At 36.0% G+C, this 72,089-nt stretch overlaps 2 protein-coding genes and 1 long non-coding RNA gene across 3 annotated transcripts in view; all 3 read right to left on the reverse strand.

Annotated features, from left to right (window-relative positions):
* The window catches only part of LOC123665404 (probable aminopeptidase NPEPL1), a 9,947-nt gene extending 701 nt beyond the window's left edge, over positions 1 to 9,246 (reverse strand). Inside the window, exons 1-12 of the mRNA XM_045599717.1 lie at positions 9,138 to 9,246; positions 8,442 to 8,602; positions 7,853 to 8,032; positions 7,332 to 7,503; positions 5,906 to 6,075; positions 4,935 to 5,162; positions 4,590 to 4,735; positions 4,271 to 4,335; positions 3,572 to 3,663; positions 2,585 to 2,761; positions 833 to 943; positions 1 to 131 (exon numbers count right to left, since the gene is read on the reverse strand). The exon at positions 1 to 131 is cut by the window's left edge and continues 701 nt beyond it. Coding sequence (XP_045455673.1) covers positions 33 to 131; positions 833 to 943; positions 2,585 to 2,761; positions 3,572 to 3,663; positions 4,271 to 4,335; positions 4,590 to 4,735; positions 4,935 to 5,162; positions 5,906 to 6,075; positions 7,332 to 7,503; positions 7,853 to 8,032; positions 8,442 to 8,602; positions 9,138 to 9,201 — 1,665 coding nt within the window. The 5' untranslated portion in view covers positions 9,202 to 9,246 and the 3' untranslated portion in view covers positions 1 to 32. The remainder of the gene's footprint in view (positions 132 to 832; positions 944 to 2,584; positions 2,762 to 3,571; positions 3,664 to 4,270; positions 4,336 to 4,589; positions 4,736 to 4,934; positions 5,163 to 5,905; positions 6,076 to 7,331; positions 7,504 to 7,852; positions 8,033 to 8,441; positions 8,603 to 9,137) is intronic.
* A 5,314-nt stretch (positions 9,247 to 14,560) lies between these two features.
* On the reverse strand, positions 14,561 to 15,650 carry LOC123665456. The gene is made up of 2 exons (XR_006745042.1): positions 14,762 to 15,650; positions 14,561 to 14,717 (listed from the first exon to the last, which is right to left on the reverse strand). It is a non-coding gene; the product is annotated as an uncharacterized LOC123665456 (long non-coding RNA).
* Positions 15,651 to 22,179: 6,529 nt separating this feature from the next.
* Positions 22,180 to 59,811, reverse strand: LOC123665406 (oxysterol-binding protein-related protein 6-like). Its single transcript, XM_045599718.1, has 24 exons — positions 59,784 to 59,811; positions 58,271 to 58,427; positions 55,857 to 55,986; positions 55,473 to 55,693; positions 55,076 to 55,173; positions 50,027 to 50,119; positions 48,104 to 48,225; positions 47,325 to 47,459; positions 46,683 to 46,764; positions 45,674 to 45,709; positions 41,519 to 41,676; positions 40,487 to 40,586; positions 37,782 to 37,858; positions 36,665 to 36,772; positions 32,303 to 32,399; positions 31,375 to 31,568; positions 29,570 to 29,782; positions 28,611 to 28,781; positions 27,622 to 27,735; positions 26,230 to 26,374; positions 25,143 to 25,257; positions 23,865 to 23,987; positions 23,215 to 23,323; positions 22,180 to 22,349 (listed from the first exon to the last, which is right to left on the reverse strand). Exons 1-23 carry the CDS (start codon positions 59,809 to 59,811, stop codon positions 23,224 to 23,226), a joined length of 2,817 nt encoding a protein of 938 aa, XP_045455674.1. The 3' UTR covers positions 22,180 to 22,349; positions 23,215 to 23,223.
* Between the last annotated feature and the right edge of the window lie 12,278 nt (positions 59,812 to 72,089).

Genomic DNA, 72,089 nt, shown 5'->3' on the forward strand with positions numbered 1-72,089 from the left:
GGCACGTAGTAGGTGGTGAGGGCGTACATTCGTCAGTGTTCCGGACAAAGGGCTTTTAGTAGCCGACTGCGGGTTTGAGCACCAAAAAGTACGGAGAGAAGGGCCACGCCATAGCCGGTTGCGCGTTCACCCTGTAATTAAGAAATAAATATTTTTGACATACACTCGCAGTTGTCTGTTCCTAAGATAAGCAAAATAACTAAAAGTTTTCAAGATAAATATAAATGTAAACAAAATAAACACATATATAACCCACAGACGCGGGCGGGAATCGAACACACAAACTCCAGAGATAAAACAGGGTCACCGCAAACTGCTCCAATTTTATCTATAATATTCTTATATATTAACTTATATTAAGTTATTTTTATAGAGAATATTGAATTACTTATCAATACCTAAAAGTGTATGAATAATTTACTGTAAATTGCTGATACAATATTTTTTTATCAAAATACCATATGTAATTCTATATTATACACATTATGTATATATACACACTCGCGTATATGCGTGCGAATGTATATTCATGCGTAATGTGCATGGGTGCGTAAAAGTGCGTATACTTGCATGATGATATGTGTGTGTGTGCGTTTGCATATACTGTGTACTTATAAGGAGATGTGTGTGTTAATGAGTAAATGTGTGTGTGCGTGTGTGTGCGCGCATGAGTCAGTATGTGTGTGCAGAGTACACGCGCGCGCGCGTGTGTGTGTGTGCGCGCGTGTGTGTGTTCGTGTGCGTATGTGCGAGCGTGTGCGTGTGTGCGAGCGTGTGCGTGCGTGAGTCAGTGCAAGTGCGTACGTGGGTCAGTGCGTGTGCGTGTACGTACGCAGTGCGCGGGCGCCGCCATGTCGACGTGCAGCCAGTCGCCGGGGAAGTCGAAGCCCAGGTGCGCCAGGACGAACAGCGCCGCACACGACGGCTGCGCGTTGTTGCGGTCCTGCAACGAACACCGCACTCATTATCGACTGCCTTCTAAATATAATATATTAATCACATATTCAGTCTTTAAAACTAAAACGCTTTCACCCGTTCTCTATGTATTTTTTATCAAAGTGACATTTTTAAACTACTCCCAAAGTAAATCATGATAAAAGAAGTTATTCATTTATCTAATGATCTGATGAAAGGGTTTTTATTACTTTTTTTAGTTGTGACGCCACGAAAACCACTTTTTCCACATAGGATAAGCGTTTCTTATATACATATTACTATTCATATAAGTGTTACAAATTATTAGTTATGTGAGTCAAGAGTTTTTTTTTTTTTTTTTTTTATACATAGATAGGCTGGCGTTTGACCGCTATTTCACCTGATGATAAGTGAAAATGCGGTCTAAGATGGAGCACGCTTGCCTAGAAGTAGCCTATTCACTCGCGACTTAAAGATCCCCAGGTCATAGCTTTCAGGAAACACAGACGCTGGTAGAGAGTTCCATTCCTTGGCCGTACGGATCAAGAATGTACTAGCGAATCGCTTAGTGCGTATAGGGGGAATGTCAACCATATAAGGGTGACGAAACGCAGAGCGTCTGGTTGTACGATGATGGAAGGGGGAGGGAGGAATCAGATCATGGAGTTCTTGCGCACACTCTCCGAAGTGTATCCGATAAAAAACCGACAGGCCGGCCACCCTACGCCGATGATGTAAGCTTTGCAGCTTTGTGGCGACCAGTGCATCGTCACCGATGAGCCTCCCGGCTCGTCTCTCAATTGATTCAAGAAGCTCCAGCTGGTACTTGGCTGAGCCACCCCAAAGATGAGAGCAGTACTCCATGCATGATCGAACTTGTGCTTGATATAAATTCAGAAGCTGTTCCGGAGTGAAGTACCGTCTCACCTTCGAGAGGACGCCCAGTTTTTTGGCAGCTGTTTGAGCTTTTGCCTCTATGTAAGAGCCAAAATTGAGGGTGGATGTTAGAGTAAGGCCAAGAAGCTCCAGGTGGTCGGATATGGGCACGGGCACACCTCGGAAAGAGGGAGTCAGTTGGAAAGGACTCCGTTTTGCCGAAAAGAGACACGCCTGGGTCTTAGAGGCGTTGAACTTTACCAGATTTGCGTTACCCCAATCAGAGACGGCTTTAAGGGACAAGTTCAGACGCTGAATCATGGCTTCCCTCAGCAACTGGATCTCAGACCCACTCGCTCGTGCGTCGGACATGTAACGCTCGACAACGGTGCTGTCATCTGCATACCCAAAGGTCCCGGGTTTGAGCAGGTCGTTGATGTGCAGCAAGAATAGCGTTGCCGAGAGTACAGACCCCTGAGGGACCCCGGCATTGATGACCAAACGATCGGACTCGCAACCGTCTATAACCACGCGAATTGATCGATCCCTCAGGAAGTCAGATATCCAAACACAGAGAGAAGCGGGTAGGCCGTATGAGGGAAGTTTGCTAATAAGGCCATCGTGCCAGACCCTGTCAAATGCCTTCGAGATGTCGAGCGAGACCGCTATGGCTTCCCCGTGTTTCTCGATAGCCTCACTCCAAATGTGTGTGGCATACGCGAGAAGATCACCCGTGGACCGCTTGCGGTGAAAACCGAGAGACACCAAGAGTACAATATTTTATTATCCTCACCGCAACACTGTTTTTCATGTCAGCCACGACGCTGCTGAACTCCGAGAAGTGAAGCTCGGGCGCGAAGGGTAGGGCGTGGGCCAGGTCCCCGGTTAGCCGTCCAGCTTTTTCACAGCGACGCTCCAGTCTTGCACTGTTACTTACCACCGCTGCATGGTACTTGCCGGTAGCCGTTCCCTACAATACAGACATAGATATAACACAGATATATAGATATAATACTATAACTGAGGTAGCGTTCGGCAGGAAATATCTTAGTCAAAATCTGAAGCAGCACGAAGTACCTCGAACTTGCGGAAGATCACAGCTAAATGAAATGTAAACAGTATTCTAGCTAATAGGAGAAATGGGGGTAGGTTGCGATGCTTATGTCTACAGGCTACGGTAACAATAGCGCGCCAAAAATGGCGTGAACTTATGTCAAATATAGTCAAAATCTGAAGCAGCACGAAGTATCTCGAACTTGCAGAAGATCACAGCTAAATGAAATGTAAACAGTATTCTAGCTAATAGGAGAAATGGGGGTAGGTTGCGATGCTTATGTCTACAGGCTACGGTAACAATAGCGCGCCAAAAATGGCGTGAACTAATGTGTTTTGCCCACAGTCACCACGCTGAGCAGGCGGGTTGGTGACCGCAGGGCTGGCTTTGTCGCACCGAATTCGCTGCTGCGGACAGCTTTGACTTGTGTATTTCAAAGCCGGCAGTTGGATGGTTATCCCGTCATCAGTCGGCTTTTTAAGTTCAAAGGTGGTAGTGGAACTATGTTATACCGCTATTGGTTGGCTTTTTAAGTTCAAGATGGTAGTGGAACTGTGTTATTCCTTAGTCGCCTCTTACGACACCCACGGGAAGAGAGGGGGAAGATGTGTGCGTTATTGTACATATATACCTTTCTAACACATAATATGAGCTAGTAGAAATTGTATGAGTATTAAGATTAACATATTATTTAATTTTATTGTTATATAAAAAAATAAGCAATACCTGGGCTCCAGTAAGTGTCGCTACATCCACAATGGTTGTAGCCTTCAGATCTCTCTGTGCATACACCACACCGTCGCTCAGTACAAGACGGCCTGGAAATTATATATTGAACATTTTTATATACTAGTGGTATCAACTACAGACTCACACAGACAAAAGAGTGTATACGCGTGTGTGTGTCAAACACATAGTAGTGTGTTTTCTTTTTTTCCAGTTAATTTTTTATCCATTATTTAAAAAAATATATCATTCTGCACTCCTTCTCTATATAAACTATAAGTGTGCGAAATTTCATATTCCTCCGTCCGAGCAATTTTCGTAGTTTTTGCTTCAAGTATTATTATGTAAAAGATAGCGTTAGTAGCAAACAAGTATATTATTGGTTGATGGTAAGCGGGTATCAACCTTCACCACCAAAGGAACACATCATGACTTGAGCGCATTGTTATTTGACTGTGATGTTCCAGGAGGTCATCACGTCCGTGACTGGGCTATTCCAGGCTATAAGTAAATATTATTTCCTGCCCTACCCCACCTTAATAAGAGTTATTTTTATGTTTACAATATCAACGGTAAAGTAGAAGCAATTATTTCTTTTATATAATATACAACACAAAGAATTCACTTTAATACTTTTCAATAATTTTCATATAATAATAAGAGTGAATACTAAAAATTTTGTGTTTATAAAAATATTACCTTCTGCGTCCGTGTTGTTGATCTCAACAGTGCGTCCTGAATACAGCTGGTGGATATCGTCTGGCCTGAAAACAAAAAATAATATAATATTAATGAGCTTTGATTGAAAAAATAATATTTTATAACTTTTTTTTTTTACTTGACGGTAACTCATTGAGGGCCAAACTTACAAGGCTAACTACCCGTACTATAAAATCTCAGTTTCAGGGCTACGTTCTGTATTTTAGTCTCGATTTCGCCCACACCCTTCTAATTCCTTGTTACGTAGATATCTCAGATCCACATTGGGTAATCACAAAATTAAGAGGTGAGGTTGTACCTGGTAGCATTGGGCCCCACAGCGTTTTCAGCCAGACACAGTACTGCGTGGAGGTTGACCAGAGGCCCCGCCCTCACGGTGGCGCTGAAGGCCCCCAGCACCGCGGCCGCGCCTCCGCAGTCTCCCTTCATTCCCACCATGGACGTCTGAAACGATATGGAAACTAGTTATTTCAATCGCCAACAGATGACACGCACAAAAGAAGAGTGTTCTTTAGACCACACAACTTAAGTAAAACATATATCACATTTCAGAATTCTATTTTAATATTTTTACACTTTAAAAATAAATTTTATTGAATCAAAAGTTCATTATTGCATTCAGTTAGTTTCTATGACAACTTACCCTAGCTTTAATACTGAGACCACCAGTGTCGTACACGATGCCCTTGCCGACCCACGCTACTGTCTCAGTGGCTCCGGGAGCCATGTAAGATAGCACCACTAACGCAGGGGGCTTGGCCGCTGCCTTCCCAACACCATAGATACCCCCCATGCCTCTTTCTTTGAGTTCCTCTCCTCGTATGATGGTGGGTTCTCCAATGTCCAGTTCCTTGGCGACTTTGCAGGCTTCCTTTATGATAAAAACAAATAATTAGTATAAAAATGAGTGCATTTTTCTGCTTTATGCTACTTTTTTACTTTACAAAATATAAAATTTACCTTGCTCAAGAATGCTTCAAAAGCAAACTGAGCACTTCGATTGTGTAGTAGTGCTCTTAACAAAAAAATTATAGTTTATGTGAAGTCACAATTCACAAAAAATTTGGAATGTAGATTCTGAAGAGAAGAAACAGAAAAAAAACTTGGTAATTAATCTTTAAAAAAGAAAAACTGTAAATCATTATAAATTTAAATTATTTACATTAAGATGTATATAATTAAAAGTACTAATCTCCTACAATACTTAACATTTTTCAATAACTATTAGTGTGATTGATGCCCTGCATAGTGCAACTTGTGAGTAGTTTCTCATCAGGAAGAGGGGGAGGGGGGCAAATAATCTCTTAGCAATTTTTTTTTTATACAACTAGGTCGGCAAACAAGTGTACGGCTCACCTGATGGTAAGCGATTACTTTATTGACACTTGCAATGCCAGAAGAATCACAAGCGAATTGTCGACCATACCCCCAATTCCTCCCAGGAGTACAGGTCACCTTACTCACCACTGGAACACGACACTGCTGGAAAGCAGTATTATTTAGCTGTGATCTTCTGTAAGTTCGAGGTACTACCCCAGTCAGACTTCTCCATAATTTGAAAAGGAAATTTCCTGCTGTGCCCTACCGCAGTTAAGGTCAAAAGTCAGCAGTTACCTCAATAAAGGCATCCACATCCATGATATTAGCCGGTGTGTCAGTGATCCTTGCAGCGAGGCGCGCTGCGTCTGCAATGTCCTGTATGGTACTAAGCTCGTCGCCGCTCAGGGTATGCTCCAGTAACACCGGCTCCGCTGGCCCCACATCCTCGTCTCCAGAGTCACTGTCTGTGGAGACAGTCATTGTTAAATAAGGTTACTGGATTTATTTTTAAAATATTACTTTAACCTTATAGATTTGTCCTGGCTTGATAATCTCTGGTTACCTATTGTTACTTGTATTATATTTGGTTATTTGTATTCATTGGTTATAAAAGTTTATGTAACAACTCAATGTGCAATTATTTAGACTGCATGACATGTGTTATTTATGTACTATGACGGCTTAACGTGCTCTCCGAGGCACGGTGGGGAGACCCACAAGGACTGCACAAACACCCAGACCACGGCAAACACCTGTATGGCCAATACAAATGTTTGTCATGTACGGGGATCGAACCCGCAACCGCAAGCGCAACAGGCACATTCATAGCTGTGACCGTTGCGCCAACGCGGCAGTTTGAGACTTACTTAGTAATGGATAATTAAAAGTCTGTAGTGAGACAATACAAAAGTGAGATAAGAATATGCTTAGGTTCATTTATTTATTTATTAATATTTTACATTAATATTAACAAGGTTCCACAACCATCTTGGAACTTAAGAAGCCGACCGATGGCGGGATAACCATCCAACTGCTGGCTTTGAAATACACAGGCCGAAGACGGGCAGCAGCGTCTTTGGTGCGACAAAGCCAGTACTGCGGTCACCAACCCGCCTGCCCAGCGTGGTGACTATGGGCAAAACACATGAGTTCACGTTATTTTTGACGTAAACTTGTGGAGGCCTATGTCCAGCAGTGGACTGTATAGGCTGTAATGATGATAATGATGATTAATATTAACTACTCAACTAGACACTCCTAAAAACTTGTGTCATGCGTACTGGCATATTTTATAACAAATACACGGTCATCTGTTCCTATGGTAAGTAACTTATTGCTTGTGTTATAGGTAACAGCCGACTGTTTTTTTGAAGTGAAATTTCTTTAGGCGCATGAGGGTACAATTTTTATGCAATATTTTTGTCGATGGGGCTGGAACGGATATCTAAAGTTTTAGATTTGTATAAATATAAACGAGACTTAAAAATTAGTTTGCTTAAGAAGCTTTGCTTCTGACATGTGTACTTTGTACGCATGCACTTTTTTTAAAATAAATATACATAGAAATAATACATATATAAATATACATAATACAGATAATATAGACTCAGGCGGGAATCGAACCCGCAACCCGCGGAACAGAAAGTAGTGCACTACAAACTGTGCAAACAGGCTATGCACGTAAAAACTCCTCTGATTAAAATAAAGGCTGCATAATTACCATCCTGTGCGATAGATATCTCAACGGTGAGTGTTCGACGTGCTGGAGCGGGAGCAGATGAGACCGGGGGCGGGGCCTGTAGGGCTCCGGGGCCCGACCGAGCACTGTACAGTGGGATAGCTCGGGCTATAGCCACCGCACTGGCCAGCACATCACGCTTCCGGCATACCAACTGCAGGGTAATGAGTGTACATTTTAGGGGGAGTAGGACCACCTTTCAAGAAATTTCAAGATTTTAGAAGAGAAATTAAGCATGAAACATGTATTTTTACTGAGAACATATCTATATAAATATCAAAAATTCCACTTTCTAATGATTAAAATTTAAGAAATAAATAAAATATGGCCAAAATGTGTGAATGACTGTATGGAATTGGATAATTCCTTATTTTCTGTACAAAAGAAAAAAAAAGATTAATATAATCACGAGAAGCGTGACCGCAGTTTGCCAGGTTAGCTAGTTTTTCATAGCACATAAATTATAAAACATGCATCGAGTACACCTAATTAGTTTTACTTACCACAACAAACTCATCGCCAGTCGACCGTACAGCATTCCTGATAAGCTTAGATAGGGCATGAGAACGGGATGGGGCAGCATGTCGAGACCGACGGGGCGATAGCACTCCAAGAGCAACTCCACGGGGCCACAGCTCGCAGATTTCTCCTGGAGATGCTACACTTAAACCTCTACGCCATGTCTGTTGACAGTGAAAATGTTTCATTGATGCATCTAAGAAGTTAAGAAAAAATGAGATAACGTTGTTGATATTCTTTCTTCTCTTGTATATGAGAGTATATTTTGGAATTAATTCTCAATCATTTGGAATTTATCTCTCAATGCCTTTTTTAAGGACTAAGAGCAAGATCAACTTACAATGATTAATAAAAGACTAAATAGCATCTAAGCTATATTTAAACATAAAACTTTCCAGTATTTATATGTTCTACATACTGAGTTTATAGCTACGCCCAGCGTGGTGACTATTTTTGATGAAAACTTGTGGAGGCCTATGTCCAACTGTGGACTGCGATAGACTGAAGTGATGACCCACTGAGTTATTGTGTATAATCCAATGGTTTTTCTTTTATATTCAGTGTAATACTAACCTCTTCAGTAACTTTAGGCTCGAGCTTGCACCTGACATCTTGCCAGCTAAGTGCAGACAAATGGGAACCCTGTCCTACGAACAGAACAGGTTTCTGTTCGGGATCGGAAGCACTCAGCCCCCATTTGAACTTAATGCTTATTGGTGCCGTCGACATTCCGACTGTAACAATAAACAAGTTTTAATAATACTAAGTAATGTTTTTTTAAAGCAACTTAGAATGTTTACAAGGCGCCATGTTTGTATTATAGACTAGCTACGTCACGCGGTTCCATTCGCGTAGTTTAAGATCATGTGGGAGCGTCGAAGTAGCCTGTGTTATTCTGTATCCTCAGCTATCTTCTTCTTTGTACCAAGTTTAACTACAAACAGTTCAGTAGTATTACAAAATTTCACACTTGTAATAGTAATAGGATGTTATAATATGGAACTGTAATTATGATGACATCACGTCGTGTTAAAAATACAGAATAAGGAAAGTTTTGTCTGTTTCATAAATGAAAAACAATGATCATATCATTCATCCTTTTTGTTTGCTTAAGCAATAGGTTATAGGCTATGTAAATTAGGTGGTAAATCTATGAAAAGGCTACATTCAGTTAAAATCAGATTAACCTCATTGAATTAGTAAAGTATAAGCATACAGAACGTAAATGATTGAGAAGATAAAAATAACTTTAACTTATAGGTATGTCACCTGCAAACTGCACCAAGCTGCGTCGATACGTAACTGCATTATTTGCAATTAGATTAATCAACATCGCTTACTTACATAAGACCTTAAACATGTCAATATTCAAAACAAACAAGATATATAACTAAAACCAACCGCTAACATTCAAATAACTTACCGTACGCTGTTACGCCCGACTTGCAATCTAGTACACGAAAACTTTAAATCGATGCACTGTTTGTATTACACATTGATTTAGCTTTAGTAGAATATGTTTAATACAAAACTATCACAAAGAAAAAGAAAGTACAACAATAGGCTTTCTTTTGATACAATTTGGATACAATTAACTTGCCAAATCATTGTATCCTTTCGTCTTAAGAATGCGTTCGAAATATCGAGAGAATTTTGAAACTTAATTTTGACATGAAATACATTTTAATATTATTAAATTTAGCTAAAAATTGCTTGATAGTATGTATACCTAAATATTTTTAATATATACTGTTACGTTTGAATTACTTTAAAACTTAAATATTCTTAGCGTTTCTGAACTGAGATTTTATACACTCAGCGGCACGGAATCTTGGCCAGTGTTGCCGTTTTAGCCATTTTGTGGCTAGATCTAGCGGATTTTCAATGGTTTTAGCCAAAAACCAATCCATTTTAGCCACCAAAATAAATCTAGCTACTTCTGGCTGCTTTTCAGATTGCTACTGCATACGTATTTATATTACTATAAAAAGTCCACCGACTAATACATATCACCATACGGTACCAATACTACCAAACTAAATTACATAGTTAATTTTAGGCAGAACCAATAATGTCCGCATTATGAAGGGGGATTCCCGAATGAATGTTCATCTTTAACGTTATTTAGGTTCGATCGAATGAAAATGGACCGTACTGCTATTGCTGTTGAGCCTAGTTTGTTTTGCTTAACGTTAATACTACTCATGTCAAAATGTCAAACGGAGCGCAATGTTGTTATTATTTACGCATACGCATTTTTTTTTAATTAAAGCGTGTGAAACCGCGGGACTCAGCTAGTATATTATAGTTAGTAATTCAAAGTAAAGTAAAGCCGTCGTAGTTCTTTTAGGTGTATTTCAAAACGAATTCAAGTTCCAATTAAGCATCAGCATAATTTAGCATTGTGCTCCACTGAGTCACATTATGCTCTGTAATTGGAAAACTCACACTTTAGCCACTTCTAGCGGAATTTCGAAAGTGATTTATTTACAAAACTGGCAACTTTTTTCTTTGATGTAGCCACAAACTAAATTGTCCTAACGGCAACACTGATCTTGGCCAAACTTATAACATGCGATAACAAATTTTTAAGTGTGTCTAACTTTGTTCTTATTGTATAAGTGGGTAGAAATAATGTTTACGTTATTTTTAAGAGGGTAATTAACTGAGCTGAAGTTCATTTTGGTTTGGGTTCTGAAATTTAGTTGAATCGTGTCATTTATCCGACGAACTCTACGTTTTGAATTGTGTTCTGGAATTTGCAAGTGTTAAGTTGTCGAAGTTCTTTGGTTTTATTTTGATAAATAAACATCTAAAGGTGCCTAAGAATCCATAAAAATGCCTTTGTCACCAATTCAGATAGCACAAGCAGTGGCATTAGTCGAACAAGGGATGACCCATCGTGACGTGGCTACTATCCTTAACGTACCGCGTTCTTCGAATGCAATATGCACTAAAACGGTACCAAGAGACTGACCTCTGCACACGCAGACCAGGTAGTGGTGGTGTTCGTTGCACGTCAACTCATGACGACCGCTTTATTGTGTTAGAGATTTTAAGAAATCGCTTCCTTACTGCTGTGGACATCCAGCAGCGGCTTCAAATCTCTAGGAATGTAAATGTTAGTGAGCGTACGGTGAGAAGACGTATGGAGGAAGTTAATTTAAGGGCAAGAAGACCAGCCCGTGGCCCACAGCTTCTCCCACAGCATAGAGCAGCTCGACTTCAATTTGCCCGTGAACATGCTAACTGGTCTCATGAACAATGGGCAAGGGTTTTGTTTACGGACGAGTGCAGGATCGCTTTAAATGCACCTGATGGTCGACAACGTTTGTAGAGAAGGAAAGGTGGATGATATCTGGCGATTACTACCACTCCAACAGTGAGTTTTGGTAGAGGCTCTAAAATGGTATGGGGTGGCGTTAGTTCTAATAAACGTACAGAATTGGTCATCGTCAATAACGCTCTAACTGCAACGCGATATGTCGAGAATATCGTCCAAGAACATGTTTTACCCTTTGGAGGGTTTATTGGATATGACCAATTCATTTTATTGCATGATAATGCACGTCCCCGCGTCGCTCATACGTAAATGAGTACCTTCAAGTGGTTGGTATTCAAAAATTGCAGTAGCCAGCACGCAGTCCCGACTTAAACCTAATAGAGCATATTTAGGATAAGCTAAAAAGAACAATTAAAAAAGCATCGAACCCACCACAAACTCTTAGCCAGCTTCAAGATGCTGCATTGATTGCCTGGCGCGACTTGTCGCAAGTGGACATCAAAAATGTCATCCAAAGCATGCCATACCGAATGCAGGCGGTCATAAGAGCTAGAGGAGGAAACACTCAATATTAAAAAGCTCACCAAAGATCAAACAGTTCAAACAGTTTTTAATTACTAGTACTCAAAACTGCAGTGTTTAATTTTGTGTAAATGTAATTTTGCGTTTAAACTTCATTATAAACTTTAAAAAAACATAATTTATGTTTAAAAATGATTAAAAACGTTAATTGGACGAACAACCATCAAAATTGGCTTAAATTTGCAGTGTAAACTGAAAAAAATTAAAGTTATCACAAATTTTATACTTGGCCAAGTTTCCGTGCCGGTGAGTGTATTATTTTAAAAACGCGGCATTTTTTTATTTTACAAATAATATGTGAAGTCATTTTTACTTCTAAAATTTTAATTTCAGACATAAATGTTTTTTTGTCTACTTACCTAACTTATGATTATTAGTACTTTAGCTTATGGCACATTATTTTAGGCCAATTTGTTGAGAAATTGTGCAAAAGGCGTATTTGTTTGAAATTTGCATGCAAGATAGAAAAAATATATAGCTTAAATTACCTTTACTAAAAGTAACTTAACTTTTTAATGTTTTAATAACTGTTTATTTAGAATACAATAAGTTTTAAGCTTTCATATTCGGTTTATAAGTTCGCGCCAAAGATTCCGGTGTTCCGCAATCCTCCTCCAGCCAGCCCCACCGGCAATAGCCGGGAAGGCGAGAAAAATGTGACTGCCGGGAACTAAGGACCGAAATTTCGCCTCTTACGACATCCAGATGAAGAGAGGGATTTTTAAAAAGTATAATTTGTAAAAAGAAATAAAAAATTGTCAGTAGTAAAATTGTTAGTAATTTATTTTAATATAGTTTTAATTACATTAAAAATTGGAATCACGATTAAAAATACAAACATTATTACATAATGTCAAAATAACTATATATATAATAACAATGCACCACTTAATATATACAGAACAAAAACTATAATTATTAAGTACTTCTAAAAAAACCCAAATTACATTAAAAGAACTCATTCTTCCTAACAGCGTTTTAAATGTAACAAACAAGGCCCAAAAATAAATAACATCTTAAAATATCATAGCTACAAAAAAAAAGCTATTCGAACCTTCGGACAACTTTTATTTATTTATTTAGGGGCCACCCATAAATTACGTCACATCTTGGGGGAACCCCTCCCCACCCCCTTTCACCACGAAGTGTGAAAAGGGGTGGGGAGGGGTCCAAAATTTTGTCATTTTAATTAAAAAAGAAATAAAAATAAGATTGAAGCTGGTGTTTTAATTTAGTAAATAATACTTTTAAGGTGTAAAATTGCAAAATATGTGACGTCACACTAGGTAAGGGTCTCATAAGTGTGGCTGTCTATGACAAGGGCGGTACGGCCAAAAGTCGTGAATTTGTGTGACGTAATTTATGGATGGGCCCATATTTTCTTAAACATATTAGCACGATAGTTTAAAGATTTAGTTTTACGTTGTACTAATTCAAAATTAAGACATTACTCACAAAAAAAAAAATTGAATTTTTTATTATACTTTACGTTTAACTCCTCTGTGGTTGCTGATAAAATTTTTGTTGCTGAAAAATACTGAACCACACAATTTACGTAGTCTTGACATCTGAGTACAAAATGACGCCTAAACAAGATGTCACCAGTACTGTTTCTGTCTTAACTTGCCAATAGAATCGTAAAAATAAATTCCCAAAATATGACAGAAATGACAATTCACATATTTTAAAAATTAGTAAAACATGTCACACATAGTATAATAATGATAGATTTTTACTTTATTTATTTGCAGTTTACTTTTAAATAATTTGTCATTAAATTAATCTGTTCGGTGTTTGTACATTACTGGCATAAAATACGGTTTTAAGTTCTTAAATTATTAAATTTTTAATTTCAATAGAACCTCTAACAACCTTATACAGATTACATCAACTAGCCATCCTAGACATCACTAGCCACAATTTTATACTAATTTAGGAAGTTTAAAAGAAACATTTGCAAAAAGGTTACGTTTTTTGAAAAATAACATACAAAGTGTAATTTTAATTACATTAAAATCTTGGAATGCTAATGGATAAGCGATTTGAAAAAACGTTATTATTTTTATTTTAAGATTATTAAAAAATGCTTTAGATGGTAACATCGAGTTATATTTTGAGACATAGTCATCTAAATAATAAATAAATTAAATGAAGGTATGATTAAGGTATGAATAATATAATATTAGAATAAATAACAAGACAGATATTTTATACTTGGCATTTTTGATACGACAATTAGGTCGTGTTAACATCATTACGTGATACAATTATTAAAGCCGTTGCCAAAATCTATTTCACGGTAACTGTACCTTTTGCAGGACAAAAGGCATTATTCCAGATTAAACATTATGCCATTTTTTTTAAAGATCTACGCATTTGTAAATGTAATAATTTTTTTAATAAAAATAAATGACTTAGGTAAAACTCAGAGGCGCCATCCAAAGCACTTTTCCATAATAACAATATATTCATATAATCTAATTGAACATTTCTTATTATTTCTATAGTAAACGTGCTGAACTTCAATAGATAGTAGGCCCACGGCAGCGTAAAAATGCGTATTCATTAAATTACAAAATACACCTATTAATCAATATAATTGAAGTTTTTATACAGATTGATACAAGCAAGAGGCATCAAATTCAGCCAACTTTACATGCTAAGCTATATACAAACAACTTAGTCAAATGAAAGCAGTAATTTAGACACAATTTGGGATCACTATTTAACTTAAATTACATCTGACTGGTGTTTTGTTTAATGTCATGCTTCTCGTTTGCATCTATCCTCTATATCTCGTAACTCCATACACACAGATAACAATAAATTTACATATAAAACAATATTATTGTCAATTTATTTAATATGACATTTTAACGGTTACCCACCGTTTACAAACCGAAAACCCGTATTAAAGGAACGAAAATAATTCTCTACTAATATTAATGTCTTGTTAAATTATATTACAGATATGGGAAAATATTCTAACGACTTTTATAGGAAAACATAACGACTTTTATAGGAAAACATAACGACTTTTATAGATATATGTTTAAAAACAAGTTCCTATATTGAATAACGGTTCGTTTTGCTACCAACAAATTCGAATGATCGTCATTGAACAAAACGAATGGTTTTCTGTAATTAGGAACCGAGTTTGATATATTTCATTATGATTTATATTTCATTGAGACGTTTTTTAAACATAATGTTTTAGATTACATATTTTTATGTACATATATGTTTTATATTCACTTAAATTTTGTTTAAGATTATTCTTCTAAACAATTCAACTATACTATTTTCTTGACCACAAATTTATTTACATAATATAACGTTTAAAGACTTTTGAAAATATGTTTTTATCATTGAAAATTTATCAATTTTATGTATCTTTTAAAAATAGACTTATTTATAAAGTAGTCAAACTAAGAATAGGAACGTCATGACCTCGAACTCGAAATATATACTTGAAAAGTACGGTTAGTAAAAAAAAAAATTAAATTCATATTTTATTATTAAAAATATTTATATATTAGTTTTATATTTGAATTATCTTACTCATATGATCATACTGCGCATTTTTTTTTGGTATATTGACGTTAATTTTTTTAAAAGAGTACCAAGAACTTTTTTCTTCGACTTTTTTCCCTCTCGGCTAACACTAGGGACTGATGTCTGTCCGAGATACTAGAGAGCTTTCAATGATTTCTAGAGGTTAACTAGTAGTAACTAGCGGTAGCTGGATAGTATCGGGTACATTACTAAAGATTGTGATGTGCTTAATGTTAAAAAGTAGCCATTTTTGTATTGTCATTTTGCTACCATGACATATTGATTTCAAATGTATTTTTTTTTTTTCGATATTCGTTAAGTGTGTGTATCACTTTATGGCGAAATAAACATTATCATTTAATTTCATAGAATTGTCAACAAAATATTATTATTTTTATCTATATATATATTTTTTATTCGTTCCTGCTAATTCTACTTAACCGATTTATAACAGTAGCTATGTCGTCACAAATAGGAGCAAGGTCATTCATATCCTTAAATTTAATCGGATAGTAATTGCAGTATTAAAAAAAATCTAATTTATTTATAACATACTAAACCAAATGAAAAATACTGGCAGCTTAGAAGTCAATACAAACTTCACAGTTGAGTCATTAGAAGAACAATCTTTGATATATCTTTAATTGAAATAATACATCTTTCTTTGCATGTATCACTTTTTTCGTAATGTTTCTTTGCGGTGTACAATAAAGAGTATTTATTATTATTATTACTTCATTATACAAAACAAAATTGTACTTTAAAATGTGACTAAATTATACATAAGCGTTATCCCTAATATACAACTAATGATATAGCTATGTACAAAACTCCTACCTACAAGCTAGTAACAACATCGATAGAGAATACATAGAGAAGTATCGTAGACAACGAAATATCGCTACAGAGCATTTATTTGAAAAACAAAAATCAATTATCTTTTTTTTTAAAGAACATTTGTGCGAAACTAAAGAAACAATGCCAAATTAAAGAATACACATTTCAAGTCATAAAAAACGGTCTATCACCTAAATTTTAATTATTAAAAAAGTATTTTAATTCCTTTTGCCGCATATTGTAGACCATAATATTACACCGATAATCTTAAAAATATTTACAAAAATTGTATTTTTAATAAAAATCTGACAGTTTAAGATATTGTCTTTTAAGTTAACTTTAATATTTAAACATAAATTTTATCAAGAGAATCAGCCAACAAAAAAAAAAAAAAACAAATAATTTACTGCCACATCTAGTTTCCAAACTCACAATAGAGGTATCTTTAGCAATATTTCGTTGTACTTCAAAGCCTTATATCCAAAGACGAACCTAAATAAATAGAGATAAAAGTCTAAAATACTTTAACAAGTCGCCACACCAAGCTCTGATATCAAACAGTTTTGTGCATCCAACATCAACGTGCTAATAACATTCCGTATAACGATTAAGTAAAATTAATTATTTACACAGATGATTAAGTAACACAGATTTAATAAATAATATAATATGTTATGTAAAAAAAATAATGTTATATATAAAAAAAACAATACTATAAGTGTCGTATTTACCGTTATAAGTTACAATAATAACTTAAGTATGTAAAATAATATATAAATGTAAAAGATTTTCTTTAAAATAATCAAAATTATAATTAAAAAGTAACTAACACTATATATATAAGGTCTGTTTTTTTGGAATTGTCCTAATTGGTAAACAAATATGGCGTACTTATGACCACAGACAATTAGAGTATAGTGTAGCTTAGTGAAGTGACACAAAGAGCAAATGAATGAACAATATCAATAAGCCATAGACAAAGTAAAATTAATTTTACATCGAAATATTTAATGATACCATATTGCTAAAATTATTTCAAAACCTAATAATATATTGAATATTTTTGCTAAGAATTAGTAAGAGGAATTACGAAAAAAAATATTTATCGAGCATCGAGCATAAAAGGCAACAAAGGGGACTGTCCATTTTGGCCCAAGGTGAACAGAATTCATACAAAAAAACAAATATACCAATAATTTTCGTAAATTAAATCATGTTTATTCGTGAATTGCAGTTTTATCAATATAAACTGATAAAAAGTTTATTTAATAAGTATTTTAATTCATTAATTATATACTTCTAGTTTATTTTCGGTTGGTGATTTGATTACAACACGTTGCCAGTCTTAAAAAAACAATTATTATTAACGAACAATCGATTTTAAAATATTTTTAAATCAATTATTTGTTAAAATCGATTAAAAGTATTGTTAAATCGAATTAATAAGAAAAAAGTCTAAAAAAAGTCTATAAAAGTGTATTTAGTAAAAAAACATTTAACTTTGGTGAAAAATAAACTATTTTAGAAACATTGTTATTGACTAAATAAAAAGCAAGCAATTAATTATATTAAATTCGATTATCGATTTAATCGATTTATTTGTTTATTGAAAATATTATTTATTATGGCAACCCTAAACTACAGACTTTTGCTTCATACATTCATTTGACTTCGATGTTGCTTTCATGGTGATATAGCAACCTACTGTAAGGTTTTCCGTCAACCGAGAATTCATCACTACTGCGACGTAAAATACACAGTAGGCATATTCATAAGTAGGAAAATATATTTTGTATTTATTTTATATGTAAACAATAAAGGTCAGGCAGAGAAGCCATAAAAAAATATTATTGCAACTGCATGGTTGGTCGACGGACAGTAGGTTGTTGTGGCCATGTCATGAAATTATTTGGTTTTTGGGCTGAAAAAGGTTTCAAGATTTTATAAATCTACCTGCCTAGTTTTTAGATAACATTCTGTTAACGTACGAATCCGATTAGTAAAACAAAAATAACAAAACAATGATTTTTTATTTCAGAAACCTTCTTGTAATTATCCACAAAAAAACAAAAAATGAAACACCTGGATACAAAACTATATCATTTTTCTAATTCATAATTGTTAGTACTACTAACTTAATATATAATTATTATTCTCAGTGACTGTCCACTCGGGGCCGAAACCCCCATACAAAGTGGACAGTCCCCTATATATTTCGTTTATGTGATATGGTCGGTAAAAAAAAAGCCAAAAATAAAATTTACAACAAAATAAAGGGGCCGCCTGTGTCTAAAATAAGTCGACCCTATTAATATTATTGTCACATTATTTGTATTTACTATGAATAAAAAACCTTGCGCCGGCGGCACACTCTCTCTAACATCTAAAAAAAGGACTAATAACATTGTACTCCACGAAGCTCTCATTGGGTAATCTTCAGTCTCATCCTAAAGTCTCAAAATTTTTTCCTGTGAACTACAGTAAACGTTTATGCCGTTGCTATGTGGTATACTTTAATATTATATGGGATAGCATTAAAAATGTTCAGGATGAAATTGATATTCAGAAATATTCATAATATAAAATAAAACCTTTACAATGAACACTTTACCATAAATGATTGACATTTGCAATATTTTGTAAGCATTTTTTTTGTGCGCTCAACATAAAAAAAAGAAGAAAAAAAAACAATTAATAACAAAATACAAATAAATAACAAATCGCTTTACTGTAATATTATTTAACAAGTTATAATTCGTGAAATTTTAAAATATAGTTAAAGAACATGGCCTATTTTATCGCTCATGCTGTTCATTCACTTATACTCATTCACTTCTAAAAATATTATGACCACATCCCTATTTGCCTTATAAAAAAAGATATTGAAATGTCATATTCGAAAATATTAGTTATCTGTACTCTCGGAATTCGTATTTTGTAGTTTTTATGTGTTTAAAATGATAAATTGATATTTGTTTTTAGTGAAATAAATAGTAAATGGAGTTTTACAAATGTCCGTAAGCTAATATTTTGTGAAAGTGAGTGATAAATGCGGAAAAAACGTGAATTACGATTGACAGCGGTTTGTTTACCAATTAGGACAATTCCAAAAAAACAAGATATATATATATATATATATATATATATATATATATATATATAAAATAAAAACAAATACATATCGCAAGTTTCACTTTAAACGATTTTAAACGTAAATATAATAAAATTTTATATTTAGGCAAGCAAAAGGAAATTTTAAATGTTAACATTACAATTATTTGAATAATACATAGTCCATTCTAAGCGAAATTACTCGAAAAGAAACAAAAAGTTACAGGTAACAAAATTGGGGGTATTTGGAACTTTTTTGGAAGCCTTAAATTGTAAGCCCACACTATTTCATAATAATGATAACAGTAAAATTTTTCATAGCATAATATGCAAATATATTCTTTTAGGTGCATTCCGAATAACAAATAAACAACATTTTTTATTGAAACGATTACTTGACACTCTTCAATAGCTATTTACTTTAGCAACTTTGTATATTAAAATGGACGATATAAGATCAAAATTTTTGACAGAATTATTGATAGAGGTCTCAAGGTTAAGCAGAAATATTTATTACGAGTTAACGCTTACACTATAGTGCAATGGAATCAAGATTACGACTTAAGTCCGTTTCCTATAAATATAACGATTTGTTTTCCAAATGGACCGTTTAATTTTGACACCAGAAAACATCGTCCGCAAAATTAGGAGCAACAGCCAAATAACACAGCTCACAGTGTTGCTGTGTTACAAAATTCGGCATGGTCGTCATCGAACGGTTCGTAATAAAAAACAAATGGTTATTTGAATATAGGAACCGGAATTTTACACTTTAATACAATACGCACGATTATACACGTAATGGAAACGTTTTCACAGCCACATTACTAGAGAAAAATTTAAGAAATTTAAAAGAAAATCGTATAACGTAAAACGGGGTTAAAAGGCACGATTTTGAAGTTCGTACGATAAATTTTCTATGTTTTCCTAGTAAATATAAGCAAAAAATTAGTATTTTCATTTTCCGCCAGCTTATATTTTTATTATTATGATAAGAAATTATAAAACATGTTCTTATACAAAAAGATTTTTAACCAAATATAGGTTGTCCCCATTCATATTAAACCGGGGTGAACTGGAACCGAAAAGCGAAATAGAGAAAATGCTTAGGGTTGGCAAAAATTTAAAACGTAGTTTAGTAGATACGGTAGTTAAGTCCGACAATCTAACAGTTAGAACACGTACACTAAAAAAAATTTTTAAGTAAACATTAAAGCTTTTAACTTGGTTAACTTTGTAACTTTGTTATAATATCTACAGATATTAAACAAATTTTGAGGGTCACTAATTAATGAACGAGAATTCGAGTATGTTTATACATTAATTATAACAATATTTTGGAAATACCTCACTAGATATTCTGTTTCGTTAAATTTAAAATTAGTCATATCAATTTGGAAAGTTTTAATTTAGACTTGGGTAACTCATGAGTGAGTGATACAAATGAAACATATCTTTTCAAGTGAGCCAGTCTCTCATCAACTCACTTGCGTTTCAAATATATCTCCAGCTCACAGGCTTATGATTCATTTTCGAAAGACTGACGTACTGAGCGGGAGTAAACGAGACTGAGCTAGTGAGCCACTCGATCGGACGATGGCGTTTATCATACGAAAGAGAGAGACAGTTAGCTATGGCTCTGTATCTTTTCGATTTATATTTCACTTAATCGTCTTGCTTCGAACAAGCGAAAAAGTACTTTTTTACGACTACATAAGGTAGGATTTTGGTTGCATTATAAAATTATTGCACTGAGCTAAATGAGCTGAAGAGCTAAATGAGTCATATTTATCCTAAGATCAAAATGATATATACATATCTCTGTTTTCTTTTCAGTGATATAAACTTCGCAAGGCTATTTTAATTTAATGAAAATCATTGCCAAATTCTATTCCCGTAATCGTCCAATATAGCAATTCCTATTAACCCCGTTTTACGTTATATTTTTATTTTGACAAACGATGACGTGCCTTGAAAATGTTGCTAGTGCAAAAAATGTTAAATTCGTATACAATATCTTTTTAATATACGCTGTAAATAATATAATTAAAGCTATCAAAGTTCTAAATCACTCAAGGTTTTCTAATATCTTGCGTTATTACATTTCAAATAAAAATAGCTTTATAAAAAATTCAACTTACAACTTTCATAATTGCAGTTTTACGTTTTAATAACACCAAAAGAACAATAACTTACTTCGATTCATAATACCAATAATTTTTCAAATTGATCGCTTTAGTAAAAGTTGATTTTAAATTAACATGTTACTTTCATTGCTAAAATTATTCGAAAACAAGACAGTCGTAGCTAATGTCAAAATATTGAGCTCCGCAAAATGAGAATAAAAAACATGGTAACTATCCCGTTTTTGAATAATTTTAGCAAAAGTTTCTTTGTTGTAACAAAGTGAAAATACCTCCTAAGCCTACCTCCATTAAATTAAAAAAAAAAATCTAGTACAGTTCATACTGAAAAATGATTTTAATTTTTTGTGTATATAAAATAGAATAGTGACGGTTTTTTTTAAATATGTTTAATATAATAATTTATTTTTTGATAAAATATATTTCAAACAAAATGGCAAGTATAATTTGTACTTGTAAATAACTATAATATATAACATATTTGCTATACTGCATTATAATTGTTATAAATGTAAACAAAATAAAACCTTACCTTCGCAAATCTATACAAAGTTTTTTAATTGCATAACACAAACGGTCTGTTAAAAAAAGTAGCAAAAAATTAATTATGCTTCAAAAACAGATCGCTTCGAACACTCACTGGCAGTCGACAACGAATTTAAACGTCAAGTCAAACTGCCAGTTATAGTAAAAAGCAACTAAAAATCACTTCATTCATACTAACAACATTTATATGGGTAATTATTTTGTTTACATTTCGCAACATTATCGATTTATCACATAATAAATAAATAAAAAATAACAAAACACAAATATATTAAATAACAAAATAAAATATAACAAACGTACACCCGGAACACTCTAGCGTTCACTCTCGGTATAATTTCAAATAGCGTGATAAAGGGCGATGTCGTAAAGCGTTGCTAAGCGAAGCACAACCTAACACAGCACCTCGCACTGCGGTATACGCTGGAAATAGATAAACATATAACGTTTTAACATAATAATTTATACGTTACTAGCGGACCCAGCAGATGTCATGCCAGAAAACAGCTACTAAATTGGATTGCTTATAGACCGATAGCAGCGCCACCTACCAGGTTCAATCGAAATAAAAACTACCATATCTCCAAGTTGGACTCCAAATTGGATTACTTACATATCGATAGCAGCGCCACCTACCGGGTCCAATTGAGATAAAAACTACCATATCTCCAAGTTGGACTAAATTACAGATGTTTACAAAATTAGATAAAAATTGGTTCAGTAGTTTCGGCGTTTATCGCCCACATACATCGTGACACAACATTTTGAAAGAATATATATTGATATAGGTAGGACACAGCAGGCTGTATCCTGCTCAGAATTTGGAGCGACTGGGCATGTAACTCAATTTTACAAATAATCACAGTTAAATAATAAGACAACCACTCTGATATATTGCTGCGTTTGCCGTGTCGGCGGCGCTTAAACACCGAATGTCGCGGGTTCGATTCCCGCTCGTAGTGGATATTTGTGTTTATACAAATATTTATTTCCGGTGTGAAATACGTTAAGCTGTCGGTCCCGGTTGTTAAACACCTGAGAGCGACCGTTACTCATAGTAGGGAATATATCCGCCAAACCGCAGTGGAGCAGCGTGGTGGATTAAGCAGTCCTTCTCCTGCATGGAGAGAGAGGCCTATGCCTATGAATGGGATAGCAGTGGAATATTACAGACTGAATATATTTTGGAAAATGACGGTTCAAAAATTGTTTTTCAATGCTACTTGAATGGATATTTTCTAGATTAGAGTTAGATTTAGGCTATGCAGTGTGATGGCGGAGGCCGTACCGGGCGCGGTCACCAGAGGCGCGGCGCGGCCAGCCCGGGGAAGCCCCGCTCGCGCGCGCGCCAGTACTCGCCGCCGAACACCCACGCCTCCTCCTCGTCCGCCGCCTTGCTGCGGGCGGAGGCCGGCCGGTCAGTTTGTGTGCGTGGTGGGGAGGGGGGGGGGGGTTACATTCTACTACTAATGTAATCCTTTCTCATATGTCATATCATATACAACTGAGGTAGGGCACAGTAGGAAACATCCTGCTCAAAATATGGAGAAGTCCACCTGGGGTAGTACCTCGATCTTACAGAAGATCACAGCTAAATAATACTATATTCAAGCAGTTTTGTGTTCCTGGTGGTGAATAAGGTGACCAGGGGGTATTGGGGGTATGGTCAACAAAGCGCTTACAATGCTTTGAGTAAGGTGACCAGAGCTAGTGGGGGGTATTGGGAGTAGGGTCAACAAAGCGCTTGCAATACTTCTGATGATGCAGGCGTCTTATAGGCTACAATAATCGCTAACCATCAGGTGAGTCGTACGCTTGTTTGACATCGGTAAAATATGACATCGGTAGATGGGGCCTCTAAGTGAGTGGGGGTATGGAACGTGCAGGGGTGTGGGGGGGTGCAGGGGTGCGGGGGGTGCGGGGGTGCGGGCGAGGTACCGGAACCAGGCGGGGCGGTGCTCGAGCTCGTCGCGGCGCCGCTCGCGCTGCGCCTGCTCCAGCTGGTGCTTGAACCGCTCCGCCGCCTCCACGTCGCCCTCCTCCAGGGCGCGCTGGTCCGGCCTGTGCCGAATATATTACACGGCGTTACATTTCTAAATGGGTTCCATAGCTTAATTGGCTAGAGCGCCGACACGGTCAGTCGGAGACGCGGGTTCGAATCCCGCTGGAGCGGTCAATTTTTGATATGATATTCAAAAATGTTTAGAATTCCTAATGTGTGGGCAACACAAAAATAAAATCGTACATATTAAAAATAGCATGGTGTCGTCTCCTGTCAAAGATTTTCATTGTAATATGAAACTTTGAATAGTTACGGGTCTCTGTAAAGAACTCACTAAAGACGGCGCCACGGTTCGCTTAAACCGAAAATAAAAATCATCATATCAAAAATTTCGCTCTAGCGGGTACATCGTTCCGTAGCTTAATTGGCTAGAGCGCCGACACAGTCAGTCGGAGACGCGGGTTCGAATCCCGCTGGAGCGGTCAATTTTTGGTATGATATTCAAAAATGTCTAAATGGGTTTTCTTGTTCAAACTCTCATTGAGGCACCACAGGATATATCCAGCTCAAAATCTAAAGAAGTATCTTAATCTTGCAGAAGATAATACTGTTCTCAAGTAGTGTTCTGTTCCTGTGGTGTTTGAGGTCGTCTGGAAAGAGTTGGCAACGTGTTTGCAATGCTTCCGGTGTTACAGACGTCTACAGGCTTATGACGTGGGCCATAGATTGTTTGTCAACCAAGTTGAATTAAATGCACCTGTGAATTCGATTTCATGTGCGTGTGAGACCGTATTCTCGTGCGACCGTATTGCGATGCGATATTTGATAAATAAATCGATTGTATTAAGATATGATTAATCGGTCCATCGTTAGAAATAACGATTATTTTTGACATCCTACATAAAAGTATGCATACTAATGTAAACGGCCTGCTGTATATGTATAATATGTAGGATGTATAATTTTAAATACGAATGCATGAAAGGGAATGTAAGAGTATGCATGATGTAAAGAATGATTAACATTGACAGACGAACGTGTGACAGAGAGTGTGGGTGTGGCGCTAAGAGAGTAAAGACGGCAAGACGTGTATAATTCCATTTTCTGTGTATTTGATTAAAGCGGTATATATGGTTATTTTTTTTTATATGTGTGTGTGTGTGTGTCTCTGTGTGTATGTGTGTGTGTGTGTGTGTGTGTGTACGTAAACGTACCGGAAGCGCGTGTCGGTGTGCGGCAGCAGCTCGCGCAGGCCGGGCTCCAGCTCGTTGAGCTCGATGGCGAAGCGCGTGAACCCGTAGTACAGCTCGTGCTCCGGCGGCATGGCGCCTGCAACGGGACGTCCGGGACATCACTTCACTGTCCGGCCGCCGGATATAGCCGCCCGGCAAATGTCGGCTGTATTTATTGTAACTATCGGACCGCTTCTTGTGACAAAACTTGCTACGTGATAGTTTTACATTAACACATTGACTACGTTATATTTATGTAACAATATTTGCTGGTTTAACTGGGGTAGGGCACAGCAAGAATTTCCTGCTCAAAATATGGAGCAGCCCGACTGGGGTAGTACCTCGACCTTGCAGAAGATCACAGCTAAATAATACTGTTTTCAAGCAGTATTGTGTTCCTGTTGGTGAGTAAGGTGACCAGAGCTCCTGGGGGGATTGGGGATTGGGTCGGCAACGCGCTTGCGATGCTTCTGGTGTTGCAGGCGTCTATGGCGCTACGGTAATCGCGTGGTGGGTGAGCCGTACGCTTGTTTGCCGACCTAGTGACATAAAGAAAAAAAAAGGAATATTGAGAATTACTCTGTGAAGCCGCAGAGTAAGATTAATATGATATGAATACAAATATTAGAGTTGAATATGTTTATACATTAAGTTAAGGTTGTCTATACTAAATTACTGTTGATTTATTGGTTGGTAAAACTGTGTCCGTTACTTTTAATAAGTTTAATTTTTAAGCATCACGTCAGTGTTTGTAATGTTCTGAAAATACACTCTTCGCTTTGTAACTTCATATTAACTCAAAATTTAGATTTATACGCTGCTTTTATTTAAATACAAATACAAATACTCTTTATTGTACACTATCAGAGAAAAAAAAATTTACACCGAAAAAGAAAATATAGACATGTACAAAAGCCAGTCTTATCGCTAAAAGACCGCCTTTTGTACATGTCTATATTTTCTTATTATTATTTTTAAATTTACATCAATAAGGACAAGTAAAAACAATCAGAAAATATTATAAAGTAAACCTACTCGACCTAATTTGGTAACATAGTGTGAAACGTACCGGGCCTCCACAAGCACCTGGCGGCCGGGGAGTCCCCGGCGTACATGGCCTCGGACCAGCGGCCCGCCAGCCGCAGCCGCGCGCCCGAGCCGGCGTCCGTGACCGCGCCGCGGACCTCGTGCCGGCTGTTGGACCACGAGCTGGCCTGCAACATGGAGCCGCCACTGTGGTTCTGCTCATCATTACCGCCATACAGTCCACTGCTGGACACAGGCCTCCACAAGTTCACGCCAAAAATAACGTCAACTCATGTGCTTTGCCCATAGTCAGCGCGCTGGGCGGGTCAGTGACCGCAGGGCTGGCTTTGTGCGGCCACTGTGGTTCTGCTCATCATTACAGCCTATACAGTCCACTGCTGGACATAGGCCTCCACGAGTTCACGCCAAAAATAACGTGAACTCATGTGCTTTGCCCATAGTCACCACGCTGGGCAAGCGGGTCGGTGACCGCAGGGCTGGCTTTGTCGCACCGAAGACGCTGCTGCCCGTCTTCGGCCTGTGTATTTCAAAGCCAGCAGTTGAATGGTTATCCCGCCACCGGTCGGCTTTTTAAGTTCCAAGGTGGTAGCGGAACTGTGTTATCCCTTAGTCGCCTCTTACGACACCCGCAGGAAGAGAGGGGGTGGCTAAATTCTTTAGTACCGTAGCCACACAGTACAAGTAGTGTGGTTCTATTGCTGTAGCATATATCGATTTGACGACGCGTTGGTCGCGGGTTCGGTCTCACGACAGACATATGTATCGGCCATATAGATGTTTTTCGTGATCTGGGCGTTTTTACTTGTGTATTGTTCGTGTTACACAGGAGAAAATCCTTCTGGGGTCGTAGAGTGAGGCGTTTATTTATTTATTTAATAATATGGGTTCAACTATTATTTTAGTATAAATATCTGGTCAAATCTTTTTCCAGTTGGAACTTTGTGTAGTAATATTCTAGTAGTTAGTCTGTTTGATGAGGAAAGCATCTTCCATCTTGACATAGCTAGGACATCCATCCTAGCATAGGTTTGACGTAGTTTACGTGCCACTCTAATTAACTACTGGTGACTAGCGGTACCTCGACGACTAATTACTAAATATTAGATGACAATTCTTATATGATAATATTATTAAAAAGAAATGGCTTACATATATAAAAATATTCTGTATTTTAAGAATTTAACTACAGTTTATTTTTCATTATAATATATAAATCCTAGTAGAAACATCACACCATTTAAAATGTAGCCGTAACTTTATGTATATATATATATATACATTTATCTGGGTCTTGTGTATTTATGTTTTGGGATAATCTGTATCTAGGACTGTGTGGATTGAACGAGTTGTAAGACCCGCTGTTCTGTTGTCCCGAATATATAACTGTCTTTTGACATATTTAACAGCAAGTTACCTTAATAAAGTTGAGTTTGCAAGAGATGTTGGTCCCGTGGCAAGTAATGTGCATGTCTCCGTACTGGTCAACCCAGCGCTGGCCGCCGAACAGGTTGTGAACGCATGTCGTCACCTGCAACGGTTATATATATATTTTATATCACTAGTTTGGCAAACAAGCGTACAGCTCACCTGATGGTAAGCGATTACCGTAGCTTATAGACGCCTGCAACACCAGAAGCATCGAAAGCGCGTTGCCGACCCAAAGCCCAATCCCCCCCAGGAGCTCTGGTCACCTTACTCACCAACAGGAACACAATACTGCTTGAAAACAGTATTATTTAGCTGTGGTCTTCTGTATGGTCGAGTTACTACCCCAGTCGGGCTGCTCCATATTTTGAGCAGGAAATTCCTGCTGTGCCCTACCTCAGTTAAAGCATATTATCAATAACTAATACAAAATTGGGCGCAGCTAGTTCACTCGCGTAATATCGGATCCCGTGGGAGAGCCGGGATTAAAAAGTAGCCTGTGTGTCCTTCTGAATCTTCAGCTATCTACATTCCAAGTTTCATAACAATCAGTTCAGCAGTTTTTGCATTATAAAATTAAAAACATACACTCACTCATCCTACATCACCACAACTTTCGCATTTGTAATATTAGCAGGATAGGCGGAGTTTGTTCTTATGACAAATGGGGAAATGATTGTAGACGGAAGTACACGGAAGAAATTACGATAACTCATAGAAATATATTGTAAAAATACTCGATTTTATCATTTTTTTAGATTATTCTATATTGATATTGAGAGGTACTGTAATCTTATCTTCCTTCATCTTTCTCCTACAAGGGAAATGAGGCCTATGCCCAGCAGTGGGATATTACAAGCTGAAGCGTAATCTAAGCGGTTGGATTTTAACATACGAAATATTAAATTCCTCAAAAACAAGAAAGAACAATCCGGGCAGTACACTAATTTAGTACATATTTTATAAATGTTTACTGACCTTGTTCCAACTATAATGGTCGCCAGTGGTGAGTAGTTTAACATGGACTCTTCCGGCGGGCTGGAATTCCATGGATTTCCCCCAGAACTTTGTCTTGATCCGCGCCTCCTGCCAGAATACCCATCGAGGGGATTCTGCGTGACACACCGAGATCGGGGGGTGATGGGAGACCTTAAAAAACAAAAGTTGAGATTAGGAATAAGCAATTATGTATTACTTTGGCCTTTGATATATGAACAAAGGATTTGTTCAACATTTGTTTTTGGATGGTATTTACTTAAATTTTCGATGTTGGACAAAATTTCTATAATAAAAATATGTTATGTTAAAAATTGTATTATGTCTTTGTTGTTTTTATAAATATGAATAAAAAAAATCGTATTGTTGATTCTAGAAATTAATCTTAAACTTCATTTTAAGCTTGACGTTGAAGTAAAACTTCTTCAGGTCACCACATAAGATGTTCTGAGATAGATCATACACCATGTTCCAATGTAATTTTTAATATATTAGCTTGTTGGCTAAGTTTCAATCTTCATCACCGTGGGAGAGTACTGTGATTTCTTTAGTGTACTGTAGTGTAGTGTAGCGAAGTGCAGTGTTTCGTAGCGTGGTGTGGTGTGGTGCAGAGCGTTGCGGTGCAGATTTGTGTAGGATAGTGTGGAGTAGCGTGAGGGCAGTGCGGGGCAGTGCGGGTAATGCAGGTAGTGCGGGTAATGCGGGACATTACGGGTAGTGCGGGTAGTGCGGGACAGTATGGGTAGTGCGGGTTAGTACGGGTAGTGCGAGTAGTGTGTGTAGTGCGGATAGTGTGGGCAGTGCAAGTGGTATGGGTAGTGCAGGTAGTGCGGGTAGCGCGTGTAGTGCGGGTAGTGCAGGTACTGCGAGTAGTGCAGGTAGTGCGAGTAGTGCAGGTACTGCGAGTAGTGCGGCAGTGCGGCGGCGCGGCGGTCGCTCACCTGCTCGGCCACGAAGCGGAAGCCGCGGTCGGCGCGCACGCACTCGTAGGTCTCGGCCAGCAGCGGGTTGAAGGGCTTGGAGGCGGCGCGGTGCGCGGCGGCGGCGTAGGCGCTGACGGCGAAGGCGGCCACCAGCGCGCAGCGCTCCGCCGCCGCCGCGCAGCCCGCCGCCGCCTCCAGCAGCTCGCTGTACTCCAGCTCCTCGCACAGCCGCTGCGGGCCGAGGCTCGCGTCAGCCGTGCTCCCACCGCTGGCCGTGGGCTCTTTCTCCGTGTGGGAGAGCGATTGGCGGATATATTCCCTACTGTGAGTAACGATCGCTATCAGGTGTATACGATAACGACCGACCGACAGCTTAACGTGCTCTTCGAGCCATCCACACCGGAAAGAAATAGTTGTAAAAATACAAATATCCGTCTCGAACAGGAAAATCGACCCCGCAAATCGCCGGTATTCGTCAAATTGGGCCTACGATACCGCCAAAACTTATACCAAAGCCGTGATTCAGTCTGAAACGTTCGAATTCAAATTGGAGAACTGGTTCACGTCCTTGAAATTTGAATTCGCTAATAAAATTGACACCGACAAAAACTCAACCAAGTTTCAAAAAAAAAAAAAAAAAAAAAAGGGTAGAGAGAACGAAATTGTAAAAAGAGTAAAATACTGGCCGAAGGTTGACATTTTAAAGCGAATCTCTACAGCTAAAATAATGTAGTTGACAACATTAAAGGGAAAAGTCACAATTCGACACCAACAATTAATTAATTAATATAATACGCCAACTCGAATTTTTCATAAGTTATTTTTTTTTAATGTAATTTAACTTGATAAAATTTGTTTTTAAATGTACTAAGAAAATTGTGAAATTGCAATGAATAAATTAACTATTAAAGATACCAAATCTCAAATAAGCAGTTTAATTAATATAAAAGGTATCACGTTTTTCCCTTCTATAAGCCTCTATTGTAAAGTTCACTTTCATGAATTAGCTTAGTATAAATTGCTGGTGTCGAATTAAAGTTTTCAGCGCTCGACTGAATATTCGGAAGGAGGAGCAAGAACGTGGAAAAAGCTATTAACTACTGCCGTGATCTGAGTGTTTGTGCAGTCATTGTGGGCCTCCCCACCGTCCTTCGGAGAGCACGTTAAGCTGTCGGTAGACTTGATAGGATCGCTAGAGAATATATCCGCCAACTCGTATTGATGCATCGTGGTGAATTAAGTTCTGATCGTTCTCCAACATGGCGAAAGAGGCCTATACCCAGCAGTGGAATATTACATGCTGAAGCGTATTAATCATTATCCTATTTCCACCTGGAACCATGTCTACTTGTATCTATCTAGGATACTGAGCGTTATTTAATCCAAAGGCTACACACGTCCTACCTTAAAATAAAGCATAGTAAAAACAGGGCTGATTCATGCCAAAAATCGAAACACGGTAATCGAGTTACGGTAAGCCACCGCGCATCGACTGACTCTGGCTATGTATAACGGACGAAAGCTATGGCTTGAAGAACAATTGAAATAGCTAAAAAAATAATACAATTTGTGATTGTTGAGGACAATTGTTTTATTTAGGGCAAACATTGCAGTTGCATCGAAGCAACTTTGACTAGAAAACAAGTAAAATCCAGTTTTGCAAAACAGTTTCTAAATAGCTTGATAGTCTTTTTTATATAAATATTGCAAAAAAGTTAGTTTTCAAATATTAAAAAAGTTATTAATTTGCACATACATTTCAGACACAAGTCGTCATACGTTTCAGACGGAACTATAAATATTTACATGTATAATACACCTACTTGCAGCATATTAAGAGGTTCATTGATGGTAACAGGCATGGAGATCTGACTCAGGTCCTTGCCGATATTCTTGTACAGTAGGTTCCACAGGCTGGGTCCCCCTGGCGAAGGCCTAGGGCTCGGCAGACGCGTGCGTCGCGTCCAACCAGTCACAGGACCGTCTCCAACACCGCCCGAATTTATTACCGGTTCTGCTCGTTCAGCAGACACCACTGACAGATAAAATATGTCATTATGTATTTTAAAATTATAGAGAAAAGTTTTGTAGGTTTTTATTGTGTTTTAAGTCGATTTTAGGTGATACCATTTCTATGCAATATCCTATACCCTAAGGTTGTCTAGGAGAAATCGTTCTTCTAGTGATAAGACCGCCTATGTACATCTATCTCTAATTGTACTACTTTTGTTTGTATCTTTTAATGGTGTGCAATCAATTTATCACTGATGGGCAAAATATGTCAGGATCTGTATTAAAATAATTAACGGCCAGTTTTAATATCTTATCTATCTCTGAATTCGATAACTAGAATTTTGACGCAAGCTTGATACAAATTGTGTCAAAAATCTGTCGCTAGTAGGCAAAACCAGATATAGATAGATTTTACTGAAAGAGGCCGTAAGAGAAACGTTTTAATGGTTTCTATAATATTTTGAGTCGATTTTAAGTTTTCTATCGCCATATCTATTGCTGATATAGTTAACCTCTTTTTATTTTATGAAAAAGTAATTTGTATTTGTAAAGAGCGATTTGTAACTTTAATATTAAAATTATTATCATTATTTAAAAGTTACATTATGCTGAAATAGCAAATGCTATAAAACTTCCAACTAATGTCAAAAATAAATAAATAAACAAATAAAAATGTCAACGGGGGTGATTAGAACACTTCAAACATACATGTATGTTAAAAATATTAAGGCAACTTACTAGCAGCATCAGAATTATCGGAACTCGCGGAACCTTCTTCGCTACTTAAGGAACCGGCTTCTGACGACGAATCTCCGTCCAGCTCTATCACACCCGCCTGTCAAATAAATACGGATGTTAAATAAAATATTTGCAATCCCCAGTGGAGGAACGTAGCGAATTGTGCTAAAATCTTTTATCGTGGTGGGAGGTTTAGGTTTTACGCCTTTTTTGGCATATTCAGATCTTGATTAAAACTTATGTCACACACTAAAAACAACTCATTGTTATTAAAAAGTTTTGTTACAAACTGGGCAGATAGGTCTTGATTAAAACTTATGTCACAAACTAAAATCAACTCATTGTTATTAAAAAGCTTTGTTACAAAATTGGCAGATGTTGCTACCAAAAAATCTACGATCTTGACCACTCCATGGAATAGTTCAATATACAGGGTGTTTGGTGGGGTGTTGGACAAACGGTCAGGGGAGTAAGGGGGATCATTGCCAATATATCTGGCCACTTAACTTAAGTCATTGCCCTTTTATTTTTTTTTTCATGCAGCATTTAATTGGTTTTTACAAAATCTCCAGAATTCATCATTCAAACTCACAAAAGACAAAAAAAAAAAATGTGTTATGGACCCAAATTATTTTTATTTCTTTTTTTTGAATAAATTGCCAACATTTTGAAATCATATTTGTAAGTGTAACATGAAAAAATACGAAAATATGGGCCTTCAAAGTTTTTAAGAGTTGCAAAATTTTACCAAACTACAAACTTTAAAGTGATATAAAAAAAAACCAAACACGATAGGGTTTTAACTATTTTTTTTAAAATATCCTGCATTTATGTCCTTTCTAACAATGTATCATTTGCTATCAAAAAAAAATTTTGAGTAGAGATATTTACCAAAACATAACGCGCGGTCAAAAATCGCTTACTTAAATAATCATAATTGGTAAGTAAAGTCATGTGTATTTAATAAAGAAAACTAAAAAGGTTTTCTGAATTGAGTTTATAAAAAAACAAGGGATTATTAAATTTCTCTAATGACGACCAAGAACCAGTATCACGCTTGTAGGCAGGCCTCCCTCGAGATGGACCGAAACGACGGTGGACAAAAAACTAATAATAAAATTTGTTTAAAATGATACAATGAATCAGTCTCTAGTTTCTATCACGCAGTTAAAAAAACCTGTTTTTATTCAAACCCCTAGACTACTGTGCTGTGATTGGCTAAGTAGTTTTATGTCTCGTTCGTTAGAGAGAGTAACAAAGTTCCTTATCTATTTCTGTCGATCAGCCCGTCTTCAGATCGGTCATATTTATTTTGCACACCGATATTAAAAATGAAAACTTTTTAAAAAGTATCTTATGGACAGACGAGTCTCAATTCACTCGTGAGGGAATACTCAACTTACATAACCTACATCATTAAGCGCGGAAAGGTGAAAATCCTAAATTAAAGAAACTAACACGCTTCCAAAGAAAGTTCTCAGTAAATGTGTGGGCAGGAGTAATTAGAAATAATGTGATTGGGCCGCATTTCTTACCAGACAATTTAAACGGAGATAATTATTTGGAGTTTCTCCAAAATGATTCACCGGAACTCACATGTAATTTGCCAATAATAGAAGAAGATAGGCCCATCATTTTCCAAAATGACGGATGTCCTGCCCACTGGCGCCTGACAGTTAGGGAATATTTAAACGAAGTATTTCCTAATTCCTGGATTGGTCGCGACGGTCCTATACCATGGCCTCCACGCTCCCCAGACCTTACTCCAGTCGATTTTTATGTCTGGGGACGTGCGAAGGAACTCGTCTATACGGAAGAAATACAAAGTCGCGACCATTTGAGAGAGAGGATTATTGATGCATTCGACCTTTTGAAGCAAGAAATGCTGATGGCCACTACGACGACGGAAATAAGAAAAAGATACCGTGCTTGTATTAGAAATGGTGGCCAACAATTTGAACAACTTTTATAATAAAAGTCTTGTTTTTAATTTTGTTTTGTTTTTATTAACCGACTTCAAAAAAAGAAGGAGGTTACTCAATTCGACCTATATATATATTTTTTTTTTAATGTATGTTCGGAGATAACTTCTTCGTTTATGAACCGATTTTGATAATTCTTTTTTTGTTGGAAAGGAGATATTCATAGTTTGGTACCATGATAAGGAAACCAGGATCTGATGATGGGATCCCAGAGAAATCGAGGGAAACTTTCAAAAATCGTAAGGTTGACTCGTAAATTTAATCATGTTTTCATTAGGTACTGTAAAGCACTACTATTTAATAAAGGTCTGGAGTCGATCTGATGATGGAGAAGAGAGATAGTCGAGGAAACTCTTCAACAATTTATAGCAATTACCTGCTTTTTGATCTTAATTCGTTTCTATTGATGAGAACTTTGCACCTGTATTAGTTATAAGTGCCATTACAGTCTGATGATGGAGACAAAAGATAGTCGAGGGAACTCTTTAACGATTTATAGCAATTACCTGCTGTTTGAACTTAATTCGTTTCTATCGATGAGAACTTTTGCACCTATATGAGCTACAAGTGCCATTACAGTCTGATGATGGAGACGAAAGATATTCGAGGAATTACCTGCTGTGTGGTCATCTGTGTCACAGGACCAGGTTTGATGATGAAGCCCATAAACACTCGAGGGAATTTCTCAACAATTTACAGCAGTTAACTTTTGCTGTTTGACGACCGCTTTGATATAATGGCGCATGTGCCGTGTCGGCGTCGCCTAAACACCGACGGTCGCGGGTTCTATTCCAGCTCGGATTGGATATTTATGTTTATGTAAATATTTATTTTTGGTCTAGTTGTTAATCCTTGTGGTTCTCCCAACCTAGCCTCGGAGAACACGCTAGGCTGTCAGTCCCGGTTGTTATTACGTACACCTGATAGCGAACTTTACTCATAGTATGTCGACGCATTAGCGCAGCGGTCACAGCACCGGCTGTTGCGCTGGCGTTAGTGGGTTCAATCCTCGCGCACGACAGACATTTGTATTGGTTATACAGATGTTTGTCATGATCTGGGTGTTTGTGCTTGTGTATTGTGTATGTTTCCGAACCCCAGAAATAAGAGAAAAAGCATCCTTGTTAGGTCTACCCATCACTAAAAATTGTAAAATAAAATAATTTTTAACAAAAAAAAAAACCGACTTCAAAAAGGAAACTAAAAAGTGAAAAATAAATTTACTTACTACAAAGTAATTCGTATTTTGATTTAGTTAATCAGAAATGATTAAATAAATATTTTATAATTTTGAAGTTGGTGCCAAGTAAATACTACAACAACCTGGCTACAATAACAAATACAAACAACACACACACACAACAAACAAGTACAAAAAATATTATTAGATATGTCAAAACAATAACAGAATAATAACAGTATTCAAACTAATAGTCAATGAAACAAATTATGAAAGAAAACTGAATACAACTTACGAGTAGATACTAGAGTAGTTATTGTTTTACTTGGCACCGACTTCAAAATTATAAAATATTTATTTAATCATTTCTGATTAACTAAATCAAAATACGAATTACTTTGTACTAAGTAAATTTATTTTTCACTTTTTAGTTTCCTTTTTGAAGTCGGTTTTTTTTTTGTTAAAAATTATTTTATTTAGTGTTTATTAATGCCAAACAATGCTAGGAGGTCTGCCTACAAGCGTGATACTGGTTCTTGGTCGTCATTAGAGAAATTTAATAATCCCTTGTTTTTTTATAAACTCAATTCAGAAAATCTTTTTAGTTTTCTTTATTAAATACACATGACTTTACTTACCAATTATGATTATTTAAGTAAGCGATTTTTGACCGCGCGTTATGTTTTGGTAAATATCTCTACTCAAAATTTTTTTTTGTTAGCAAATGATACATTGTTAGAAAGGACATAAATGCAGGATATTTAAAAAAAAATAGTTAAAACCCTATCGTGTTCGGTTTTTTTTTTATATCACTTTAAAGTTTGTAGTTTGGTAAAATTTTGCAACTCTTAAAAACTTTGAAGGCCCATATTTTCGTATTTTTTCATGTTACACTTACAAATATGGTTTCAAAATGTTGGCAATTTATTAAAAAAAAAAGAAATAAAAATAATTTGGGTCCGTAACACATTTTTTTTTTGTCTTTTGTGAGTTTGAATGATGAATTCTGGAGATTTTGTAAAAACCAATTAAATGCTGCATGAAAAAAAAATAAAAGGGCAATGACTTAAGTTAAGTGGCCAGATATATTGGCAATGATCCCCCCTTACTCCCCTGACCGTTTGTCCAACACCCCACCAAACACCCTGTATATTGGGTGTCGTGTGAAGAATGTAGGCTGGTGTGTGTCAATGGGGTCACCTCGTCGTCCAGTAGCGCGGGGCGGTCATCGTGCTCCTCCGCGTCGAAGAACTCGGAGGCCGACACGCACGACGAGCTGTAGCTCAGCGACGGCTGGAACTGCCGGTTCTGTACACACATTGCTGTTGCACTTACTACACGCACATGCTTATCATCATGCTTCTTGACGGATGATTTTAAATTAAAGAAAAATAAATAATATTCGATTTACAATTTAAAAGAGTTATTACAACCTCTCGCATAGGCTATAAAACATCACGTGTATTTATTTGTTGTTAAAAGCGCGATTTCTAAATCAAAAATCAACCAACAAAAACTCTGTAATCTTGACGTATGTCTGGAAATTTGTACACAATGATTAGTTATCCAAAATTTAGTCAGATTTTTTTTTAAATATATAACTAGGTCGGTAAACAAGCGTACGGCTCACCTGATGGTAAGCGATTACCGTAGCGTACAACACTGCAACATCTATGTAGTAAGCTACAAGCATCGCAAGTGCGTTGCCGAACCTACCCCCATCCCTACTAGGAGCTCTGATTTACTCACCACAGGACCACAACACAGCTTGAAAGCGGTATTATTTAGCTGTGATATTTTGGAAGACTGAGGCACTTTCCTAGTCGAGTGATTTCGAGCAGGCTGTTTCCAGCTGTGCTCTACCACCTTTTACTACTATACGCTTCAGCCTGTAATATCCCACTACTGGGCATAGGCCTCTTTCCCCATGTAGGAGAAGGATCAGAGCTTAATTATATTATATTCCCTACTACGAGTAACGATCGCTATCAGGTGTACATGATAACAACCGGGACCAACGGCTTAACGTGCTCTCCGAGGCACGGTGGGGAGACCCACAAGGACTGCACAAACACCCAGACCACGGCAAACACCTGTATGGCCAATACAAATGTTTGTCATGAGCGGGGATCGAACCCGCAACTCCAACGCAACAGGTACAATCCATGGCTGTAACCGTTGCGCCAACGCGGCATTTACTACTATACTAGTATTCAAAGGTGATATTCTAAAATAAATACACGTGATTTTTGGGTATTTGAATATCAACAAAGGGTAGGGGCGTTAAAAATTTGGTAAAATCACTGACCGCAGTAACGTCGGAGTCGCGGCCCACGCACGAGATCTCGGCGAGGTCGGACGCGTCGTGGATGCGCGACAGGCGCGCGCGCAGCTCTGCGGACAGGCCTTCTCGCTCATTCGCTTTTGTGTACAGGGAGGCAGGGAGGGGGCATTGGGGGGTTTCGGAAGGAAAAATCGACATTGATATTGTCAGTAAAGAGGGATGGGCAGTTAGATGGGGTGACATTGACATTGTGAGGGGAAATAATTGTTTGCAACATACATACATATAAACAGACTTTAAAGGTTAATTTCATTGTTTGCTGATAGTTTTAGATAGTTATCCGATATATTACGGTAAATGATGATAGCTTATGCGCTAGATGATTCCTAATAGGATACCGTATATTTTTAGGCTTAACGTAATTTTATTTAAAAAGGCATCCTGTGATATAGATGTTAGTGTCAAAACCTTATTAATAAAATCAGTTTAAATGAGCTTAGAAAGCAATTTTGTAACATGTTTCTACTCGTAGATGTTTAAAAAGTCCCTAACATATTGCTTTCTAACGTTTACGCAAATTTCACTCATTACAATAAAACAACTTTTACGGATTTTATCGCGGTTTATTAATTTTTTTATATGCCCTCGTTTCGGATACTTTACAGCAACCATGGTCACGGGAGGACTTAATGAATCGCAATAATATCAGAAGAAAGTTTTTTCATTGTAATAAGTTCCCAACATATCGAAATAGTCTCAAACTTTATTTTATTATTTTGCAATTTCTATGAAATCGAATTAGTAAATATATAAAAGAAATATTACTGGCTGTTTGTTTACCTACAATATAAGAGGCGTTAATTTAGCCCAAATGTAGCCGCAAAACAGGATTTAATAACTAAAGTCCATTATTAAGTTCAAGATTATTTTAATAATAGAGTCGTATGGATTTTATAATAAATCAGATTTTTAAAGAGAGTGAGTACTGCGGTGTTTCTTGCCGATTTTTCTGTGTAATCTACATTCGAAAATATAATTTAAATTTGTAAAATGATTTAAAAGTGCTTTTAAAGCTTACTTGAGTAGTTTTTTTTTTTTTTAATTTTGATAACTTTAAAATCTTGAAGCTGCCATCTAAATTTAAGATAAGTTGACAACTGAATTTTGATGAATGAGTTTAATCTGTAATATTTCCATTAGATAATATTCATTTATACATTTTAAAACCTTAAAAAAATCATTATAATAATTTTATTATTAAACAACGAGCAAACCTTCGAGCTAATTAAATCAAAATAAAAATAAAAAACTACTTTATTCAAATAGGCTTCCAAGGCACCATCGAATCGTTATTTTATAAATTAAAATTTTAATTATCGTTAAGCTACCGAATTTTAATTTTCGAAATTTAAGATTCGGTATGTTGATTTGGCAGAGAAAAATCGACAAAATCTTGAATCTGCAACTGCTCTTAAAAACTGTTTTATTTTAACAAAAAATCAAAACGAGTGTGCTTTAGACCATACGACTGAAGTAAAACTTTTGCGCAAACTGGCTATGAGAGAAAGAGAGAAAGAAAATGCGTGATCGCACCTCTCTCTCTCTCTCGCTCTGTTCACCTTGCCCGATCACACTTTTTATAACGCTCTCGTTACGCATTCATCAGCTTACTTTCCAAGTCAAGAGTGCGTAAAGAAGGGTAAAGCTTTAGATTAAGAATTTCATATCATCCATCGAATTTTGGGACTTGAGGGAGGGTGGAGTACGCTACCACCGGTACCACTGCCACACTTCGGAACCCTATGGTTATGGAGATATCCATGCTTAAAGTTTTCAGATTAGAAGAAGAATTTTGCAGCTTTCACGTTATTTTCACATTACACAAGCATTTTTTTCACATTTCACACGTTATTTTCACATTTCACACGTTAATTTAACTTTAACACACGGTTTTTTAACAAACGATACAACTGATGTTTAACGACTGAGCGATAGATGCTTAAAAAAAAAAATGGCGCGCCACTTATCGTTTCACTCCAAAGAAATTTAAGCATAAATTTATTGTTTTTGTCTAAATAACTGTAAAAGGCAAAGGTCTAAGACCATACAGCCTTATTTCATGTTATGTTTTTTACTTAAATATATTTTATTTTTACTTATTTACTGATATATACGAAAAATATTCAATATTTAAGTTCACTTTTATAATAATTGTTACTGAATATATAACAATAAATAAGTAAAAATAAAAATATATTGAAGTGAAAATCATGGCGAATTAAATAAAAATAAAAAATAATCATAACCTAACCATCTAAGCTCCAATTAGACCATTTATCGGCATAATTTTGTTACAAAAAAAAAAATTAACCAACCACCTTTGAGGTTAGAATAACGCTTGGCTGCGGCGCTGCGGGCAGTACAGTCCTTCCGCCCTTGCGTGCGAAAGCAAGGGCGGAAGGGCTGCCCTCCGTCCGTGCCTCCGGCTTCTAAAGAACACTCTCGAGTTAGGACAGACCAAGACCACGTGGATAGTATGCTCCAATTCGGTTTTGGATATCTCCATTACCATTGGTTTCCGAATGATGTCAGTGTTACCTAATGTAGCTCCCCCTCCATTATCTGCCCTCCACCCCCCAAAACCCCATAATTCGATGGTTCTTAATCTAAAGCACAGCCTAAAGACGTTTAACTTCGATAGTAAAAACAAGGGTGGCGCAGTAAGGCCGTGTACACACCCGAGTTCTGCTGCAGCGCCGTGCTGAGGTCGCTCCGCAGCGCGCTCAGCGCGGGCGCGCCCTCGCCGGCGCCCGCGGCCAGGCGCCCGCGCTCGCGGTACTGCCGCCACGCGCGCTCGTTAATATTACTAACATATCGACACCAACAATTTATACTACGCTAATTCGACTTTTCGATAAGTTTGTTTTTTTAATGCGAGCTTGATAAAATGTGTTTTTTTATGTAATAAAAAAATGTGAAATTGCAATGTATAACTTAACTATTAAAGATACCAAATTTCAAATAAGTTTCTTAATTAATATAAAAGGTATCACGTTTTTCCCTTTTATAAGCCTCTATTGTAAAGTTCACTTTTAAGAGTTAGCTTAGTATAAATTGCTGGTGTCGATATTATAACTAACTAGCGCACGGCTCGCCTGATAGTAAGCGATTACCGTAGCTTATAGACGCCTGCAATACCAGAAGCATCGCAATTGTTGTCGACCCTATCTCTTACTCCCCCCCCCCCCACATGAGCTCTGGTCACCTTACTCGCCAACAGGAACACAACATTGCTTGGAATCAGTATTATTTAGCTGTGATCTTCTGTACGGTCGAGGTACCCGTCGGGCTGCTCCATATTTTGAGCAAAAAATTTTCTGCTGTCCTCGGTTAAATTGTCGATTGTAAGCAATACCGTAACCTATTGATGCCTTACTCGCCCGGATAGGAGGATGATTCTGGTGTTGCAGAATATAGGCTGCGACAACTACTTACCACATGGTGGACTGTACATTTGTTTGCCGACTAAGTCGTATAGTCTTGCCAGCACGTTGCCGACTCAACCCTCGACCCTCCCGGGGAGTTCTCTACCTTAGTCACCATAGGAACAACAGTGCTCGACAGCAGTCTTATTTAGCTATAATCATCACTAAGGTTCAGATGCTTCCCCAGTCCTACCTCATAAGATTATCTATCTATCTATATCAATCTACAATTTACATAAAAAAGTACTAGCAGTGAAAACAATAGTCTAATAACTTATATCTCACCAAAGTAGTCAGAACGCCATTGAGACTGGCGACCAAGTCCTTGGCCAGTACTGTGAAGTCCTCTCTGATCTGTTGATCGGGAGTCAGACTGCTGAGGCTTGTGGGCGCGTGTAGCACTTCAGCACCCGGTAGCGACTGAGGGCGAGCCGCTGCACACGCTGGAATATTACACACACAGATTATATAACTGAAACAATATATTAAAAAAAACTTTATGGTGTCCTTTGTCGTGTATTGCCTTTGAGCAGATGAGTGCCAAATATCGTGTTTTGAAAATTGATTGAATAATAAATAATAAACAAATCCAATTTATCTTTTCAGAAAGCTATAATACATTCAATTAATTTAAAGTACCTCAAAATATTCACCATTAAATGTTTAAATGAACTAAAATTAAATAACTAGCTCTTTATACATAAATGAAATCACAATGACATATTCTATATTACTTTTACATATAATATACAAGTAATTATACTCGTATCACTCTTATTTACCTCAATCTAGTCTAAAAAGCTCTTCAGTCTATATATATGCATGCGTGATAACACACTGCTACTTCATAATGCTAAATTATCAAATCTAAAATTTTATATGTCTGTAATTACTACAGCTATTCTCGTATTATATGAACTTACTAATTTTTATCCTTCAATTGTATGAAATTTGTTTGTTACCTAAAATATACATTACAAGTGTTTATTTTTTTATTTTAACACTTCATTGACTATTAGTTTAACGTAAATAGTTGGAATAAAAGAAGGTCTTAGTGCCGTGTGACATTTTATCTGTCATCCTTTAGAACAAACAGTAAAATAATATTAGAAAAAAAAAAGATTGTAGAAGGTAGCAATAAAATATATTCAGTGTATGTGGTTTTCTTATTTAAAAAGTGATTAAAATTAAAATATGCATATATTAAAATAATTATAATTTCATCGTGGTAATTTTGTACAATAATAAATATATATTATAACAAAGTTGTAACCGGTCTGTCTGTACATGAAAGATATTTAGGAAACACTAATTACAGGTAGTATAATATAATAATTATAGGTAGTAGAGAGAAACAGAATCAAAAAGTATTATTTTTCACATTTTTGTCTGTCGGTCAATTTGTTCTGTCTGTATGACGTAATATTCGCTGCAGGAAATGAGATTAACTAAAACTATATAGGTACATATTATTAATACATATAACCGTTACGTACTAGTAACAATTCCTTTCCACTAAACTACAAGTAATAGTTACTGAAACAAAATTCCTACACAAGTTATATTTAAAATAAACTTACATATTTTCTCTTCGTGGCATTCTCTCAACATTTTAATTAAGTATGAACAAAATAATTTCCCATAATGCACTAAATAACCACCACTGTCGCTTGACATAATTGTAGGACCAGTATTTAGAACACTTTAATTCACAATTCAATTATCAAAAACTGATTGTTTACTTCATAACAATCATATATTTATTATTACAATAATTTTAACTTGAAAAAATATAATAAATTTTATAATTTAGAAATAGGACTCTTTTATAAAACAACAAACTCAAATAGCTTTAGATAAATTTTCTTTCTAGTCCATAGACAATACCTATTGCATAACGACTTCAGAGATTGATCGTAGATGGAGATTAAGGAGGTCACGTGACCTATGTCAATATTAGGCTCTAGTAATCTGACGCGGTTTCAACCAATATTAACTTTACGATATTTTTATTGTTTACGTTCATATAGTTACTAAAAGAGATCGATATATTTCCATAATGCATTCGAAACAAAATAATTGTTATGGAAAAGTCCTATACAAATAATTTTTCACTAATTTAAAAAACCTAAACATAACTTAGTTCAAGGGAGCATTATATAGATAAAAGGACAACAATGATATAATTTAAAACTATATAATAATAAATCATACCTACATTTTGCATTCAAATATTATTATTTGGAATGTACATTATATGTACTAAAAGGAAATTACAATATACAAATTTAACAGAGTGCAAAAGCGATTACAAGTGATTTCTTACAGACAACTCCTATCTATTAGCGAAATATTGGTAATCAATTCGGTTTATTTATGTAGTATCTCAAGATAACAAATTTTCTCACGAAACTTTGAGATTATTTTCAGAGTAAGACTAGCCCTTTGACGCAGTTTGTAGTGACCCTGCTTTCTGCTCCGAGGGTTGTGGGTCCGATTCCCACCCCGAGTCTGGGTGTAATATAAATATTTATTTATATATGTATTATTTATAAATATGTTTATCGAAAAAAAATATGTAGCTATACACCAGTCGGCTGTTACCACATATAACACAAGCATTAAGTTGCTTAGTTTAGGAACAGACTACCTGTGTACACACTGTACTTGTGTAGATATTTATTTATTTATTATTTAAGCTTTAATTGAGAAATATTTATCTCCGATTAACAGTTTAAAATACTAAATTCAGAAAGTATTTTTATTTATATCTTCAGATAAAATTGTGTTGTAAGTAAATCTCAGTCAGTTAAGATTAGTTTCTTAAATCTTTAAGATTATCTCAAGATTCGTCTTATCAGAGATAACCCGGAAACCTTAAGATACGGAGCAAGGTCGTCTGCGTTTAGATTACTTAATATTTTTGCGTGGGTATAAAGATTATATAATTTCTTGTCTATGGTTTTGACCTTTTATTCATATAAATTAGAGATGAAACGGATATCCGGTAACTATCCGGTATCCGGCCTAACCGGCCTTGTTTTTACTATCCGGCCGGATACCGGATAGTAATTCAGTATCCTGCCGGATGCCGGATAGTACTTCAGTATCATCATAATTAGCCTCAGTCCATCTATTGCAGACGATTTAGATAGTGTCAGACAGACACTGTGTCACCTAGGACACTCTTCAGAAAAACACAGAGTTGCCTAAGTTCTGCTCCACCTTCTCGACCTCACTGACTAGGCCCACAGGAACGACGAGTCGATACGTGTGGAGCCAGTTCGGCTGCAGGGGTCTTTCGCATTTTAGAGCTATGCCGCGAATGCTTGACGGAGACCCCATTCCGGGTTTCAAATGAAGGTTTCCTTCCTCAGGACCCTGATGATTTTGAGCTAGGTTTATCCCTCGGTCGCCTTTTACGACCCCCACGGGAAGAAAGGCAAGTGTGTGTGTGTGTGCGATACACCAAACATCTAAGTTTTGCCGGATATCCGGCGGCCGGATATTCGGCTATTCGCCCACATGGTTGGCCGAATATCCGGTATCCGGTATCCGGCCAAACTGCTATCCGTTTCATCACTGATATAAATAAATAAACGGCACACACACTCAACAATGCCCAGTAGGGTGTGAATCCTGTGTTGAGTCCGGAAACACACACAACACAACCACAAACACTATAATGTTTAATGGTTACTTTGACGGTGCGTTAACGCAACGGTTACAGCACTGGCTGTTGTGTTGTCGGTTGCTGGTTCGATCCTCGCACATGGCATACATTTGTATTGACCATACAGATGTTTCTCGTGGTCTGGACGTTTGTGTTCGTGTGTATTGTGTGTGTTTTCGGACCCGGAGTAAATCCTAAAGTTCTTCATTGTTTATAATGGGATTTAAAAGTGAACGAGGTAGTTACAAATGCCTAAATATACTATAATTAACTTAATCAGATTTTAAAAGTAGTTCTGTTATTATATCCTTTACATACAAAAGTATAACAATACAATTAATTTAATAATTAACACGAGCATCGTAAGGGTTTATCTTTAGCTAGCCATTTCTTTCTAAATATAATCTGCGTATTTTTTTAAATTTAAGTTTATGATTTTCATAAAACGAATAAATTATAAAAAATATTTTTTTTTATTAAGTTTATAATGGTTGAAAAAAAATCTTCAAAATATACTGGTAAATGATAATTAATTTCAAAATTTGAATTATGCAATTTATTTGTTACGTGACATTTGATTAGTGAATTTACAATAATAAAACCAATTAACAAAACTTTGAATTTCATAATAGTGTATGCAACTTCATGAAAGATATATGTAGTTTAAAGCATTGATCAATTAAACGGCATGCATGCATACTGAAAAAAAAAAGGTATGAAAAGGAGGGGGGAATGAAAGTAATTATAAAATTAAAATATAGTCTTACGAACTAAGGTAGAGGCCAGAAATGTGGATAGAAACACTGGAAGGTAAAAGAAAAAACGTTTTAATTAGAAAATGTACTATTTTTTTAAACTGGCAATACTTTATTTTCAATCAAATTTAGCGGTAAAAGCGATGTTATTTTTATATAGTATATTTGAAATAGATTTTAAACCAAATTAATTAAAATTACCCAATTATTAATTCTGTGTATAGATGGTATATGCAATTAGCACGATTCAATGGCATAGCTTTCGTGCATGTATTGGCGCCATTTTTAAGTTTTCATAAAACAAAATGGCCGACATGACATCACTTACCAATCTCGTAGAATCCTTGACAAGACATATCATTAAAATATGCATTTAAATTAAAAATGCAAACATTTTTTTTTATTAAATTATATTTTATTTTAAAACAATAACAAAACAAACGTAACAATAAAAATTAAAAGGACATACAAATCTATCTGATAGGTTTTCTTGACAGTTTTCAGGGACTTATCTTTTCTATTTAGTGTGTATACTTTGACATTTCGGTTACATTTAAACTATAAACAAATGCACACAATTACAAATGGTATGTGCGATTAAAGACAAAATGTACTATTATATTTAATCTATAAGCATAAAGATGAATAAGTATCATTATCAGTACATTCACATAGATTAAAAATATTTATTTTTAACTTCACACATCTTTTTGATAAAGGCATTTTCAAACTAGCAACAAATTATTATTTTGAAATACACCATTTGCTGTATTTTCAACAATTCCATCCAATGTTTGAAAATGAATCTACCGTCATTTGGATTATTTTAAATTAAAAACATAAATTTGCAATGAAAATTTTCATTTGTAATTTAATTACAATACCAAATTTATGTTATGCATTTATATTATTGTGAAAACAATTTGCCTTTAACTGCACAAGAGCCACATCCACAGGCAAGCGCTAAACGTCGGCTAATAGACAGAGAGGGTAGATGTGTGAGTGAGAGAGAAAGACTCACCGATGGGTAACGAAGCAGCGGAGGCGGGGATTGATGAAGCCCCGCCCCCAGGAGACGGTGGCGCCGTCAGAGCTGATAGGGCCTGTAAATATATTAGTATATTGTAATATATACAAATAAATATGATCATTATTAGTGATAAAACCGCCTTTGTACTTTTTTTTTGAAGTTTTTTTACAACAAGGTCGGCAAAAAATCTCACCTGATGGTAAGCGATTACCGTAGCTTACAGACGCCTGCACCACCAGAAGCATTCTAAGCGCATTGCCGACCCTATCCCCAATTCTCCCCAGGAGCTCTGGTCACCTTACTCACTAACAGGAACACAACAATGCCGAGGTCGAAGTTTAGGTACTGCCAGTCGGGCTGCTCCATATTTTGAGTAAGGAATTTCCTGCTGTGCCCTACTTCAGTTTTTCGATTTTTTTGTGGTTAGTAGTATGAAATAAATGAAGCGCAAATATCGAGAACAGCTCCACCGAATGAAACAAAGTTTTTTTTTGTGTTTCTTATTGTTAGGACAAGGTTTGTATAAAATAAAATAAAAAAACATTATGTTAAAGAAAAAATATAGTTTTAAGATAAATGACTATTCACTATGTTAATTTCTATAAAATAAATAAATATATTTTTATGTGTTACCATATGTGAGTTAGATGGGTCGATGTGCGGAGGAGCCAGTTCTACGGAAGCACATTTACTGTTTGATTTCTTCTTACGAAGACCGAACTTGCGACGATCCTTTTTGACATTTGGAGACGCACCTTCTAACGACACCTGGAAATATTTGACATATATTTATAATATATATAAATAAATATCTTTAGAATACACACATGATCGTCTCTTCTTGATTTCGTGTTGCATTTGGATGACATAGCTACATTTTTTGTATAAATATACATAAAAGTAATACATATGCATATAAATAACAAACTTGTTGCTATGACAACTGCGCAAATAGACAATTTTTATTTTATTAAGTTATGTGGTAGGAATTACAAAAAATCTATGTATGTATAGTTCATCTTATACAAATAAAATATACCAAAAAAAAGCTACATTTGCATTTAATGATTAATTATTATTATTTTATAGCAGTCGTCTGAGACTAAAGTCTGAAAAAACTACAATATTTAAATTTGTTTACTGTTTATATATAAAGCTACTATTCAACTAAACAATATAACAAATGCATTTGTAATACCGAGAATTTAGGACATCTTCACATTTAAAAGACAATCACAACATCTCAATTTCAACTTTCGCAATGTTGCTTATCTGAAAGTAGTGTTTGATAACTGTGAGTCAATCTTGTGTACGATTAATATCTTATAAGATTCTAAGTACCCGCATTTTTCTAAGTCTACCTTTCATCCGTTAAAATTACAAATTATAAATAAATAAAATTGATAACTCACATCGGTGTCGTGGTGAGCTTGTTGCTGCAATTCCAGCGCTTCAAGCAAACGCTGCAATTGCTGTACCGATAGCTGCGCCTGGCCGAGTTCTCTGGACACGTTGTCTAGCGGACCACCGGACTCTGGAGTAAGATTACTTATTAATTTTATTGCAGTAGGAGTCCTGTTCAAAGTCTGAAGAAGCCCAACTGGGAAGTACCTCGACTTTACAGAAGATTACAGCTAAATAATACTACGTTCAAGTTGTTTTTGTGTTCTTGTGGTGAGTAAGGTGACTCATTTATTTCACAATTTACAATAATAACAAAATTCCCACTAAATTTTAAAAATAGCACAATGTTTGCAATAAGAAGACATGCCATCATAACATTTTAAAACAAGATAACAAATCATGCTCTAATTGTTGTCTAATGTTTACGCTAATTTCACTCATTATAATGATACAACTTTTTCGAATTTTATCGCGATTTATTAAGTTTTTTAGATGCCCGACGTTATATTCGATTAGATAAACCGATGATCCGTGAGGCTATTGAAATTAAACACCTCTAAATTTCAATAGAGAAGATGGTTGGCTATTACCAAGTGTTTGGGATCCCATTATTAAAATGGTACAGATTAAAAAATCAGCACTTTCTACGTAGAGATGACTAATTAAAATATTGATGTATCATAGGGTAGTTTCGAATAACTTTGTAACGTAAGGACTTCTGACACCTCAGTCCTTCCGTGACCACGGTAGCTGTAAAGTATCCGAAACGTCGGACATCTAAAAAACTTAATAAACCGCGATAAAATCCGAAAAAGTTGTTTCATTATAAATCATGTTCAATATTATTATATTCAAAAGCTAACATCGCTATAACCCTCTTACCATAACGGAAAAATCAATATTAGGCCTTAGGCTACAGATCTAGCGGAAAACATTCTCCCTACACATAAATCACGTAAAGTAATTTAAAAAAAGGGGGGAGGGGCTAAATGTAAATCATCCAAAATTAGTAAACAGTTCAATATTATTGAACAATTTTCTCGACTCACAATAATACTTCTTTAATTCATCATCACATTTTTGGACACTAAATCATCACCTCGACAAAATAATTGCGCTGTGTGAATTCTATACACATCAAAACATTTTTAGCATCCATTTAGAGATCGACTTAGTTGTACATAATACTATAAATAATTTTATCGCCAAGTCTGCATGCGACATAATTGCATACCCATGCGCACACACTTCATGAAAACTATTAAGTTTCATTGACACAACAAAGTCGTATCACTCGGACGACGGTTGTCACGTTACTGTCACATAAATAAAACTCATACAAGTAGACGCAAACGTATGCCAACGCCAAGATATATTGAGCTATCTATACGAGTCTATTACATTGTTAACTACCGTCGGGAAAAGATGCGTGTTATAAATTTGACGCCAATTTCTGTACGTGGCATCGAGGTCTCGGATGGATGGACCGATTTCGATGTGATTTTATCCGTGAAAGCGTCCTTGCCGTGGTTTTTAGTTATGTTTGATGAAATGGATCCAGTAGTATAGTTTCTTTTTTTTCAAAATGACGTCTAAGGCATTTTCGGCGTAAATGAAATTATAATTCATTTTTGTACTATTATTAGCCTAGGTTTTTTTTTTATTTTATTTTAATATTATAATTTTTAGACTTATGAATGAGAGTTTATTATAGGAGCATATAATACATGCTTAAGTAAAATGCAGTAAAGTATAAATACCAAAATCTGAGCAAATGTAGTTAAAAGCTTTTGAATTAAATAAATGGTGTTTTAATTTTAACATAGGTTTAGGATAATTAAGGATATAGATTAAGGATTGTAATCATAAAAGAAATATAATTGTTACTGCCTTTTACTTAGGTAGTATACTAGAGGTTATCACAATCATACCAATGATCCAGCCAGAAAGCCGTCCTCCAGGGGTGCCAGACACGAAGCCAGCTTGCGGGCCGCGGATAGGGGGCGAAGTGGGGCTAACCAGCCCTGGGACAAAAGTGTGATGTATAACGACGGATATTTATGGATAAGGACCACTTATGTTGACTTCTTTTTTACGATATTTTGAATTGAATTATTGAGTTGACGCGGTTAAAGTGACTCATCCATAAAAATATTAATTTGAAGATACATTTGCATAATTCAGATTCAGTTTTAATTCATCTTGTAAGGTGATACTTGTAACTTTAAACATATATGGGCTTTCGGGCCTCCAAATTGATTAAAAAAGAAAACATGGTTTGGTAATTTTAACTCAATATCTCTTGATGTGGATTGGGTCTCTGTTATTCAAAGGCATAATTCGCGAAATTATTTGAAACTTAGAATTTGGATAGCTTATATTTGTAAACATTCCATAGTACCTAATTGTGGTCCTTAATCCATAACTCCAACGTTATTGAAAAAATGTGGTTGAAGTAGAAGATATTATAGTTTATGAAATAAAAATTACGGCGCAAATTTAATTTTTTAACGTTTATATTAATCATCAATTATTTGCAGTAATCCTTGAATGATTTGATTACGATTTCGCAAAAAAATTAGATCATTAGTAAGGAATAGCCAAGTGTATCAATCAAATTAAGCTGAATTGAGGAACACTTGAATTAAATGTACATATAATATCTTCTATCTATAAGGGAAAGATAACACAATACTGAAAGGGTAAGTAAGATAAGTACAGGTAAATAGCACCAATCTACTGTAAAACATTAACCATATTCTACCTAGGTTATAAATCCATGCATAACACCCAATAAGATAACCTTTACTTTCATCTACCTAACACTAAGGTATCAAGAGGAAAACTAGCTAACATTTCAACTACTAAAAAAATCGCGATTATAACTTTTTTAGTAAAATGTCAAACAACAATTATTTAATCTATACAAAATCTTATTAGGTACCTATTGTTTTAAATTTTACTTAATAAAATTAGAGAATAGAAAGGAAAGACAAATTACTAGATGTTAGGTAAGTCTAGATTATTTGATAGACTAACCGGAGCAAAAGGAAGGATAGCTTGTACATCGGTAAATGGTTTTCAGGTCATCACTTCTGTCATTCATTAAAGCAGCTTCGATCATAGAGCAAGACTTTTTAACATTACATTTCTTGCTCACAAACAGCTGATAAATATTATAATCTTTATTTTTATTCCTTTCACTTAAGCAGCGTAGTTTCTTTACAGTCTGCGATTGGGTAGATATTTTGATAGAAGGGGTTAGCAAGTTGATTTCTCTAATCAAGTCCTGTCTGATTTTTGATGATTGTTTTCTTTCATGCTTAGATTTTTTATTCGGAAGATCTCTGTCTTTTATTCCTTGGGGATTAGTCTCTTTGAAACGAAAATTTTGTGAATCATCATTCGAATCTAAAACGCTTTTGATTAGAGTGCTTATAGCGCAATCTCTTTTGCAAATTTGCCTGTACCAATCTTGGTTTGATTTTGCTCTATCTGTTGTTCCAATGTCTTCAACACTGGATAAACTACTAAAAGAAGTTTGAGTCCCACTAGTATTATCAAATACTTCGAATATATTTTTCCGCCTTAAGTACGTTTTGTTTTCTACTATCTGTATTTCATTGTCATTAACTTGTACACACTTATGTATAAGGTCTCTCATTTGTTCTATGATTAAAGCTTTATCACAGTTTTTAAATTTCATATTAACATCTTTTGTAATACTAGTATTGATATTTTTATCTATCACTGTTCCAGCACTTTCTTCAAATTGAGTTTCTTTATCTTCTGAACACTTTATATTGCAACTTTCTTTATAGATCTGTCCTAAAAGACTTAATCCTTGATTTTTGTTGGCATTACCTTTTTCATATTTTTTCACTAGTTTTACATAAAGACTGGTTATATCTTTATGAATACTAGGCAAGTTTTTGGATAGTATGGATATGTTTTCTAGTAGCAATAATATGAATTTCTCATCAATAACTTTGGGAACATTATCGAAAACAGATAATTCTTCTTTTAAATGCTTCGTTGACGTCAATTGTGGTACATCTGTATTTGAAATTATTTTGTCTTCAATATCTTTGGATACTCTTTTCAAACCTAATTTAGAAGCAAATGTTTTATTTAATGATAAAATAAAACATGGCTGGGGACCGAATTCGTTAGTCATTTTAGGTTCAGTGGGATCTCCTTCCACGTAAATTTTGTAAGTTTTCTTTAAATTGTTATTCAATTTTATGAATGCTTTTGAAGAAGTGTTACTTTCAAAGAACAGCGGATTTGTGTTGACTTTGTCATAACAACAATTTTTATTACAGTCTTCGTTACTGCTAAAGTATGGTCTTAAATTTTTAGTGTCACTACCAATGTTTACATAAGGATTGTGCGAATCAGGGGTTATAAGTTTTTTACTGAAAAATTTATCAGAATTAGAAATATCGGACAGATTGTCTCGATTTACTTTTATATCTGGATTTTTTTCAGCAAAATTAAATGTCAGATTGACGGGTTGACTTTCACCAGAATTTTTCTTTTTTTCTTTTAATTTCATTGTTATTGAGGCATTTCCTTTGAATGTCAGATCGTTAGTCATTGAGATATGTTCAAGATTGTACTTAGAAACATCTACGACAATTGATTTCTTACTGTCCGTTTCATAATTTCCCAGTTCACTGGGTTGGCAAAATGAAAATCCGTTCCACTTATTTATTGCGTTAGATGAGATGGTTTTTTCGATATTATTTTTATTTTTTTTGGTAAATATTGTTGTTACTTTGTCCAATACATCTTTGAGAAATATCTGTCCGGGATCAGTAAACAGACTTTTAACTTGTTTATTATCACCAAATTCTTTTGTTGAAATACTTTTAGACAATTTCTTTTGTACGGATTCTGTTTGTACATCGCATTTAAGCTCAACGTCTAATGACATATCAGTAGATGAATTGCTTTCCCCATTTCTATTTTCACGTAGTAAATCTAAATATGCACCCAAAAAATCTTTTGCCACATTGGGGGGTATGGATATATCACTTATCAGGTTGTTTATGGTATCCTGTATTTTAGGCAATTCATTTGATGAATCAGAGTTATTAAACGTATCATTATTTACGGCACTTTTATCAATATTCTTCTGTGACATATTATCGAGGGTGTCTATGAGTTTTTTTGTAATGTTAATGTCCTTTTCTCTGCTCTTACTCATTGGCACAGTTCCACAGATATAAACTGTGTTCTTTAAAATTTTTTCAAGTTCTTGTATCCGTCTGTCTTTTACAAAACTATCAGATACATTAGGAGTTAATTTATTAGTCTTATTTTGTTTGCTCGCTTTTACTTTTTTTACAGTTTCTTCTATAAAATTACTGACACCGTGAAATTGTGTGGCTCTCGTAATACTTTCTATTGCTATGTTGGATGTTGTCCGATCTCTAGCAAAATGTTTATTGGATTGTCTATCTATTGATTTAGATTTCTTAATCAATTCTTTGATATTATCATCAGTATTATTACGTATCCAGTATTCTAATAAACTTTTGAATAACTTTCTAATTGGTGCGTTTTCAACTTCATTTTCATTTAATTTCAGTGTATACAAATCTCTTACGATGTGAGTTAAATATATTTTAATATCATCTCGACCCAATTCATTACAGCTAATGTCTCCAAAAACCGATACTAGAAGTTTTTCCACAATATCATTAAATTCAGAAAAAACGAACGAATTTTGCATTGCTTTGTTTTCTTTATCCGTTTCTACTTGTATGTTCGTATGTTTTTTTATAACTTTCTTAACATTTTTAAGCGTCTTTGACGTTTTGACATTTTTCGATACATACTTATCGAGTAACATACACTTACTCAGCGGTGTTTTCAGTTTTGGCTCTGGATATATATTTCTGTATTTAACTAAGTTTGTCGATTTGTTACTTTTTCTGATGACAGGATTATTATCATCAAGAATTTCTCTTTTCTTTCTTGAAAATATAAATAATGTCGGTGTAGGCGGAACTTTGTCACAAGATCTTCCACAATTTTCAACATTATTATCATTCAACTCCATGTTACTAATTTTATGAGTCTCCAAAGGCTTAATATCTGTATAATTTTTGAAAACGGGTGAATTGATGGAAAACTCGCACAACAATGACGATTGAAGATCAGATATATTATTAAGCTCTAAATCAGTGCTATGCATTTGTTTCTCCGTTTCTGTTGTCAAGATAGATGTAATAGGTGACTTTGTTTCATTATTTATACTATCCCCAATAATATTTTTATTAGACTCTTTTGCATTTAAATTTTTATGTATATCATATGCTTCATTAAAATTTTGATCATAAGCTTTTTTATCTAACACAGTGCTAACTAAAGGCACTTTGCCATCTAAGCCTGTACCAACTTTGCTCATTTCATCAATATCTTTTAGCCTTTCAATTTTGGGTGGTATTATTTTTGGTGTCAAAGCACAAACAGGATAAACTAACACATCAGCTGATTTCCATTTACAAATGAAAGGATTAGATACACTTGAAGATGTACCTAAAAGAAAAGGATTGAGAAGGATAGGATTATGGGAAGGATAAAATAAAATTCTATGAAGTATAACTAATTACAATCAGATTCCGGCGGGAATCGAACCCGCAAGGTCCGCGCAGAGAAAAGAGGACCACTACAAACTGCGCCAACGGGCTAGTCAATATATACTATATTGATATAAAATGTATTAACTTTAAAAAAATTATACAAAAAAAGGAATAGTACTTTGGGAATAACAAATTAAATGAAAATTAGTAGTTAGTATTTTTTTTTTCAGACTACCCGCCAAATTATAGATTATATAATACATATAAATAATCCAGATTTCTAACAGAGATTACTAATACCGTCAGCTAGTACCCAATAAGTTTAACGATTTAGGACTAGAGTGAGTTTTAAGTATTATATTATTAGTACTTATTTCCATTACTTACGAGAAGACGTATCAGTGGGTAGAGCTTCATCGTTAGGCGCGTGGATCTTGGGGACTGACTCACGGGCACCGAATGTTAGCAAGTGTTGTCTGTACAATCTGTGTGGTTTATGAAATTTATTGCTTAAATAAACAACCTTTAACATTTCATATAGATGGATAATGGGAGTACATTCGATTGTGATTAGTTTTTAAGAATAAGGGTTAAAAAAGTTTATAATTAATTTTATATATTATCATACTTATATTATAAATACGAAAGTTGACGAAACTTAGTACGTTGGATAGCTGAAGATCAAGATCAACATAATAGGCTACATTTTATCTGACATTCCCAAACTACGCTTCTAGTAAGTACGCTTGTAAAACTGTCATAAAAAAATGAAATTAACACTCACCGGTGTGTCTTTAAAATATTTAACCAAGTTCGAAAGACATCTGGTGTTTTCGCCCTCAGATGGTATATGAACTCGTCGGCGTCTATGTCTATCCTGCGTCTCCGAGCTTTAGCAGATATGACTGACAGACCCACGTCCACAGACCCATGCAAGCGACCTCTCGCCACATCTGTGGGTGACCGCGCGTAAACCAATATACCACCGTCTACCACGAAGAAACGCTGAAACAATGGCATTAAATTAATTATTTAAACGTCATACTTTTTTTTACATTTGCAATAAAGCAGGAATCCCAAACGACTTTTAGCACAACAGTCGATTGCCGTAAACTCTGCGTCAACCTTTCGTCACTAAAATTTAAGTTTTAGTTATATAAAATCATACCTTATGCCATCCCTTTAGCGGCCATTTCCGCTTCTTGTGCAGGTAACCGTTGAAAACTTCGGGGCGTTTATCGAAGCGCTGTCCGTCTTTTAATCCTTCGAGCACTTCCCATTCACTGCCCCGGCGACGACTGTTTGACAAATATGACTTATAATTTATTATATCTTTTCTGTACACACACAGGAAAAAGTAAGAAACTTGTAATTTAACGAATTTTGTAATCTCCATCGCACCGATTAATCGGCTTAGCCTTAGCGTATTCTCCATTGTACGGGGACATTGACGAAATCATTGGTATTATCTTGGCACTATTAAAAGCCAAAGTAATGTTTTATCGAAGAAAAAGAAAGATACATTTTAGTTATACAATAAGAGACTTACACAACAGACTATCTTATCGCTAATAATCGTCAACGATGCTGGATAGGATGAAAAGAGGAAGGATAAACTTAGACTAGGCCTTGAAAAATTGCGACTAAACACATATTTGGACTTTCATAACTTCTTGCGACAATACGGACGGAAAAAATGATCAAAATTACATCTTAGTTTTATCTCCAACTAGCTTCTGCCCGCGACTTCGTCCGCGAGGACTCCACTCCTATTGGTTTTAGCGTGATGATATATAGCCTATAGCCTTCCTCGATAAATGGGCTATGTAACACTAAAATAATTTTTCAAATCGGACCAGTAGTTCCTGACATTAGCGCGTGCAAGAAAACAAACAAACTCTTCAGCTTTATAATATTAGTATAGATTTACAGAGTTGAAGATAAATTAGACTTAGAGGTATAAATATAAATAATAAAATGGAGAGTAATTACTACAGTTTTATTTCATTTCTTATTGAATTAATTTGTATTAAGAGCTTTACAAATTCAACAGAGCTCAGTGTAACGCTGAGATAAAGAGCATGGATGCAGCTCCATTGTTATTATTACAATATAAGACTAATCTGAAATTAGAAGAGAAAGTACACTATTGATAACAAATCTTTTATTAAATTCCAATATCATTCTAATTATTTCTTACCATAAGGAAATACCAATCATATTACAAGGATTTACATTTAATCTTTTGACCATATTTGTCCATATTTCGGCATTAAAATATTAATTAAAGTCCTAATTTTAAAAATTGAAGTCCCACTGTTGCACTTACGGCAACATTTCAAAGGCTAATTTGTAGTAGGTTTTGTTCTGAATTCAAATTAATTGATTAAGAATTTGTATTATACGAGGCTTGGTTTGAATGAAGGATGATCACTTTTGAAAACTACATTGAACTATCATATATATCTAATAGTTATTGATTTCAAATATATCTGTCCTTTATTTATCGTTAGGTATTTCCTCATACAATCTCTGTAAACAAACGTCTATTTATTAAGGTCTCGGCAAAGGTCGTCATAGTAACGAACGAGGTCGCTTGTTACATTGCAAATATTTCCTGCGCTGCTAATATTTTCCTCGTGTTAGGTGATAATTAGTATACAATTTTTGTCATAAATCTATATGGGTTGTGTGGGTACTTTGTATTTTTTTCTAAACTACTAATGTTATATTAAAAATAATAATAAAAAGAATTATATTTGAATACAATAATTATAAAACTTTATTAAGGCAAATATGTGATGAAAGTTGGACAATTGTAAATAATGTTTTTTTTTAATAATAGAGTTAACTGGTATTTACAAACATAACTTTCTAAGTTACTCTGAAATATTTGGTATAAATAAGTACAAGCTAATATTTATTTGTAACGAATAGAATAAAAATATCTTCGAACAATTCAACAACAAACAAAAGTTCAACATTTCTAAGCTAACTTAAATTTTGTAACTGTCCGTTTGACGCTCGGTAGACGCGGATTCAAGAAAACTTTCCTCCAAAACATATCTCCATCTCTCTCTCTCTCTCCATCTCTCTCTCTCTCTATCTCTTTAGCTAGCCCTATCCTCGATCAGTCTTTAACAGCGACCTTATGCAATGGACATCGGACGACGAGCCTCTATGCGTTTCCAAGACGCTAGAACTAACTAACCTAATATGTGTACGACTCAACTCCTGGTTTTTGGGAAATATTTGAAATGACTATCGCGGTAAGTGCCGTAAAAGTGTTGATATTAACCTTAAAAGTTTGAAAACACACTAACTCCTCGTCTTGCCTCATTGAGGTGGGGAATAATAATAATAAATAAATTTATTTGTGAAAACACACTGAAGGGAAGAAAGAAGAAACGAAAAGAAAAACGGGAAGAAACGAGTTTAAGGGGAACAGTATAAAACTAACAAAATATAGGCACATCTCACCGCCTGGTCTCGTGCGTCACCGTCGGTGCACCAAAATCTTCTCCAGACGCAGGTTTTAGAGAGCGGTAGGTTCAAAAATAACTAAGTCTATGGACAACTCACCTCCTAGTCTTCCCACTTCTAGGCGGTGGAGGCGCGGGCCTTACAGAGCGATCCCCGGAGTCCGCTGATAGAGACGCCGTCTCACCCGAACAGTCGGAGTCCGACGGCGCCCTACGTAAAGCCGCAGCCCGACCGGCCGCGCCACGCCGTCTTTCACCTGCAAGAGGAAATTATACTTGGTTTTTTTTTTTTTTTTTATTAGTTATGTGATATATCCACAGGCTTATTATGCCCGTGCTTTTGTTATTCCATATATTGTTATTATTATTTTTTTTTTAACATGCATCGGTACTTCACCGCAACTTAGAATCTAGAAGCCTTAATAACTAGTCTTAAAATTTCAAATTTCTAAAAGTAGACGCGAGTCCACTGACCAAGACTATTCTACATATTGCTTATTTTATATTCTTATATACTAATTATTTTTATTATATTTACACTTATTTGCTAACTAAAATATATGTACACTTATTTTCTAACTACAATATATGTACACTTATTTGCTACTTACAATGTACACTTAACCTATGTTATTGTTAGTAGTTAGGTACTTTTTTTTTTGTGGTTAGGAATCGTTTTGTCCATTTAAATTTAATTTTTTTTTTTAATTTTTTTTTATTAATATATTATATGACTAATCCTATCTTATTAAGTAAATATATAAAGCCTTATCATTACAATTACATTATCCTATTCCTATACTATTACATTCAATTTTATTATTTATATTACTTACATTACACTTTTATCTACTCATAATTTATACTTACAATACAATAATGTCTTCACACCTCTACATTTTTCAACATTTTGAGCACATTCTCAATGACGGCAGCATCTCTATGGTGAATGGCCATCTTGAGACTATGCTCAAGGATTTTCTTGTCCGTCATCTCCGCTGCCCTCGCCACAAAGCGACCAATTGCGTCGTCACGGTCGTCGGTGTAATAGACACAGGTGTTGGTGTGTCTAGTCACCGCGACTACAGCGTGCGAAACGCTGTCGTGGATCTTGAGCCTCCTTGTATTTGTCTGGAGGACGATGACGTCCTCATAGGTCTGGCCCTGCGCCTCATGAATGGTTAAGACGCGCGATCCCTCACCGGACCCGTATCCCTGGTCAGTCAGCAATCTCTTCTCCTCTTGCGTAAATACCAGGTACAGGGTTCGGTCCCTTCCTACAGGAATGCGCGCGCCTGTGAGACTCTCCACTCGCAAAGATCGGATCTTTGTGCTTGAGCTGTACACGGACTTGTAAACCTCACTGATGGCAAAGGCGACATCTTTGGGGTTACGATGCGTGCACGACAACTCGCACGAAATAGTCGTTATAAGGGTTGGTCTACAATACCGCATTTCGAACAGGTTATCCCTGTCGATGTACGGCAGTTGGTTTATGTCTCCGATGAGGACTACCTTCTCAGCTCCCGATAGTCGGGCGGCCATTACTATGGCTCCGAAATGGTTCATGAGGGCTTCGTCCACCGTTAGGAGGTTGATTTTAAAACCCTCACGGAAGCCATTTACCAGAACGGAGGCCATAGTACGTACCCTTTGCTTGACCTTGTTGCCATAGCGGTGCACCAGTTTTTCTTTTAGATCTTTAGCCGCCTCGACTGTGGTCGTAATCACGACTTCCGTGTCCCCATCGAAGTCCCTGACTATTCGGGTTGTCTTGCCGCATCCTGGTACCCCGTTTATCCACTCCAGTGATGGTAGTTCCCAGGTCACGTACGGTAAGCCGGCTTCGGCCCGGTCGCCCGTGATGGTTTTTGCCATCCGTAGCATCCGGTCGCCCAGCATTACTTTCGTGCATCTCGCCACTACCACCACCGGGTCCCCTTCGGGTGTTTCAAAGGTTTGTGACTCCTCGTCATTACCCTCAGACTCGACCGCGCTCACGAAGCCTGCTGTGATGTTATATGCGGCCATATACCTACCCGACATCTTGCCCTTGAGTATTTGTCGGGTATCACTGTTGTATATGGCTGCTTCGGCTTCTTCGAGTTCCACCTCCAGTAATCTTTGGTGATCGTACTGGTAGGCCTGCATGATCTTTTTGCAGGTGGCCAAGCTTACCTCGCGGTTTGCCTTAATAATGGCCAGGAACTCGATTAGGGCATTTTCCGCGTGTTGAAGCGGTGTGGACGCCGGTCGAAGTCTCGGTGGTTATACTTGTCCCATATCGGCCCTAGTTCGAGCGGCCGGTGACGCCGCTGGTTGCCTCGGACTATTGTCTTTGGTGAACCTGCTCAGCGCCTCCGATAGTCGCTCTCCCTGTCCAGCCTTTTTGGGAGAGGGGTGATGGGGAAGCTTACTTTGCTTCGGGGAGATGGTTGCCTGGATAAATGTCGCCAATGACATCGAGCTCGGCTTAGATTTGGGTGCGGCCGTTGCCCTACGTTGTTCCACCTTCTGGGCCTCGACCTTTAGTTGTAGGCGCTCCGAGTCGCTCGGTGCGGCTTCCCCGAGAGCCGGCGATGCAGAGGGTGAAGGTGATTTTGATTTTGGTCTTAAGTAACCAAGGTCCTCCCCCCTGTCTTCGTAGACAATGACCTCACTGTTCTTGGAGGCCATTAGGCAACCGTACCTATCTGATACGTCGCCTCTATCATAGCCGACTCTCATCGAATCAACACTGATTCTTCCGGGGATTCCCCCGGGGATCTCGCTCATCCGCTGTAGCCACAAGCTGGACTGCGCGAAGGCGGACGTCTCTCCCCATTCGAAGAGTGCGATCTCTTTGTTTTTTAACCGCAACAAACGATAGGTCGAGTCGCCCTCCTGCTCTTGCGCTAGCGCTGTGATTTTTGTGCGCCTTATGCTTGTCTTTTGAGTGCTACCGTTTATCAATAAGGCGAGTCCCGGTGAAATCGCCAGCCGATTGAGTTCTTCGGAGCGACAGAAGCTTATCCCCATCCTCTCCACTTCGCTGTCCATGAATAGAGCCACGCATCTGGTCCTAATACCAACTTCTCCACTTCCATTCACTTCACTATTATACTTGGTTTAGATAAACGGAAGATACAAACATCTAATTAATACTGCTTTCAAGCAGTGCTTTTTCTGGTTAAGGTGACCAGAGCCCTTGGGGGAGATTGGGAATAGGGTCAGCAACACGCTTGTGATGGTTCTGATGTTACTGACGTCTATAAACTGCACTAACCGCTTAACATCAGGTAAGCCATACACTCGTTGGCCGACCTAGTTGTACAAAAAAAGCGATCCTTAACCTTTTAGTGATGAGGAACCATTTGTCAAAATGTATGTTTTGCCATGGACCATCAACTCTTTTGGGGAAAAATATGGAGATAAATACTCTATTTCTAATCCTAAATAGTAGTGGTTATACTTAGTTGAAGCCCAGTTGAGACCCACTCATTCAGCATCCCGCGACTACTTCGGGAGCTTTCAGAGACCACCACTTGTCCGCGAACCACATGTTAAGATCCCCCGATTTAGATCATCTTCATATGTATCATAATGTATAGGAGAAAGATCGGAGCTTAATCCACCACGCTGCTCCACTGCGGGTCGGCGGATATATTCCCTACTATGAGTAACGATCGCTATCAGGTATCTATGATAACAATCTGGACCTAAATGGACAGATAATTTTGTTTTTAACCACAAAAGTATCTCAAGAAAAACTGTATCAAACGTGGTATTAATATGAGAAGGAATAATAGAATTATAATCAAGTTTCCGACGTCGCTAGCGTACTTAAATAATCAATTTTGATATTTCGATACATTGAAAAAATTTGTAAGCTCAGCTATTTTGTCATTGTGCCTTTAGAATAAGATATACAGAAATAACGTGCTGTAATTTTTTCAATTACACGTAAGTTGCTAAAGTATTACAAGATAACGCTGTACTGTAGGCAATAAACTGTTGACTACAGTTCGTGCAGCGCTGTCTCAACTGGATTGCCACTTACGCGACACAATTTTAAACATAAAAAAAAAACAGCGCTTTACGCTGCTCAGTCATTATTTATTTACGCTGTGAGTGAGAATGCTTGTCAAGTTTTTACGACGTTTCAGGTTCTTTTTTACTTTTATTGCAGTTGATTACATAATTTTATTATTAATCGGAAGCCGTTATATAAATAAATAATAAATAAATATCTACACAATACACACACAGTCGTCTATTCCTAAACTAAGCAACTTAATGCTTGTGTTATAGGTAACAGCCGACTGGCATATAGCTACTTTTTTTTGATAAACATACGTATAAATAATACATATATAAATAAATATTTATATTACACCCCGACTCAGGGTGGGAATCAAACCCACAACCCTCGGAGCAGAAAGCAGGGTCACTACAAAGTGCGCCAATGGGCTAGTCAAAAGCCATATAGTTGAGGAAAAAAAAACTTTTTATCGATTTTTTAAGTACGGTAAAGGTCATAGAATGTTACAATTTAAAGGTACCCCCCATTCCTTACTGCCCCACGTTCAAATATGTAAAATTATTACAAGGTAATAAACACTGATATGGCTATTACTTGCTAACGCGCGGAATGCTAACGATTTTAATAATTGTATTAAGCCTTTTAATTTCAAACTAACATATGTTCGACCTTCTCAACCTTATACGCATGTTTGTTTATATTTGTTAGACTTAGATGAGATAGGTTTTAGACTATAAGGCACCGACGATAACCTTAGACATTAAAAATAAAAGCTTCATACTCTAGGGCCTCCGGTAGGACTTTCTCCTGTGTCGGGGGTCCAGAAACACAAGCACAAACGCTAATGCTATATTAAATATGTTTGTCATGTGCGGGAATCGAACCCACGATCGCAAGCTCAACCAGCCAGTGTTGTGACCGCAACGCCGATGCCTCGTCAAAATAAAAAAAATGTATAACCTATATCAACTTTATATATGAAGTATGTTATTGTATTATAGTTACTTTGTTAACCGACTTCCAAAAAAGGAGGAGGTTCACAATTCGACTGTATTTTTTTTTTTTATGTATGTTACATCAGAACTTTTGACTGGGTGGAGCGATTTCGACAAATTTTCTTTTAATCGAAAGATGGTGTGTGCCAATTGGTCCCATTTAAATTTATTTGAGATCTAACTACTACTTTTCGAGCTATATCTAATAATGCGTTTTTACTTGACGCTTTTTTCGTCGACCTACGTTGTATTTATACCACATAACTTTCTACTGGATATACCGATTTTGATAATTCTTTTTTTGTTGGAAAGGAGATATCCCAAGTTTAGTACCATGATAAGGAAACCAGGATCTGATGATGGGATCCCAGAGAAATTGATGAAAATTCTTGAAAATCCGCAATAACTTTTTACTGGGTGTACCGATTTTGATAATTCTTTTTTTTGTTGGAAAGGGGATATCCCTGATTTGGTACCATGATAAGGAAACCAGGATCTGATGATGGGATCCCAGAGAAATCGAGGGAACTTCTTGAAAATCCGCAATAACTTTTTACTGGGTGTACCGATTTTAATAATTTTTAATTTAATCGAAAGCTGATGTTTGTCATGTGGTCACATATAAATTTTATTGAGATCTGATAACTACTTTTTGAGTAATCTTTGATAACGCGCAGTTACTTGACTATTTCTTCGTCGATCTACGTTGTACTACTCGTCGATGTAATTGAAGTCGGTTTTTTTTCGTTTGCGAGCAAACACAATTATAATCTATACGAATATTATAAAGAGGAAAGATTTGACTATTTGTTTGTTTGTTTGCATTGAATAGGTTCCGAAACTACTGAGCCGATTTAAAAACATTCTTTCACTATTGGGAAGTTACACTATCCGCGGCTGACCTAGGCTATATTATATATTTTTTTTTTAAATAAGGGAAAAAATTTTTTGCTAAAAACTCGTGCAAAGCCGGGACGGGGTGCTAGTAATTGTTATATTTTCAATCATTAATCAAAATGTAAGCAAACATTACAGCAGACTTGAAGTCAAGTAAAACAACGGCTAGTGGCTATCATTATCATTTACATATGCTAATAGAAGTTATAAAGGCAGATTAAATTGAATTTAATTACGAATACCGTATATCACATAATACTGCTAATTACACATAAGTATGTAAATTTTGTATTGTCGCATGAATTATAAGCAACTGTAAACAAGCGTACGGCTCCCCTAATAGTAAGAGATTACCGTAGCTTATAGACGCCTGCAACACCAGAAGCATCGCAAGCGCGTTGCCGACCAAATCCCCAATCCCCCCCAGGAGCTCCGGTCACCTTACTCACCAACAGGAACACAATACTGCTTGAAAACAGTATTATTTAGCTGTGGTCTTCTGTAAGGTCGAGGTACTACCCCAGTCGGGCTACTCCGTATTTTGAGCAGAAAATTCCTGCTGTGCCCTACCTCAGTTAAAATCGTATAAATAATTGTCACTGAAACAATTAAATCAGCGGTGAGCGTCTCCCTCGTAAGAAAAAACCTCCAGAGAGAAGGTTTTCACGAGAAAGATCGGAGCTTTAATACACTAAGCTTCTCCATTACATATTATTGGATAATTTCCCTAACATGAGCCACGATCGATGTCAGATCAACCGGGACCAACAACACTGCGTACTCTCAAAGGTATTGAAGAGAGACCAACAAGAACAGACCACCAGACCTAAAATAAATATTTGCATAAATAAAAATATTTGCCCCGAGCGGAATTAAGCCTTTCTTTTTACCCAGAGGAAATCCCTAACGGATGTCCACAGCCCGGGGGAGCTGAAGGGTATGTCCGAGTCGCACGGACTAAAACCTCTGGGGTGTTCCTTCGACACGCCTGGGCGGAATCACGGGGACGCAGTTGCACTTCCGCTATGAGCGGAATTAAACCTGCAACCGCCGATGTTAAGGCGAATAATTAATCCACTACACTAAAATCTTTGTCTCTTTGTATATATAAAAGATAATGTTTGTCTGTATGTCCTTTATAGAATCGTATACTATGCGTTTGAGCATGTCATGATCTTTAGCAAAGTGTTGTGAATGAGCCCAAAAGGGTTTTTGAGTTGGTAAAAAAAAGCGTAGCAACGCGCGCAGGGTACACCTAGTATATTATAAAATAACTAGCTGACCCCGCAAACGTTGTTTTGCCATATATCTTATTAACGCCCTTAATCCCCCCCCCTTCAACTTAGAGGTATGAAAAATAGATGTTGTTCGATTCTCAGACCTACCCGATATGCACACAAAATTTCATGAGAATCGGTCAAGCCGTTTCGAAGGAGTTTAACTACAAACACCGCGACACGAGAATTTTATATATTAGATAGGTATAAGTCGACTACATTTCTAAATGGAATTATTCCTTCCAATTTAAATGCTCCCACGCTAGGAATATTGAATAAAATGGGTTTACAATAACCTAAGGCAATTGCGATATCAGCCTTATTATAAGACTTTTATAAAAGAGTCTGCTATAAATATATTCGGACCATCCGTAAAAAACTTCACGCAAAAGTTCAATTAATTGGGATCATCGACAAGCTTCGTCAGGTAACAAGTAATGGCTGTTATTTGCTGCTATTTTTGTTTGTGAATCATAATATAATTTATACTCGCTGACTCGGCAAACGTTGTCTTGCCGCTAAACACTATTTAAAAATAGGGGTTAGTGGTGAAGGGTGAAAATTTAAGGTTATATGTATTTTTCAACGCCAAATCATAATAAAATAAAAATTATATGATTTATCTAAAAATTAAAAAAAAAATTAGAGGTGGACTACCCTTAACATTTAGGGGGATGAAAAAAAGATGTTGTTCGATTCTCAGACCTACCCAATATGCACACAAAATTTCATGAGAAAAGCCGTTTCGGAGGAGTTTAACTACAAACACCGCGACACGAGAATTTTATATATTAGATTATCAGGTCCAACGATTTTGTCCGTACTATTTGGGAGTACATTATACAGTAATGGATGCAGTGGACTACTTTGTATTAAAAATATATGTATGTATATTTTTAGTAACCCGTTTTTTTATAAATTTAGTTCGGCAAACAAGCGGCCTGCCAGATAGTAAGCAGTTACCGTAGCATATAGACGGCTGTAACACCAGAAGCATCGCAAGCACGTTGCTGACCGTCCCCAGGAGCTCTGGTCACCTTACTCACCAAAAGGAACGGAACACTGCTTGAAAACACTATTATTTAGCTGTGATCTTCTGTAAGGTCGAGGTTCTACCCGTCGGGCCGCTCCATATTTTGGAGCAGAAAATTTCCTGCTGTGCCACACCTCAGTTAATGTAATAATAGTGTAGTTACAATAATTTCGTTTTAGGTCAAATTACATTAACGCCTCACACGACGCCAAATTATATACTAAGTATTAGGGTCGGTCTTAATATTACAGTAGGGCTAGAATTTATATACAAATTCTACGTGCATATTATTGAAATAGGGCACAGCAGGAAATTATCATCAACCCATTCTTTCCATAATTTTTTAAGCAAAAAAAAAAACAGGAAACAATGTTTTCAAAGTGTAACCAAATGGTTTCATGTTCTGAGAAGCGTATTACATAATAACTCAAACATCGACATGGCCTAGACAAATTTGTTACCCATACTACCTGTAACAAAGTAATCTATAATAAAAAAAAAACTTTGGTAGTGAGGTGGTGGTTTATTAACTCAGATGCTCAATAGACAAAGTAAGTTTTTACCGAGGTGTCTACCTTGTATATTACGTTAAGAGTGTATGCTATCTCAAATTGCTTATTTTCCTCTCGGCAGGATGTCCATATCTTCCAAACTACTGAATATTTAAGTTTGAAATTTATGTATGGTATAGTTCAGGACATAAACTATCTTTCATATGTTTCGAAAACACGATTCCATAAAATTTTCTCGATAGAAAAAAATCTCAAAGTTACCTCTATTTTTGTATTAAAACCTTAATATCTCAGTAAATATAGAAGTTATGGACTTGAGATTAAGCATGGTAATTGAAATAAGTATGACGAACATTTTATATGTTGCGTTTTTTAAAAAATAACTATTGTTAATGTTTGTGGGGAGAAAATACATATAATTCGCGCGATGAACAACCAAGCGCTCTCAATTCTCATGTGTACGGATGAAATCTGAATTCGAGCTGAGGTAGTGTAGCCCCTTAATAATTGTATTTATTTGACAACCAAATTGTTGGTTAGTTAGGTTATAGATAAGACTGCTTACAGACTCTATTTCCATAATTCATTTCTAATGGAAATAAGAATATCATTCTATCTTGATAAAAAAATATATTTTCTTCATGAACACATTAGCAATAATTTAGGTCTAAAACATCAACGCGTTCAACCTAGTTTCGAGTTACTTTGACGGACACATTTTCCACAATGGCTTCCATCTTTCCATACCCAGTACAACCTTGTTTAATAATAAACCATGTATCATATATAATGTATGTACATAGGTTTGACAGTCTAACGTGACTGCCAGCAGCAGATGTTTGTAAAGTTCCACCGGAAGCCAAGACAGGCAGACGTGTTAATCTAGAGTAAACAATACATCATCTATAAATAATTACTCATTTGAATAAATAGAAAATGTACTATATCGCTCGAGGAAATTACATTACAATTTTTACGCTTATCGTTTTACTTGCGGTTGTTTACCTTACCTTTTAGGTAACCAGTTATTTATAGGTAGAGTTAAAAAATTACTAATATTGATAATTTATTTACGTAATAGTTTACTAGACTGGTGTTATCTCTAAATAAAACTAAAAAACAAAATTTAGTCTATAAGAACTAATATAACATTTATGAGAATTGTTACCACCTTTTAAAAATAACTAGCCAAATTTCTCTAGTTATTTTTAATGATACACTTACTAATGCTGTTTTACTTAAAACTTTAAATCTACCTTCAAAAACGAAGCAGTAACATCCTCGTATGTAATCTCTGAATAAGGCACATGAACATTCATTAAATAATTATTAATTCAATAGAACGCATTTTCGAAGATAATTTTCACACTTTCCACTCTTTGATAAAATGTAGTTACCATTAAAATTTCATATCCCCAGCACAGCCTCCATAAGTAATTTCATCTACACGATACAGAAGCCGGTTGTAACTGGTTCACAGCGAGAGCAGAGAGATTGAGTTATGTATAATGCGATTACTGGCAGTAATAGGAGTGCTTAGGTAGAAAATTGACGCAATTTATCGAATTTTAAGTCCAATATGTGGACGTTTTACACCAGCTTAGGGCTGGATGATAATATACACCGCTACCAAAGGTAAGTTTTTGGGTATTTTTTGTAATTTTTGATGTTCACGATTACACGATTTTGGTCGTTAGCTTTTCCAGTAATAATAGACATTGTCACTTAATGATAAAGTAGCTTTATAATGGTAAGTTTTTAAAATCGGTCCACCTCGGCCTGTCGCAGTCTACTGCTGGACATAGGCTTCCCTAAGTTTGCCCAAAGCATTTTAGTTTTTCGCAAATCTCATCCAGCTACCACCGGCATTACTAAGATCTTTGGTCCAGCGAGCTGGAGGGCGTCCCACACTGCGTTTGCCAACACACGGTCTCCACTCCATTATACGCCTACTCAGGCGGCCATCGGTCTTGCGCCAGATGTGACCAGCCTATGGCTATGTGAGTTTTTTTCGTTCTCTTACAGATAGTCTCATTTCTGATCCTACCATTAGGATACCTAGCATAGCCCGTATCAAATTAGCAAGTTTAAGCTTGTGCACTAGTCCCTTCAGTCAGGCAGGACGCATTGCTCGAAGACTTTTATTTTTAAGCATTGAAGTAGACTTCACGAATTCTGTCAAATTGGTCAAGAAGGTGGCTAAGTGAGTGACAACGATGAACCACTATTTTCTTTACATGAAATTTACTCACGTTTGGTCTCAAGACGTGACGGCTCCGTCGCGACATGCTTCAGTCCGGCTTGAGTCGACATGTCCTTCCCGCTACGACTTCTTTTCAGCAACCATCTTAGTTCGACTGAAACAATATAAAAATATAATTAATAGATTTATTTATCTTATCAAAACGTATCTATCAATACTATATAGTAAGCTGAATGGTTTGTTTGGATGTTTAAGTTTCAAAAAATGATAATATGTATTTTAAAAAAATTCAAGTAAACAGTAGTAAAAAAGGTATTACATAATCGATATCTGATTTAGATATATCGATAGATTTTTGAGTTGATAGCCATAGCGAAATCTTTCTGTTGAATATGGCAATGTTTATACATTTAGTAAAGGTTATCTATAGTACGTTATTGTCAATTTATAGGTTGGTAAAACTGTATCCGTTAATTGTTAATAAGTTTAATTTAACAATCACGTTTGTTCTCTCGCTGTGTGTGTAACGTTCTGGAAACTCTCTTGTAACTTTGTATTAACAGTATTAACTAAATTCTTCAATTTATACACTGCTTTTATTTAAATTCACAACAAGTTATGGGCCCAGCACGCTTCCACTGCGCCACTCTGCTAATAATATTAGAATGAATTCATAGCTTAAGTAAACTGTAAATAGGTTCTAATTACATCAAAGTATGAAAGTTTAAGCGTGTGATGTCACGAGGCTATCTTGTTAACTTGTAAGCTATATTTATTTACTTAGCAGTCTAATGATTGCGAAGTTTAAATTGTTTTTTTTTTTCAATCTTATATATAAATAAAAATGAATGTTGCTAAGCGTACCTATAACTCGAGAATGGCTCGACCGACTCGGGTATTTTTTTTTGTATGTTCCTTAAGGCTCACGGAAGTTTTTATTACAAAACTAAAATAAATTTCTATATAAATAAAAATCTAGTAACTTTTGACAGAACGAAGTCTATCTGGGCAGATAGTTACTACGTAATATAAGTACCTACGCTTATGCCTGATGTTTTGTAAGGTCCTTAAGACTATTCAATAAGATATCTATCTATAAGTGTGTCAATGTCAATCATTTACAACATTTTTATTACTTTCTTATCAATCTTACTAATCGAGTAGATACTTCTTTACAGCGCTTCACATTCATTAATAGTGAATACTCAGCTGATCAGCTTCTACGATTTTATTTGTTGTTTTATTTTATTGTTGTATCGTGAAGACTGCACAGTGCTTTGGTTACAATGAATGACTGCTGCTTTAACGGTCACGATTTACGCATTCAGCCTGTAACATACCACTGTTGGACATAGGCCGCTTTCTCCATGTAGGAGAAGGTTTGGAGCTTAATCCACCACGCTGCTCCACTGTGGGTTGGCGGGTATGTTCCCTACTATGAGTAACGATCGCTATCAGGTATTTATGATAACAGCCGGGCCCGGCGGCTTAACGTGCTCTCCGAGTTACAGTGGGGAGACTCACAGGGATATACATCAAAACCGGAAACAAATATGTGTACAAATACAAATATGCATTCCGAGCGGGAATCGAACCCGCAAACCGTTGGTGTTTTAGGCGACTACTCGCACCACTACACCAGAGCGATCACGATTTAAGACATCATCATCATCGCATAAAAAAAGAGGATAACAATTATTAAAATTGGTGATTCAGTTTCAGTCAAAATATTTAAACCTTTGTGTAGTAATGTTTGGTATAGAAGATGGCCCCCTTTATTTCACTGGATACTTTAGGTCTAGGTTGAGCAATTTAGAGGTCCCCTAGTTCCTGTCATATCTGCATCCATATTTTTTCATCACCATTGCCAATCATTTATTTCAAATTTATATTACAGTTTTTAATAGCCAAGGCATATTATTCGTCATAAGATTATAATAATGATAAAAATATGTAGGTTCAACGCTGCTTTTTCTGCAGGATATATTAATAAAACTATATAAATAAAAATGAATGTTGCTAACTGCCATAACTCGAGAATGGCTCGACCAATTCGGCTAATTTATTTTTTGACTTAAGGAACATACAAAAGTATATTCCTTAAGGCCCACGGAAGGGTTTAATACTAAAAAAATTAAAAAAAAAACAATAACAAAATAATAATTTTTACTATAAACTTTTGACAGAACGAAGTCTGTCTGGGCAGCTAGTTTAAAATAAATGTATCTATAATATAAAAATGAGTCGCTGAAAGTGTTGCTAAGCGCAAAACTCGAGAACGGTTGGACCGATTTCGCTAATTCTTTTTTTAAAATATTCCTTGAAGTACGAGGATGGTTCTTACGGAGAGAAAAATTCTAAAAAAGTCTAAAAACAACACTTTTCTATACTCCCATACAAAAGATTTGTGATAATACTTAAAAGTCAATTTGAACTTTAATACCATACGATAAAGTTTGTGTTAGGCGATACGAAGTTCGCCGGGTCAGCTAGTTTTAATATAAAATGATTAAGCAACGTAGATACATATATATTTAGGTTTTTAAAAAAAGAGTAACTATTGATGATTTTTGACATTTTTTCCAGACCAATTTACATGCCGTATCGATAGCACAATACACTCATTACATATAATTTAAGATAAAACAAACTTTCCAAAGTGATGATTTAAAAGAGCTACGCCTACTATTACGATACTAGCTACGATTTAAACTAATGAATTAATCCATAATTATTTTCTAAAATTACGATTCCGACATAAGCATTTCTTTATTACCCGACTGCCAAGGAAGGGTTATGTTTTTCGCGCGTATCTTGTATGTATGTATGTATATTTGTATATAATATTCTTTACTACCTCATATTTCCAGAACCACTGAACGGATTTACATAATTGAGGTATCGTTAGGTTCGTCTTAGCTGCCCAAGTGTTCTTAGATAGGTGGCATTAAAAAAAAATCAAAAATGGCGGCTGCGCGAAG

This window comes from Melitaea cinxia, chromosome 24 (genome assembly GCF_905220565.1).
Source record: "Melitaea cinxia chromosome 24, ilMelCinx1.1, whole genome shotgun sequence".
NCBI classification, from domain to species: domain Eukaryota; kingdom Metazoa; phylum Arthropoda; class Insecta; order Lepidoptera; family Nymphalidae; genus Melitaea; species Melitaea cinxia.

What these genes read in the sequence shown, in the direction of transcription:
- LOC123665406 (XM_045599718.1), bottom strand. Translation starts at nt 59,811, where the DNA reads ATGGCCTCCGTTCTGGTAAATGGCTTCC. An exon ending in TCTGGCCTCTACCTTAGTTC is followed by an intron (nt 41,677 to 45,673) that starts GTAAGACTATAT and finishes GTAATATTCCAG; the next exon opens with CGTGTGCAGCGGCTCGCCCT. An exon ending in ACCATTATAGTTGGAACAAG is followed by an intron (nt 27,736 to 28,610) that starts GTCAGTAAACAT and finishes TAACCGTTGCAG; the next exon opens with GTGACGACATGCGTTCACAA.